This window comes from Notamacropus eugenii, chromosome 7 (assembly GCF_028372415.1).
Source record: "Notamacropus eugenii isolate mMacEug1 chromosome 7, mMacEug1.pri_v2, whole genome shotgun sequence".
In the NCBI taxonomy this organism is placed as follows: Eukaryota; Metazoa; Chordata; class Mammalia; order Diprotodontia; family Macropodidae; genus Notamacropus; species Notamacropus eugenii.
The window spans coordinates 165,658,479-165,730,348 of NC_092878.1; the positions used below are offsets into that span (position 1 = coordinate 165,658,479).

At 42.2% G+C, this 71,870-nt stretch overlaps 2 protein-coding genes and 2 long non-coding RNA genes across 9 annotated transcripts in view; 1 reads left to right on the top strand and 3 right to left on the bottom strand.

The window, feature by feature from the left end:
• Positions 1–26: 26 nt before the first annotated feature.
• On the bottom strand, positions 27–3,004 carry CLDN23 (claudin 23). The gene has a single exon (XM_072625391.1). The coding sequence runs from the start codon at positions 2,169–2,171 to the stop codon at positions 1,344–1,346; it is 828 nt and encodes a 275-aa protein (XP_072481492.1). The 5' UTR covers positions 2,172–3,004; the 3' UTR covers positions 27–1,343.
• A 20,000-nt stretch (positions 3,005–23,004) lies between these two features.
• On the bottom strand, positions 23,005–30,909 carry LOC140514906 (uncharacterized). 6 transcript variants are annotated; one of them, XM_072625393.1, is made up of 6 exons: positions 30,773–30,909; positions 29,442–29,606; positions 28,875–28,966; positions 26,574–26,700; positions 25,087–25,182; positions 23,005–24,613 (listed from the first exon to the last, which is right to left on the bottom strand). In XM_072625393.1, the coding sequence occupies exons 2-6, from the start codon at positions 29,488–29,490 to the stop codon at positions 23,115–23,117; spliced, it is 1,863 nt and encodes a 620-aa protein (XP_072481494.1). In that variant the 5' UTR covers positions 29,491–29,606; positions 30,773–30,909; the 3' UTR covers positions 23,005–23,114. The 6 variants fall into 6 exon arrangements, with proteins under 6 accessions (XP_072481494.1, XP_072481499.1, XP_072481496.1 ...); XM_072625398.1 differs by having other exon boundaries at positions 28,875–28,934; positions 30,773–30,885; XM_072625395.1 differs by having other exon boundaries at positions 30,693–30,829.
• Positions 28,181–55,160, top strand: LOC140514907 (uncharacterized). Its single transcript, XR_011970771.1, has 3 exons — positions 28,181–28,281; positions 30,079–30,255; positions 54,800–55,160. It is a non-coding gene; the product is annotated as an uncharacterized lncRNA (long non-coding RNA).
• Positions 55,161–71,458: 16,298 nt separating this feature from the next.
• LOC140514908 (uncharacterized) overlaps positions 71,459–71,870 on the bottom strand; it is a 2,082-nt gene continuing 1,670 nt past the window's right edge. The window contains exon 3 of the long non-coding RNA XR_011970772.1: positions 71,459–71,638. This is a non-coding gene — a long non-coding RNA (uncharacterized lncRNA). The remainder of the gene's footprint in view (positions 71,639–71,870) is intronic.

Below are 71,870 nucleotides of genomic sequence, written 5' to 3' on the forward strand. Positions count from 1 at the left end.
TGAGAACAAAGTTCGTGCTGGTACACTTCACGTGGAACAGATTTGGTTTATACAATATTGAGATAAGAATGACAGGTTTACCTGCATTTTATAATTCCCAGTACATTGAATCCCTAGTTCACAAGAAAAAACACATATAAAAAAATCTGTCACCCACTGTCCTCAGCAGCTGTCATAATACAACTTCCATAAAACAAATTGCTATCATCTCTACTGCCATACCACCAGTGGATGATGGGAAGAGAGGTGTGGGTATGAGATAAGCCAGTCTGTGTCATTAGCCACAGATGGCAAGTTTGCCGGTACTCTTGGCTAACTTTAATCATCGGATCATAGATTTTGAGTCTTCTTAGATATGGAGTCCAACTCTTTTATTTTACAATGGAGGAAACTGAGGTAGAGTTGTTCTGTATTTTGCCCAGAGTCACACAGCTAGTAGCTATCTAAGGTAAGGTATCCCTGACTCCAGGCCCAATACCAAATTGCTTCTTATTTTAAGTCTAACTATAACCACCAATCTGGGTGTCAGGAGACCTAGGTTTAAATCTGAGTTTTGTGACTCAGATTCACCAGCTACGGGTAACAAAATCATCTTTCCTCTCTGGGCCCCCTTTTCTTCATCTGGTCCCCAAGGCATAAACTCTATAACCATTCTTGGATTCTATACAGTATCACCTTTGAGCTGTAGAATGGGACAGGAGGATTCCAAATGAGGTGATGGATAAAATTAACACAATTAGGCCTCCAATTGTGATCTAAAGTGTAGCAGACCTGGGCTGTTTGGGTTGCTTTTAAAAGTTTCAAACAACCCTTGAGCAACAAAGACTCAGTGTTTCAGTAAGCAGATGACTCGGAGTCCTGGGTTCTGGTCTCCCATCTGTCCCTGAAGCTGTTCAGCTCGCTGGACTCCTGTTAAGATGAGGGAGCTAGCATTTATAGACAGCTTTAAGCTTTGGAAAGTGCCTTATCTTATTTGGTCCTCACGAGAACCCTGGGAGGTAGGTGCTGTCATAATTTGCCCCACTTGACAGATGAGGACTATTAAGCGACTTGACCAGGGTCCACAGCTAGGAAGTGTTCTGGACCGATTCACTCAGGTCTTCCGGACTCCAGCTGCAGCACTCTAACCACTCTTCTACCCAGTTTCTCCTAGGAAGTGGCTTGACTTACTTTTAAGGTCCATTCTAGCCTTAACAGTCCGTGAAAACCACCGGCATCTCCAAAATATATACGCCTTTCAAAAGCAGCAGGAGCCAAAGTGGGCACCCGGTCCCGGGCAGTCCTAGAGTCTTTCGGCGGGTCCCGCTGCACTCATTTGAACAGGGCCAGGACAAGGAATCCAGCTACAAGTCTGAGTCACAGGGCAGTGTGCTACTGGAACTAGGGTGCGCGCTGCTGCCTTCCTCCCCCTTCAGTACATCCTCTGGGTTCGTGTAGGCTGCCGGTCGGGGCATCCTGAACCCTACCCGGGGCTTAGGGCCACCCTGGGGCTGAAGCCGGCCCTGGGTGCTCTGGGACAAGATCGATGGCGTGGTGTAATCTGCGGGCCATCGGATCTGCACTGTGTTAGGACTGCTGCGCTGCGGGTACTGCTTACGGCGGTGGGCGCGCTCTTCACAGACTCGGGCAAAGCTGAGTGTCAGGGAGAAGCCCCCCACTATCAGCAGGCAACTGCCCAGGAAGCCGAGCACTACGCTGTAGCCGACCCGCATCTGGACTGGGCTGGGCTCTGCGGGCAGCACCGTGCGGTTCTGCAGGACGTGGCTGTACCAAGCCACTGGGATGAGCCCCAGGAGGCCGGCGACAAAGAGTACGAGGCCCGAGGCTCCCGCGAGCCAGGCGCGGGGCTTCGGGTGCCAGCAGCGCACCCCCAGCGAGGCCATCAGCAGCCCCACGGCGGAGGTGGCCAGCCCGGTGACTGTGAGACCGCGCGCCACCTGCACTGGCTCAGCCGTGTAGTACCCCAGCTCGTCTCCGACCCCGCACTGCCTCTCGCTACTGCTCTGCTCTCTACACGTGTCCCACAGTCCCTGGGTCACCAGCAAGTCCACCGGCTGATCGAGGAAGCCAGTCTTCTGCCGCCAGCCCGGAGTCAGCGTGCAGACCAGGCACAGCAGCAAGCCGCAGGGGGCCAGCACCAAGCCCAGGGTCATGACCACCGGCGTCCTCATCTCGGCTGCTTGTGGCTTGGTGTCTGTCCGAGCCTGAGAGATCCAGGAGGTGGAAATGTGGACCCGTCGATGCCGGGGTCTCTGTCTCGTCTCCCTCGGCTCTCTCCACCCAGCTGAAAGCGTTCCTAAGGGGCACCGGTGGGCCCTGGCACTGAGGCGCCTCTGGCGATCCGAGCGCCCTAATCAGGGAATCAGGCTCAGTCCCGATCCGCTCCGCGCCTCCCACCTTCTCTTCCTCCTCCTCCTCAGTCTCTCCCTTCTGTTCTGCCTCTCGCTCATCCCTCTTCTATAGGGACTTCCTACAGGGCAAAGCTCCGCCCGTCGCTAAGCGAAACCAGAGCCCTGGCAGTCTCACCGAAACTGAACTAGCTCTAGACTCCACCCGGCCGGGGAGGGGCTGACCCTGGCAGGGCCAAACAGGAAGCAGCCACTGGGCCTTTGCTCGGTCCAGCCCCGCCCTTGCTTGCTCCTCCCCCAGGCCTTGGACAAAGGTTGAGGCCAGAACTGGTAGGAGAAAGGCGGCGAGTAGAGTCCGCGGCATTTGGCCGGGCCCCTGTTCCTGTCTGCGATCCAGTCGGTGGGGCCCGGGCAGCCTGCCAGGCTATTTCTTCCCACCTCACCACTGCCCACTGCCCTGGGTGTGCTCCTTCACCAAGCCAGGGACGGTCCTAGGTTTCGACAATCCTGAAGCCGGCCGCCTCTCTTGGCGCCTCTTCCAGTGACTTATTTACCCTCGAGGGATTATCTGGAAATCTTTTGGCTTCATAGAGTCAGTTACTTTTTCTCCCTCTCTGTGCTAGTTGGAATGAAGAGGGTCGGAGGTGAGTGAAGAATTCAAAAAATCTCTGTTCATTCAAATGTTTCTTTAGAAAAAAAAAAGTCACAGAATGTAGCTTTCAACCGATCTCTTTGGATTTCTAAGTCTGGTTCAAGTTAAAAAAAACCTCCTAGGGTGTTACAGCTAGAAGTAATAATAGCCGACATTTCTATAGCACTTAAAAAAAACTTCAACGTCTCCTTTGAACCTGAAAGCTACCCTGGGGAATCTATGAGTTAATTGCTTCCAGCAGCCAACTGGATCGACAATTCAAGCCTCTTTCCCTACATTAGTCTAAGCGAATCACAAATGCCTAGTATAATTTGCACAGCCTTGTTCAATATTGTAATCAAATGTCAGAGAGGAGGACCCAGAGGTGCTTGTAAAGCTCGAGAAGGATAGCTAACCTTTAGTGACAGAACTAGCATCCAAAAATATCTTGGATATTTTGTTGGAATAACGGACCAAGAATATAACATAAAATTTAAAAGCGATAAATACAACTCATACCTTGTTTTTTTGTTTGTTTGATTAATTCACTTTTTGATTGATTGACTTGTTTGATTGATTAACTTAAAAAAGGCAGCTAGGTGGTGAAGTGGAAAGAGGGCTGGACTTGGAGTCAGGAAAACTCATTTCCCTGAGTTCAAATATGTCCTCAAGGTATTTTCTAGCTGTGTGACCCTACGAAAGTCACTTAACCCTGCTTGTCTCAATTTCCTCATCTGAGGAAAGGACAGGGAAATGGCAAACTGCTCCAGTATCCTCATCAAGAAAATCCCAGATGGGTTGGAAAGAGTCAGACAGGACTGAACAGCATGCAACCTGGAGTGAGGAAGATATGAGTTGAAATCCTACCTCAAAGACTAAGTCACTTAACCTCTCTGCATATCAGTTTCGTCCTCTATTAAAGGAGAATTCTAGAGACACCTGTCCACTAGAGTTGCTGTGAGGATAAAATGAGTTACTGTACTCATATAAAGTGTTCTGCAAACTTTGCTAAATAAATGTTAGCTACAATAACTACCATTATCTTTTAATATTATCTTTTTTTTTTTAATATGTTGCTCTCTTGCCCTCTAAGGACAGCCCATCTTTTGTACTAAGAAATGCTGTGCAAATTTTCTTTGGGTCTTTCCTAGATAGCTACCACCAATAAATAAGCCAGGACAGTATATGGAAACAGGGAAACTGTAGTTTGTTCACACAAGATTCTGACACACCCCGTCAAAATAATATCCAACATTCATATAGCACTTACTATGTCCCGAAGGATGTGCTGAGACGTTGCAAAAAGCCCAGCAAACACAGAACAAGGTGTAGTTATGTCAATTCCTAATAGGTCATGTTTAGCTCTTTAAAAAATTCCATCAACGGGGGAATGACTGGACAGGTTAGGGACTATGAGTGTATGCATGTGATAAAATACTGTAGTGCTGTAAGCACCTGTAAAGGGAATTGTGTCAGAAAACTGGAGAAGACCTGTATGAACCGATGCAAAGCAAAGTGAGCAGGACCAGGAGGACAATTTCCACAGCATCAGTGATACTGAAAGGATAATCAACCATGAAAGACTTAGTAACTCTGATCAGTATAATCCACCACGGTTCTAAAGGACTCAAAAGGAAAATGCTATCCACCACCAAATGAAAAAGTGCTAGACTCAGAGTCCAGATCAAAGCATATTTTCTTTCTATTTTTTTGATGACTGATGTGAAAGTGTGTTTTGTGTAACTTCATATGATAATTATATTTTATAATATATTTATAATATATTATACAATATGTTAATTATATTAATAATATTAATATTAATAGTTATTACTTATTAATAAGTAATTAATTTAAATTTAATCTAATTAATTAATTAATTTATTCATTTCCTACTTGTCAGCTAGGACATCAAAGTGACACAACAGATAGAAGGCAGGATGGAATCAGGAAGTTCTTCCAGCCTCAGAGTTTCCTTGGCAGAGATACTGGAGTGGTAATAATTAAATTAATTAATATTAATATTAATTATTGATAATAATATTAATATATTAATAATATATATTATATTTATAATAATTATTATATATGTATATTATTAGTAGTAATAAGCAATATATAATATGTAATAATTATATATGAATATTATGCGTAAATATTATAATTCTTGCATTTTCAATGGATCACCGGATCAATCAATGGATCCAATCAATGCATTCAATATATCCTTCAATGGCAGGCTGAAAAATAACTTGAACTTTAAATAAAAATAAAATTGAATTTAAAAATCGTCTTTAAACAGAAAGAAAAATTAATTCAGAAAAACTTATCAACAATGAGTACAGAGTTTACTATGTTCCACACCCATAGTTTCTCACTCTTCAAAAAAGAGAGGTTCATTTTCTCCTCTCTCCTTTGAGGATGAGCACCAGTCACCATTGGGTGGCAACCCATGTGAACTATTTTCCTACCTCAGCGCTCATAGATTTGCAGGCTGGGCTTCCAGGAGTTCAGCTACCTATCTGGTTCTCCAAAGCTATAAAGATCCCCCATGAGGTCACCTTTAAGAGCCACCCAGGAAATACGATTAGCTCAAACCAAAGGCATTGATAAAATGGCATAGTAAGACCAGGAGCTCCAAATCTTTCCACCGGGCACTGAAAACCCAGGGTGCATTCTGACAAATGCACAACATAGCAGAGAAGACAGTGGCACCAATGCCAGGCATGCTCGTAGTGGGGTGTGTGACGGGAGCATGGGTACAGGGCACCAAACCGCTCTGGTTCTGCAGGGCCTCAGGGTCCTTTCTCCTCTTCAGGTGTTCTCTGCATGCCCCATCTTCGGGCAGAATCTCTGCTGGGCAGGTCGCTCAGCTGGCTTCGCTCCTCTCAGCTACCAGGCCGGGTTCTCTTTTAAATCTGTAGTTTGCTGGCTCTCTTTCCTCCTCCTTGAGGAGCAGGCTTGCTGCGCAAAACCTCAGCCGCTGCCAGCTGTTGCTTTATCTCTGAAGTGAGTTCCGTTAACCTGCTGAGTGCAGCGCCACCTACTGGACCCTGGAAGCTTTCAATCCTCATGGCCCCACTGGGAGTTTCCTTGGCAGAGATACTGGAGTGGTTGGCCACTTCCTTTTCCAACTTATTTTACAAATGAGGAAACTGAGGCAAAGAGGAGTAAGCGACTTGCCCAGGGCACAGTTAGTGTCTGAGGCTGGAAGAACTTCCTGACTCCATCCTGCCTTCTATCCATTGTGTCACTTTGATGCCCTAGCTGACAGGTAGGAAATGAAGAAAACTCTTTGCCCCTTGCTGCCTTGTGAGGCAGGGGTCTCACTCTGTTCACAAAAATATTGATCGGGACTAGCAGCTTGTCTTCTAAAGGCCACCCAGTGTAAGTATCAGTATTTTTATTCCTAGTCAAAGGTCAGTTTCCTTTTGTGATTCAAAGAACTCTTTCATACTTTTAGTGAACAAGTGACAAGGTCCAGACATCTCTGGACGTCTGTTCCTGGCTGTAGGTCCAACTTTCTGTAGCCTCAGCTACAGTCTTACCCTAGAACCTCCTGCAGTGCCCAGGTTCTCCTCACACTGGAACATCCATCTACCCAACTAGGCCCCTTCTCCAATCACTGGTTTTCTCCTAGGGTTTGTTTGAGGGGCAGGACCCAGGAGAGTCACAATCCCCCCACTCAAACTGTGCTTCTGACTCTCTGGACCTCAATAACATGCTGATTCTTATCATTTGCGGCTCCCTCTTGAGGGGTGTCTCCCTCCATGAGGATGTAAGCCCCTTGAGGACAGAGACTCTTTCTCTTTGTTCCTATTTGTATCCCGGGGGCAGCTAGGTGATGCAGTGGATACAGCACCAGTGCAGGAGTCAGGAGGACCTGAGTTCAAATCTCACCTCAGACACTTGACACTCACTAGCTGTGTGACCTTGGGCAAGTCATTTAACCCCAGCTGCCTCATCCTGATGAATATCTGGCCATTGGATTCAGAAAGCTCTGGAGGAGAAGTGAGGCTGGTGACCTGCACAGCAGACCCTCATTCAAAACAAAGTCAAGTGTAAGTCATGTCATTATTTCTCTGATGGCATGGTCTTCTTCAGCAATGAAGGATGTACATTTGTATCCCCAGTGCTCACCACATGCCTGGTACCAGATCAATGTACCTTGCCTAGCCCTTCATTAGCAGATTCATACTCTATTGCTTTAGTTATCTGACCCTTATATCAACCGGAGGAAGCAAGGTGAAGAAAAATGGTCTTGACATCTCCTGGATGTGTGATCCTGGGCAAGACATTTAACCTCTCATTGTGCCAGGCAAGCAGTAAGATAGTAAGCAGCAAAGAAAATGGTCTACTGTACTATAAGAAGTGATATGCTCCATGGTCTTAGAAAAACATGGGAAGACTAGCATAAAGAGTGAAATGAGAACCAAGAGAATATTGTATACAGTAACAGAACATTTTTTAATGAATGGGTGAGTGACTAAGTCATTTTGACTAAAAGACACAAATTAAAAATAAGGGATATATGAAGATATCTATATCAAGAGAAAGAACTGATAAATAGAAGCATGTAAAGAATAATTTTACATCTGTGTTCCTATCTGTGTCTAATGGTAGCCATCTCTAGGGTGGGGTTGGAGGGAAGAAAAGAAGAAAAAAATGTACAGATAACTTTATTATGTATTTAAGCAGAACAGCAAACTGTACATAATGTGCAGTTTCATGTGTAATCATTTTTTTATTTTATTATGTTATGAAAAAAAGAAAATGCTCATCTAGAAAGGAAATTTCTCAATGAAATCATATGTTGGGCTAAAAAATGTTACTGTGTGTTTTGTTTTTCCTGCTTTTGCTTACTTTGCACTAGTTCATATTTCTATATCTTCTTCATACTCATCATTTTATAGTTCAGTAATATCCCAATATAATCAGTTTTCAGAATTTGTTTAGGCACTTTCAAGTCGATGGTCATTCATTATGTTTCCAGTTCTTTGCAATAACAAAAAATGCTGCTATGAATATTTTGTTATATATGGAAGCAGCAAGGGAGCATAAGGGAAAGACAGGAGGTAGTGTGTGCTGGGCAAGTCAAAACACCACCACCCCTTCAATCACCACCTTCACTCAGACCCTGATGGAACTAACGCAGGACCCTGAACCTAAAAGCCTTGGGAATAGCAGTTCCTCCCAGTCTACAAACTACCAACCTATAATATGGGTATGGTTGTATTTGCTTAAAAAATAAATGAACAAAATTTATCCAAATAAATTGATACATTTGTTTATTTACAATCAGAAAGAAAAGTATAAGTGCATTGGTTCCAAAGAATAAAGGAATTAGTCCAGCATCCTCTGGCATCTGAGAGTTAAGTTTCTTGAGATCCAAACCTGAGGAACACAAGAATGATTCCAGGCATCTTCCCACATATCTAAAGAGTACTTTTCTCTTCCTTATCTTTGTGGGCACCATTAATTTGAGGTTTGACAAAAAAATCTCTATGGTTAAATCCATAGAACCAAGGATTGAAAGCTAACCTTATTTTTTTTTTTGGTGCAACAGAATTCATACTTCATACTACACATGGGGACTTAGTCAAATTATATTTTTGGACTTTTGCAGTGCCCATCTTTAGAATTTTTAAGATCCTCTTCAGTGTTGTAAAAGATATGAAGCACTGTTTTAAAACAGTTGCCCCTCCAAATAGAAAAATCAAGGTCTTCATCAAAATATGGCTATAATTGTGTTTGCTGAAAAAATTAAATGAACAAATTTATTGATTAATTAAGAATGAATTGATAAATTTATTCATTTAACATCAGAAAGAATGACAGGTACAATTTTTCCCCTGAAGGAATTAGATCCCCATCTGCTGGTGCCTGAGAGTTGAGCATCTTGAGCTCCAGACACAGGGGCACAGGAATGATCAAGGTACCCTGACAGGTAATCTAAAATGTACTTCTTGCCTCCTTACCTTCCCCCCCAACCCCCAAGGTCAGGTTTTGTAAAGCAAAACCCATGGAACCAGTGATTGAAAGCTAATCCTAACCCTTGGTGCAATGGAATTCACATTTCATATATTCTGCAAAATACAAAGAAGGGAAGACTTAGATTGACTAAAGATTTTTCTTAGGTAAAGTGCTTGCACATTACACTTTTTTGATAACTATTTTTAGAATTTTTTTTCAGATTCTCTTCCATAGGGAACAGGGGCACCATTTTGAAAAAAAAGTTAAATTTTAGTTAATTTAAAAAAAATTGAAAGACCAATTCATTTATCAAAAACATACTGATATAATTGTATTTATTGCGGGGGGGAAGGATTGATAAATTTGTTCATTTAAAATAAAAAAGGCATAGGTCCATTGGTTCCAAAGAAAGGGGGAATTAGATCAGCATTCGCTGTATACTAGAGGTTGGGTTTCTTGAGTTTTAAGCACTAGGGGTACAAAAATTATTCCAAACACTTTCTCATGTATCCCACTTCTCATCTTTTTGGGCGCAAGTAATAATAAGTTTGACAAAGCTAAGCCCATAGAACCAGCGATTGAAAAGTAATCCCGCACGTTTCTTTCTGCAATGGAATTCATATTTCATATAGTCTATAAGACACATAGAAATGGGGACAACCAAATTGACTAAAAAGAGATTAAAAGATTCGGATTCAGGGCATGACCAGATGCTCTGATGCTTTTTTCTTGCCCAAGATGCTTTTTTGTATGGGTTTGGACTTCATTTTGCTGTAGTTGTAGAATTTTCCCAATTTTTTTACGTGGGGCTACAGGTGCTTTAAGGCACAATTTTGAAAATGTTGTACAAAAAAGATATCCCTCTCTTTGTAAAAGTAAGTGAATGACTTTTATCTTTAAACGATTACTGGATAAGATGAGGCAGATTGATTCGGAGGCAGAATGATGCTTAAAGTCAGAGGCAGGCTCTTCCTGGTTTCAACTTCATGGATGGCCCTCCCAGGATGAACTCATCTCTTCTAATGTCATCACCCTATTGCTAACTCAGGCCACTTTTTTGACACTCCCTCCCTCAGTCCCCTCTCCTTTCTGAATCAAGGTCTGCTTCCTTTGTAGAAGGCAGAAACTGATCTTTCAGTTCAGTCTCCTTTGCATCTGCTGCCCCACCTGGTTTCAAGTCGTGGAACAAGATGCCCTGACCCAAAGTAACCCATGTTGTCCACCACCTCCACCTGCTTTCCTGCCTCCTTTTGTGTGTTGTTTACCTCCCCTCTCCTCCCCACCTCGTTATATTGGAAGCTCCTTAAGGACAAGGAATGCTTTTAATTAATTCTATCCCATGGTTAGCATAGTGCTGGGTATATAATAGGGGCTTAATAAATGTTTATTGGATGGGATTGGGTCTGAAGTATTTATTATTATTAGGTTAATAAAGAGTGTTAGGGTTGGGGTTAGGGTTAGAATCAGAGCCTCAGAATTAGGGTTAGGGTTAGATTCAGAATAACTATTTATTTAAAATTATAACAGTATTATACCATTAGTTCCAAAGAAAGGTTGACTAAAGTTCACGAAAGCAAGTTCCCCAGAACTGAGTGAGAGTCAAGAAAAAGAGACGCTTTTTCCCTCTGAGAGCGGACTCGACTTGTGGGAGGAAAGTTCCAACTCGGCCCAGGGGGTTAGGCCTCTGTAGTGGGGGGGGCACTGCAGGGGGCCTGAAAACCGTTAGACCCGCGGAGCCACGATGGTTTCAGATCTTGGTGGTAGTAGCCAGTATTCAAAGGAGAACTTCGGTGGTCTAGGAAGAGAAAGATTCCACGTGAACAGCGGTCGAACATGGGTTAGTTGGACCTGAGATAGGCGATTGCGGAGGTTCAGGTGATGGCTTCCATTGTCATCAGCAGATGGAAAGGGAGTTAGATCATATCCGGAACCCAGAGTGGTGGAGACAGTTGGACGGATGCTGGAAAAGCCGACTGGGACCAGAGAAAACCCTTTGTAGTTTGTGAAGGGCAGGGTCGCCTTGGAATGAGGCTGCTCTGCTCCTAAAAATCCGCCTGGAGGTCCCTAAATCCGCAGCAGGTCTCTAAGGTGAACAGCCTCTGGCACGTTGAAACTACGTGGGTGAGGGAAGTTGACCAGCAGGATCCTTTGGGATAAGGCCTGGGCCACTAAGAAGGCGGCTGGACGGGGCACCGCTCCTGGCTTCGGCGCCCCTACCTTCACCCTCGCGGTCTCCAGCCAGCAGTCCCTGTAGGGCCCTCGGTTCTCCTCTTTTCCTTCGGCCTCCCTGGGGCCTCCCTCCTCACATCGCAGCTGCACCAGCTTCTCCTGTCCTTCTTCGCTCTCCCACTCCCCACCCATGCTCCTCTCCCACCCCTACCATAAGGGAAAGGGAGAGTGTCCACGTCTGGGCGTTCCAGGTCCACGAGGACGCTGGAGCATGGGGGTTCTGGCTCCGGGTGACCAGGCCACCTCCCCCTCCCTCCCCCCCCACTCCCCGCCAGATCTAGGGCTGCCCCTCTTCCCCCAGAGGCCGCAGGTGAAATAAGATGGCTATGTTAGTTTTTCACTGGTCCGAGGAGGGGTGTGAGGTGAGCCTTGAGGGACTCTCTCTTTTTGGGCACGAACTGCTCCCGGGACAGTGTCAGGAGGAGCAGGACTGGACCGGGTACACCTGTCAGACCGTAACGCAGGGGTCCTAAGGCGAGCTCCGGGAGTTCAGAAACTTCCCACCGAGCAGAAGGCCAAAAGCTCGCTTGATCTCGATCTTTCTCACCTTTGGTTTAAGCAGGTGTCGGAAACGTCACCAGTTTACCACTTACCACAACTGGCTTGTGGCAGCCAAGCGACGTCCCCAGCGATGTCACCTCCAAGTCTGAATCCTCCCTCCCTAAATGTGATGATCCCGCAGCGCCAAGGAACCTGGATGGGCCTAGCGTAGACTGGCTGCCTTCCCCTCTCCTGGTGTGAGGCGGAGCAGAGAGGGCCGGGGGATCAGAGAACCGCAGTCAAGGGGGTCTGTTTCTTTCCTGGAGTGGGGAGCGTGTTCGTAGGGCACCTGGTGCTAAACCATTCATGGACAACCTGCTTTTGAATCAAGTTTTAAGCATGTAGCAGAGCAGCTCCCTCGCTGCGGTCTATGGAAAATCAGCCCTTGACCCAAGCTTTTGCAGTCCCAAGGGAAAAGAGAACTAAGACGGTCTCCCTTACTACAGTCTTTTCCCCTTCTGTTGCATTTCAGCTTGTTACTGGGACAAACGAAACCGTCTTTCCCTCTCCCAGGTTGGAGGGGTGGAGGAGGAAAAAAAACAACCCAGGAAAGGCGAAATCCGACCCCTGCTTAAACGCGAACGGAGTGCTGAGGGACTCACCTCAGGAGGAAAAAAAGGGAAAAAGTTCTTGGTCGTTTGGGTAGTAAGCGTTAGTCTGTCTTATTGGAATGTCTGCTGTCTATCTCTTGTAGCTGGTGGAATGGAGCACCTGCGGGTGAACGTCTGAAACCCCAAAGGATGTGCAGGCTCTCTCTCATTCCCGTTATCTCCTCAGGTAGCCTTCGTTGTTACCCATCCTACCCAGAGCTGTACCCTCATGCAGTGGCTGGAGTGGGAGTGAGGGGTAACGGGACCAGCGTGCGGTCCTAACTGCAGAGGCTGGATCCCTCCCTCCCCACCTTCCCCACCTCAAAGACCTCTGTTCCGTAGTCTGGGGTAGGGCTTTATTGGAGTCACCATCAGGCTATGATTTCGGCCTCCCGTGTCATAGTTCCCGCACCATGCTGCAAAAGATAGCCCTGGGTTTTGCTTAGCATAGCATTCTTGAAGCCAGACCTCTCTCCGCACCGAACTATGCGGTTGCGGGTGCGGGAAGGTTGGTCTTGGCACACGCATGCACAAACACATATTACACATGCACATACATATATGTATATGTATGTGCATATCTATATCTCACTGACACAGCTTGGTCATTCTCATCTTCATCCCTCCCAGATGGGCGCTGTGGGGCTTGGGCGAGGGTTAGGGTTTTCCTGTGGTAGGGAACTGCCCAGTGGGGGCTTGTCTAACAGTCTAGCATTGATCCGCTTTCCAGTCTGCTTGTGTGCCTCGCACACAAGACGTATACATCCTCTCCTCTCCCCCACCTGGTGGATCAGCAGTCTTCCGAGTGGGGATTTTGTCGGGCTCTCCCATACAAGAAAAGGGCAGACGGAAAGCTCAGAGAATTGTGGTGATAACCTTCCAACTCTTCTCTTCTCACAAAACCTCTACTTCATTCCATCTATCACGAGGCAGTGTGGAACATTCCACTTCTGTGTCCAACAATCTCAACCAGGTTCCTCTGGAACACATCACCTTTTACACTTTTCTTTAAAAACTTAAAAAAAGATTCTTGCTGCAGACTTCTACCGGGATGCCCCTGATCTCAGCGGCACTCTCTGAGTGCTCCTCTGTAACGGCTTCCCTTATCCACCCCCCACTCCTTAAAAAAACCATTTATTTTTCCTGAAAAAAAGTTTTTTTTTTTATTATTATTAAATCCTTTCGGTAGAACTCCACCAGTGTGTTATGGGATATTCACTGGTCTTGGTGTCATTCTCTCTAGAGTGCCCACTGATCCCAGTGGCAGGAACTAAGATGATCTCATAAGAAAAACGGGAGATAGAGACGGTGTGTTGGGAACTAGTGGGGAAAAGAGGGAGGAAAATTAGCTCACAATAGAGGCTGGAAAGGAAGACATTCTTACAGTGGAGGGGAGCAGAAAACACTAGAGTCTCACTTTTTTTTTTTTAAATTAAATTATTTTATTTGTTTTCTGTGTTCTACAATCACGTCCACATATCTTAGATCTTTTTCCCTCCCTTCCCCTCCATCCCTTCTCCGTCCCCAATCCCTCCCTCAGATGGCATACAGTTTTATATAGGTTGAACCTCATTCTTACCTGAACTGGTTCAAAGACGAAGAACATCCATATATACATACACTTTCATGTTTGTGTGCATATATATACACACACACTATATAGACACATACATACACATATATCTACATCCTCTACATACGTATATAATTAGCATGTATATGTACAAAAGAAAAAGAAATAGAAGAGTACAGGATGGAGGGAAATACACAGCAATCACAAATATGAATGAGACAAACTGTCCCCCTCCCCACCATCAAAAAGGAAAAGACTGTTCAAATAAGGAGAAAAGTGTATAATGCTTCACCTAGAGTAAAAAGATCGCAATGGAAATCATGATCTCACTCAGAGCAAAAGCAAAATCAGACCTAATTAAGAGAGATTATCAGGGAAACACCATTTTGCTCAACTTGAATTAATATCAGTGCTGACTATATAAGCACCAAGAGGCACAGTATCTAAATTCTTGAAGGAAAAGTGATATGAGTCAGAGGAGGAATAGACAGTAAAAGTATACTAGTGGGGAGCTCATCTTACCATGTAAACACATACTCATAAAACCATAAAATAAACAACAAAGAAATGAAAGAGATGAACAGAATTTTGGTAAAGTTAGATATGAGAGACCTCCAAAGAAACTGAGAAGAAAGCATATGTTTTTTCTCAGCTGTTCATAGCACCTTCATAGAAATTGAACATGTATTAGGGCATAAAACATCACAAACAAATGCAGAAAAACAGAAATGTTAAATGCATCCTTTTCAGACCATAACACAAAATTATATTCAATAAAGGACCTTGGCAGCATAGATGAAAAATGAGTTGGAAACCAAATGATCGAATCTTAAAGAATGAGTGGGTCAAGAACAAATCTGAGATACAATTATTTAATTAAAGAGAATGACTATAATGAGACAACCTACCAAAATTTGTGGGGATGCAGCGAAAGTAGTACTTAGAAGAAAACTTATACCTCTCTCTAAAAGATTACATCAATACAAGAGAAAAAGAGCAGATCAACCAATTGTTTTGCATGACTTCATTTATATAAATGGGTATCTTATTTCTTGCTTTCGGTGAGTGGGGGAGGGGCTAACAGGAATAGTGGGAAGGAGAGAAGCTGGAACCTAAAATAAAACTAAAATAAAATCTCCCAACCTATCCCCCTCCTGGAATATTCCTCCTAATATCTGTCATATATATGTACATATATATGACATGTATATGATATATATATATATATATATATATATAATTTCTGATTTCTTTTTAACTGAAGAGGAAATTTTATCTCACTTTTGTGAGCTGAGCTGCTTTCAGAAGAGGGGGAAGAGTCCTTTTAATGGAGCACTTTTTCTTTCACCCCACTGCATTTTACCTCAGTGTCCATTTCCATTCAATCCATTTCCATTTCAAACCCCACCTCCAAGGTTTTGTTTTGTTTTTTTTTTTTTTAAATAAAATATATGTTGTGTTAGGGACCTGGAAGCACTTTTTTGCTTCCACCACCACTCTCCCTTCCTCGGAAGTTTTAGGAAGGCTAAAGAGTTCTTGGTTTCTCATGCCTCAGAGAAGCCTAAAGAATCCCACCCCCTAAAACTTTCCATTAAAATTTGACCCAGGTAATGCCTTCAAGGATTTCGGAGCTCTAGCCCCTTGATATGAAGGACTCCAATGGTAGCATGGGCTATCTTGATGACCTTAAAAAAATTCACTTTAATTTTTTTTAATCTGACTTTGGGGGACCAGAGGCAGCTCTTTCTGTCAGTTCTGCCTTGCCAGAAATGCTTCAGGGTGGGTTGAAGACCCTGAGCTTGTCAGTCAGCCAGCCCCTTCCCTCCTGTGCTCATGCCCCCTAGGCACTGGAACCTGACCGAACCTCAGACCCTTCCACCCTATCCCCCAACCGAAAGCTGGGTTCACCTCCTCAGATTAGAACCCAGGCAATCCTTGCTAGGATTTCCAACACAGGCTCCCCACAGTCACACAGGCTCCCTTGGGCCCAATTTTCTTTTTCTTTTAATTTAAATTTCTTTCCTCTTTTTAAATTAAAGTTATAAACATCTCCTGTTCTGGGACTAGATGGAATTCTTTCCATTTATTCCTCCTTCCCAGAAAAGCCAAAGGGGTTTCAGAGCTTGCAACTGGTCTGCCAGCCAGACCCTTTCTCTCTAGTGCCCTAGGACCTGACACCAAGACCCATCTGAAGCAGCTTGGGCCTTTCCTTTGAACTGGAAACCCCAAAGTATCTCTGAAGATTCCTGAGTTTTCACCCCCACCTACATAGGTCACTAACAAAAACACTACCTTAGTGTTCCTTCCATCCTCTTTTCTAAACTTTAACAATATAGAACCCCTTTCCATCCATTTTTCCCAGAGAGCCCTGGGCTGCAGATCCGTCTTGACCCTTCCTACTGGGTCTTTTTGGGGCTGTGCAGATCTCAGTTCCCTCAGAGAATGCCACTTTCCTGGCTAGGTCTTCACTCAGCTTTGGACCCCTGGAGCACCTCAGAGGATCCACTTGTTTCAGCACCCTTTTCTGAAGTCCTGAAGGGAAACAAAGCCATCCATCCATCCATCCATCCATCCATCCATCCATCCATCCATCCATTCATCCATCCATCCATCCACCCACCCACCCACCCACCCATCCATCTACCCAGCCAGCCAGCCAGTCAGTCATGGCTTATTTGGCCCTTAGGCTTCTGTTAAATCAAATACCTGGATTCTAGAAAATGGTACTCAAGAAGTGAGTACCCCCACAGCAAACAGTCAAACAAATCATTCACACAGTATGGCAATAGAAACAGAGGTGTTTCCCCATGCAAAAAACAAATGGAGAAGGATGTGTGTATGGGAGAATATGCTCAAAGTTGGCATTCATGTGGCAAACTTAAACCCCCAAAATGGGCTTGGTTGGAAACAGGTGATCCTTACCTGTCTGCCTGCCCTTCTGCTTCTAACCACGCATCCACAAGCACAACAAGGACAACATCTTTGTTGTTGGTGGAGTTTTAAACACATTGGCCTGATGTCAGATACTGGATGGGAAAGGACAGCTCACCAGATTTAAATTGAAGGTAAATTACCAACATTAGTTTGGGGATCAGATTAAACTTGGAGTAATTATTCACTTCTAAAATTGGTGAAGGGCTTACCTGGACAGAAAAACTGGGGCTGGGATCTTGGGGGCTGGTGTTTCTCCAAGTCCTGGCCCTCTCTCCCTTTCGCCTGTCTCCCTAGACATACTCTACCAAGTAGGGTATCAGCCAGAGAAATGTTTTCAACCAATGGGTAGACTAAAAGGTCTAGTTAGCCTTACACATAGTTTCAGCACTTTGCATACATAGCCTAGTAAAAGGGATTAGGATTGTTCCCCCCCCCCCCCCCCCCCCCGTACTGTTTCGAAACTTGCTTACTTCTTTCTCCAGATGGAAGGATCAGAAGGTAAGAAAGGTGTGTATCATCTAATAAAAATCACAGTTGCCTGATTAGAAGTTTTTAGTAAATCAGTTTCATTTAAATTTAGCCGCAATCACCCCCCAACCCCTCAACCGGGGCCACGTGGTTTAGGTTGGGTGAGAGGCTGTCAATTAATCTCAGTGAAGACGGCCCCCACCTCACTAAGCTCGGAGACTCTGACAGGTCTGTGCCCCAAGGAGCCCCCGAGGATCCTAGGGCAGATTTCGCCCCTTCTGCCCCCGCTCCGCCTTGGCCCCCCATTCCCAAGGCGGCCAGGCGCTCCCGCTCCCTGGGCATCGATTCTGCAAGGCTGAAGGCTGGTTCGATTGCCCTGCGTTAGGCCCGGGCTGGTAGAGGCTGCTTGAGTACGGCTGACCTGAGCCCCAGAGGCCGTGGCGTCCGTAACGGATTAGATTTATGCAGCCCACGCTGGCCCACAAGCCCGGAATGAGATGAAGAGGCCGCGAGAAGCCCGGGGACAAAGACGGCCGAGAGGCCTCTCACCGCCTCGAGGCTCCCTGGGCGGCCTCTCTGCTTCCCGGTGACACCTCCAGGGCCGCTGCCTGGAAGCCCCGAGGCCCTTAGTCCGAGCTCCAGCTGAGCCCTGTGGCCCGGTCTTGGGGCCATTGTGCGGTCAGGCGGTGGAGGTGTCTTCGAGAGTGCTCCATGAGGAAAAGCCCCCACGGCTGGGGTACCAGGAAGCCCTCGATGCCACCCCCAGCCCCAGGCCAGGCGGACAGTCCCGTGCTCCCTGCTGATGGCCTGTGGACCCTTGGTTACTCAATAGCACGATTTCAGGTGAGTGGGAATTGATGGTGCCTGACAGAGATCAGCCCATCTAGGTGGCGGTGGTGGTGTTTGTCCTTGGTTCTGGAAGAGGAAGGTGATGCTATAGCATGCCAATGAATTGGATTTGAGGGAGGGAGGGCAGTGCAAAGTCACTTTCTCCCCCGGAGTCATCTGGGTCCAGTGGCTGGATACAGATCAGGATGACTGGAGATGGCGCTGGGAGCGATATAGGCGAAGGTTGTAATGGTTGTTCTGACAGTCCCTGCCTTCAAGGAACTCTAATTGGGAGAGATAATACACTAAGGGGAGTGGTTCTGGGGCCTCCAAACCAGCCGGCTTCAGGTTTTGTGGGGGCTCCCAAGGCTTGCTGGGACATAAGTCTATTTGGGGGGGGGTCCTCAAGGCTTGCTGGATATCCGTCTGTTATCCATTTGTGATGAATGTCTGCAGGTGCTGGAACCAGATGCATCATTCTGGTAACAGGTAAATTGTTACAAATCCATGATTAAAGCACATTCTTCGATTGCAATAGAAATAATACCTCTCTGGAGAATAAAAGCCACAGGATTAATTATTTAAAAAATCCAGGCCGATCTTCCTCGGTGTCATTCTTTCAAATAAGATCTTTTAGAAAACGAGTTTCTTGATGATTTCATAGATGGGGAAACATGGAGCTGGTATCCTGTTTACAATTTTTCCTCTATACCCGGTTCTTAACCTGGTAGTCAGTGGAAATTTCAGAAGATATATGAACTTCAGTGGGGAAAACAAGTCTACGTTTTTTATTTCACCAATAAAAAATCTCAGCTTCTGTGATGGCCTTTTCCTGATTCCCCTACATGTTTTCACCTTCCCTTTAACATTATCAACAATTTATGCCATATATATCTAGGTCATATGTAGTCATGTGGGTGTTGTCTCCCCCCAATTACAGCTTCTTGCGAACAAGGACTACTTTTTTCCGGTCCTTTGTATCACTATGGCAGTAGGTGGCATATAGTCAGCATTCAATAAATAATTGCTACCTTGACTTCACCTGTCTGGGTCTCATAGCTCTGTCTGTAAAATGACAGGTCAACGACTAGTTAACCTTTCAGGGTCCTCCCATTTCTAGATCTGTGATCCTAATATCTTTGTGTATTTGTCTTTTCTAAATTAAATTAGGAGGATATTAAAGTCAGTGGCCTGGTTTCATATTTCTTTTTCCTAATACTCAATGCCTCCCATTGCAATGAGCCCAAAGCAGCTATTCAGTAAATCAGATTACCACCCAATGTTAGAGCTGGAAGGGAATTTAGATAGTATTTTCAATAACCCCTCCCATATGGGCCCCAGAGAAGGGAAATGACTTGTCCAAGGCACATAATGCCAGAACCAAGACTGAATTGAGGCTTTCTTGCCAATACAAGGCCTCCATTTCTCTAGAACTCCCCCCCCCCCCCCACAATCTCCATGCCAGTTTCAGTACCTTGGAGAGCAGGAGGGATGAGAAGATTGAGAGGAAATCTGAAGGTTTACTGCCAATTTGGAGAGGAAGGACTTATTTATGTCCTTACCAATTGTTTTCTTGTTAAAATGAGGCCACTGCCTTTGTGAAGCACCTGGAGATGCCACAGGATGGCCGGCTAGGTAGGGGTTAAGTTGACCCCTCTTAATCAGGGCAGAGACTCAAGTCTTTTTCAAGACTTAACTAAAAGCCCTGATCAGGTTGGGGGAGGAGATTCACTTTCAGTACTTGCGATATCTACAAAGGACAGAAAGGGCTTGGGTTTGTAACCCTATTCTGCCACTGACAGCCTGACCTTCTACCTTGCACTCCACTTACCTCACTGGTAAAAGCTGGGGGCTAGATTAGATGACCTCAAGAGTGCTTCCCAGCTTTAGAGCCATCCCATGTATGATGTTTGACCCAAGTGATCAGTGACAGGAGGATATCTTATCTGAGAACCAAGTGACTTCCATCAGGACTGTTCCAATTCCGACAACGTCAGGCTGACAAGCAGCCCCTCCATCGGTAGCAGGACACAGACTTATCACGGAAGAAAAGTGCAAGAAATAAGCCTTGGAGCATATAGCTGACTGTGGGAAGCTGGAACTGACCAAGAGCAGGCTCCAGTGGGCTTCTATCCAACCCACTGCATTTGAATTTCACAGAGAATCAGCCAGCAAAGGGAAGACTTTGTGATTTTTAAAACATAAATAGCCTCTGCAAGTAACAACCTTCTTGGCTCTGACCCCTGTAGCTTACCTAAAAAAGGCAGCCCCAACAAAGACATTGGAATACCCAAAGAAGGGAAATTGAGTCGTGCTTGGAATGGAGCCTAATGGAGGACAACTTCACCGTGCCAATATATGGGCTGGACCAGACAAGTCTCAAATTCCGGGATTCTGAATTTCTTCCTGTGGGAAGACTGGAAAGCTTTGCTAGCCCCCCAGGCTCCATGACTTATCTCACAGTGACATCTGGTGGGAGGTGTTTGTACAGAGGTGTACTCTGTCCATGGAGTGAGCAGGCACAAGGCTTGATAAGATACATTCCCTGTGCTGGTGAAGCTCACAGTTCAAAAAAGATGCAAGCCAGCAGTGCTAATGACAATCATCTTTCAATTTGTTTTCACTCAGAGTCAGTAATAGATTCCTCTGTTACATGGCCTTTTGCTACCTTTCCATTCTGTCTTCTTAGACCTTTCTTCTCTCAGAGATCCAATGACATTGGCTATGAGTAGCCTCTTCTCTACCCCTACCTTTTAAGCTTTTACAAAGAAATATTTTCTTCACAGGTATAATCACAAATACAAAATCTTAGTCCACCAATTTGTGAGAGGCATTATCCCCAACTTCCCATACCTCATTCTTTGGGGAGGGGGAAGGGGTTAACATTCAAAGTTTAGCTCAGTTATGAGTACACAGTCCCAGTTACAAGGTCAAATCTACTTCATGCTCAAGCCCTTGGCATCCTGACTTCTCTGCACTTTCCTTTTAGGCTGTTTTGCTGCAAATTTTGCCGACAATCCTAAGGTTGCTATGTCTCACACTCCCAGATTTGATGGGGATTTACTGCCCACAACAGAAACTGAAGATAAAGGAAACAGAACAGAAACAGACACCCCTAGACCAATTTCTTGTTGTAGGGGAAAGAAGTACTTTCCTTCTCACCAGTTCTATTGATGGTACTTTCACATGAGATCTTCATCCTGGAAGTGGCTGGAGAGAGCATATAGGGAAGAACTTAAGCCAGAAAGAGCTGGCTCTCCTCTGTGCCTTGCATGTTTTTCCTCACCTCCACTTCCTGGCTTCCTTCAGCTAAAATCCCACCCAAAGGCGAGGAGCCTTTGCCAGTCCTCCTTAATTTCTTTGTGCCAGGCACAGAGGATACATGGTAGGCCCTTAATATATGTTAGATGACTGATTGACAGGAGGCAGGCATACAGCATCTGTAATCATTATATCTTAGCTGCTCTCAGTGAGTTCAAGTCCCCTGACTTTGATAAACTGCATCCCTGGATACTTAAAGAACACACAGATGAGATTCCTGTATCTCTGCCAGCGATGAAGAATCTTGGAAAATGGGAGACGTGCTTGCAGGACATCAAGATGTTCAAATACTACCCTGATTTTCAAAATGGGAGAAGGGGAATCCTTGAAAGCACTGCTAAAAGGATAATTGTTTTTAAACACTTAGAAAAGGAAACGGTGGTCCAAAGAAGCTAGCATTGCCTCATCATGAACAAGTCATTGGTGCCTTTTTACTGGCCGCCCCCATGCTTGGAATGCTCTTCCTCCTCCCTTCTGCCTCTTGGCTTAAATTATCTCTTCCTTCTGACGTTACTTTCCATTTACACTGCTGCTGTCTTTTAGGTGCGGTTGTTTGCATGTCATCTCCCAGTAGATAGTGAGTTCTTTCAGATTATGTGTTGGTGGTTTTCTTGTTTGTTTCATTTTGTATTTTGTTTTTCTCAGTATCCTTACTTTAGCACATTTTTTATTATTTATATCAGGACTCATCGTTACTATGATTATATATAAATTTTTGCAATATGGAGGAATAGGAAACAAAATAGCTGCCCATTTACTGGGCAAGGACTAAACAATCTGTGACATATGAATGTAATGGCATATTATTATGCTGTAGGAAATGATGAACGCTATGAATAAAGCATGGAAAGATCTATGTGAACCAATGCAGAGTGGAGTCAGAAGGATCAAGAAAACAATATTCATAGTGACCATACCTTTGTAAATGGAAACAGCATTCCCCCAACCCCACCCCCCACCCAAATCAAAAGTGAATGTTGCAAAATTATAAAGAACAAGCATGGCTCAAAAGAAGATATGAAACTCCCAATCTATCCCTTTGCAGATGACAGAGGTACACAAATGCTGCCCATTCCAGCACATTTTCAGATTTTTTTTTTGATGCATTAATCACTTGGGCTGATTTCTTCCTTTTTTGACTTTAAAAATACTCCTTTATGATATTTTACGTGACTTCACATATATAATCGGCATCATATTGCCTGCCTTCTCCAAAGGGACCAAAGAGAGGGAGACCAGCCCCAAAGTAGCTCCTGATGTTCTTACCCCTTCCATTGGGATTCATGGCATGAAGGGCAAAACAGACACAATGAAATGGGTTTCCTTGCTTGGACTGCTGAGGTTGGCTGGAGAGGGTGCCTCATTATCTAATGGGGGACCCTGTTCCCCTTTTCTCCTAAAAGAATAAGAACCTTTTCCTGTGAGTCTGCAAGGGGGACATCCCCCAAGGTGGCAAAGTTGCTACCCTGTTATCTTGATTAAAAATGCTCTATTCCTCCACTCATGTGTTTGATTTACTTCAGGACTTGACAATATTCAGTGTTTCTGGCAACAAAATAATATTCCATATTTAGGTACCAAAATTTATTAGCTATCCCCCAATCAACAGACATCAACTTTGGCAGAATGGTGAAAAAATTGGCTCAGAAAGTTTGAATTTCTTATGAGCTCTCTGGTGTTTAATAAGATTTCCCTTCCCCGGTCTGAATTTTCCAATGACAAATGAGGTTTGTCCTCTCACCAAAAGCTTTGCCTCTATCATTACCTTGTAAAGGCTTCACTTCAGTGTGTGTTCTCTGATGTCTAAGAAGGTGTCTCTTCTGGCTGAAGCCTTTTCCACATTTACTACATTCAAAGGGTTTCTCTCCAGTATGAGTTCTCTGATGATAAATGAGGTGTCCCCTCTGACTGAAGGCTTTCCTACATTCTTTACATTCAAAGGGTTTCACTCCAGTATGACTTCTTTGATGAGTAATAAGGTCTCTCCTTTCACTGAAGGCTTTCCCACATTCATTACATGCAAAAAGTTTCACTCCACTGTGACTTCTCTGATGGGTAATAAGATGTCCTCTTCGACTGAAGCCTTTCCCACATTCATTACATGTAAAAGGTTTCTCTGCAGTATGAATTCTTTGGTGGGTAATTAGGCTTGCCCTTTCACTGAATGCTTTCTCACACTGATTACATGCAAAGGGTCTCTCTCCAGTATGAGTTCTCAGATGAGTAATAAGGATAGCTCTCCAGCTGAAGCCTTTCCCACATTCCCTACATTCAAAGGGTTTCTCTCCAGTATGAATTCTTTGATGATAAATGAGGTGTCCTCTCTGGCTAAAGGCTTTTTGACAATCATTGCATTCAAAGGGTTTGACTCCAGTATGAGTTCTTTGATGTCTAATAAGGTTTGCCCGCCGGCTGAAGGCTTTCTCACATTCAGTACATTTAAAGGGTTTCTCTCTAGTATGAGTTCTCTGATGATAAATGAGTTGTCCTCTCTGACTGAAGGCTTTCCTATATTCATTACATTGAAAGGATTTCACTCCAACATAAGTTCTCTTATGCTTAGTCACGCTTCCCCTGTGGCTCAAGATTTTTCCATATTTATTACATGGGTCTTGTTTCTTGCCGGCATGAAATGTCTGTTGTCCAACAAGATCTGATCTTCTGGGAGAGGCTTCTCCACATTCGTTGTGTTCTTGCAGCTTTTCTCCACCATGTGTTCTACAAAATTTAGTTAGGTCTGAGTGGGAACTAAAAGGTTTCTTCCTTTGTTTATACTTAGAAAGGTTTTTCCCTAAGGGGAGTATATTACACGGAATTAGATCTGAAAAATCCCTGAAGCTCTTTCCAAATGTCACATATTTATGGATATTTTCCCCTATAGTTTCTTTCAATAGTGCATCAAAGACTGATCCTAAATGAAAATGCCTCCCAAATGCATTACACTGAGGCACACTCCCTTTCTTAAAATTTGTTCGGTGAGTGATTGTTACTTGTCTGGACAGTCTCTCCCAGCTTATCTTTCCTTCCTCTGAACTGACGTCATGTCTTCCAGCTTCTCTCTTTTTGGATAGCCAGGGACTATTCTTTGTCAGTCTTTTCTTGGATGACACTCCCATATAAGTGTCTTGTATCAGACTTGAGTTGAAGGTGTCAAACCAGATCTTCTCACTAAAGGAATCTGAAAGAAATTTTTAATGTCACTATCTCCTGTTGATTATGATATGAAAAAAGGTCCTAATTTGCAACTAATTCTAGCTTCTGTCTCATCCATGATAGACTCTGTGTGTGTCTCAGTCCTCTCCCCCCTCTCTCTCATACACACACACAGAGCTTTGTTAGAGTTCTCTACACTTAAAAAAATATGGAAAGTGAAGTAAATGGACATTTTAACTCATGATCTTTATTTTACAGGTGTCTGAATATTTGCTTTTATTGATGATTATTAAATTTCAAATGTTTGTTTAAAAATCCAACCAAAAAATAAAAAGCACACCTTATTTCCTGAGAAAAGAATGTTCTGGAGTACAAGATGAAGCTCACATGAAAGAGGGAGTCTAGGTCTTCCCCACAGGCCTTGGGGCTTGTCCAACAGTGATGAGACGCATCCCCCTACATGCTCAATCAGGGTGTTAGGTGCCATGATGCACTCACCTAGACAAGAGCTGTGTGGGTTTTCTTCTCCTGGTTTCCATGATGCATTTCCTCTCTCCAAAAGGGAAAATACATCCAATTTAGAAACAGGAATTCCTAGAAGTACGAAGAGAAGTGGGAAGGTGCTGGGGTACAAAGCTATTTAAGAATGCAACTCTATTCATGGAAAGTATAAAAGATCTCTGAAGAACAGACTGTTTTGTATTCCAAGGGAGAATGGATTAAAGAGTTCATTTAGAGTCAGAAAGAAAGGTGGTTCATTCAACCTACTCTGTGCCAAGAAGGTAAGACCCTTTCTATGCATCTCAGCTGAAATCCAGTTATCTCAATCAGACCATCGACAGGCATTTATTAAGGACTAATTATATCTAGGTACTGTGACTAACCAATGCCCCCAAGGCATTCTTCCATTCTATCAAAGGAAACATGTATGCACAGAAGTCAATACAAACTTTGAAGAATAGAAAGAAAGATTTCAGGAGAGAGTCAGCAGCAGCTGTAGAGATCAGGGAAGGTCTCATTTAGGAGGTGACATGAGCTGAGTTCTACAAAAGCATGGAGAAAGGAGGCACAATGTCCTAAGTGAGGTAAGGCAACAAGGCCTGTAAGTCAGACAACCAAGAGGTGGCTTGGAGGGCTGGGTCCAGAGTTGGGAAGACTTGAGTTCAAATTCAGCTTCAGATACTTACTCTGAGTGACCTTAGGTAAGTGACTTAACCTCTCTCATTCTAACTTTACACATGAGGAAACTGAGGCTAACAATAGTACTTACCTTGCCCATGTTTTTGTGAAAATTCAATATGGTAACACAGGTAGAGAAAGCCCATTGTGAAACTTAGAGCTATGGAATGCTAGCTGTTACTGTCATTATCGTTACTATGGTAATGGCATGATGGTGAGTAATGTGTAGCAGACATGGAAAGGTATATTTTATCCTAGAGGCAACAGGGAGCCACTAGAGATTCTTGAGCAGGGAACTATGATTAGATCTGAAAAATCTTCCCTTGGACTGTGTGTGTGTGTGTGTGTGTGTGTGTGTGTGTGTGTGTGTGTGTGTGTGTGTGTTTTCATTTTATCAATCATTTATTTGGTACTTACTGCAGGCTATAAGAATTGCCTGGGGAGATACCACGTTTAGCTAAGATAGTTCCTTTTTGTCTCATGGGGATTCCAGTCTAGGGAGAGTGAAATCCATGCAAAGGAGTTTCAGGCCAAGAGCCTGGAGACATCTTTGAGGGAGAGAGAAGGGACAGAGGGAAAGCCTGCCTGCAGCAAGCTGTCTCCCAACAATCCTGGGTCTTTAGCCAGAGTCTTTGTTAACAAGTTGCAGACAGCATGGAAGCCAAGGGATTTACATCACTTGGGACTGGGATTCTCCCCGCATCCTGAGCTCTTAAATAGCCCTGCTGAGCCATCCCAACCTCAGTTAAGCTCTTTGGCGTCCTCAAAGCCAGAGGTTCTGAGTCCAAGGCCAGAGCCCTGCCTACCTAGTGAGACGAAGCTCTCATAGTTCTCCAGCATCACATGCCAGTACAGGTCCTTCTGAGGTGGATGAAGATGCCTCCATTCCTCCTGGGTGAAATACATGGCAACATCCCTGAACGATGCCAATTCCTGAAACAAACACATACATGCTTAGCAGGGACCACTGAGCCAAACATTTCTTGGTGATGCACTCATCATGTACTTTCTCTTACACTAGACTACATAGCAAGCTGACAGCATTAATTCTCTCCACAAATGAACCCTAAGAAAATCACAAACTTTACCCAGTACTGATAGTCATGCTCCCCCTTCTGATAGCCAACTATGTTCAAAGCAATCACCCTCCAGTATCAACACATGTGTTCTGACATGGACATCCACAATCACACTTCTAACCAGTTATATTAGGGATATCATCCTCCATTAGGGATCAACACACCACTCACAGATTTAATCAGGAAGCAGTAATCCACAAAAGGTATGTCATGCTAGGAGTTCTCCCCATTTTCTGACCACTAAAGGTAAGTAGCTGTTTGCCATGGGTCACTACTTTGCACAGCTAGGTTGTGATCCCATTCTTAAAGTTCACACTGCACATTTCCATTAGGTTAGAAACAATCATTATATTTCACATAATTATAACCTCAAATAGTGTGAATCCAAACCCACTTCATGATAGTCATTGTTTTCTAAGTTCTGAGGGAGAGATATTTCCTCTAGTCCTTCAGTTGGACCTGTGACCATTCTGATGAGGGGACTCTTTCTAATAGTGAAAATGGCAGCCCAGCTTAGCCTCTGTGAGTCTTGCCTCAATCTTCCCAGAAAAGCAAACCAAACCAACAAAGAAACGTTGGGGGTGAGGGGAGGAAAGTGGAGGGATGGGGGCAGCCACCAACTCCTGGGGTTATTGGGGCTCCTCAGAAGAGGGAATGAACAACTAGAGGCTGTGCATCTAATCTTAGCCCTCATCCTCCCTAAAAGACCTGTCAACCTTTTCCATGGTATTCCATCTATCTACAAGTATTCATTGGTAACATAGTACAGTTTATTTATACCCATAATATGTCTTTCCATCGTCCTCTCATTGACTAGCAATTTCAGATTTTCAGAGACGGCAGTATTCTTTGATTCAAACATTACAAAAAAAGGGGTGGGGTAAGAAGATGTTCTTTTGCTGGTATAACTGTCAAAAGAGAAAACTGACAATGCTGGAGGGGCTGGGGACAAACAGGCGCATGCATTCACTCTTGGTGGAGATGTGAGCTGGAAGAGATAAAAGAAAGAGGGAAAAGGCCTATATTTTGAAAAATATTTATAACCGTTCCTTTCATAGTGGTCAAAAATAAGAAACTAGAGGGAAAATCCCCTACTGGGGAACAGCTAAATAAATGATGATGTATGAATGTAGTGGCCTATTATTGTGCCATGAAAAACAAAGAAATGGGCAGTTTAAGGGGAACCTGGGAAGACTTGGGACTTGATAAAGGATGAAGTGAGCAGGCCCATGATTTATAGAATGATCACACTGTCATAGAGGAAAACAACGGAGAGATTTTAGAACACTGACCAATAAAATGATAAATCATAAGTCTGGAAGGCTGAAGATGACACATATTACTCACCCCCTGCCACAGAGATGATGAACTTCAAATACAAAAAGCAACATGGATTTTCAGGAATGGCCAACGTGAAGAGTTTTTTGCTATGGAGGTTTGTAATGAAGGCTGTGTTTTTTATTTTCTCCCCTCTTCCCCCCACTTAATAGTATTTTTTTTTCCACTTACAAGTAAAGATAGTTTTCAACATTCACTTCTAGTTTTTCCCCCTTCCTTTTCCTCCTCCATCCCCAAGATAGCAAGCAGTTTGATACAGGCTATACATGTACAATCATATTAAACACATTTCCACATTCCACCCCCCAAACCAGGAATGCTCTCCCTCCTCTTCTCTGCCTCAAGTCTTCCTCCAAGCCTTCGTGATGATCGTGCCTCCAGCAAGAAGGCTTTCCCAGTCCCCCTTAAGGCCAGGGTCTTCTCTTCGACAGCATTTCCAATTTACCCTGCATGTATCTTGTACATACAGGGTTGTTTGCATGTTGTCTCCTCTAGTAGACTGTGAGCTTCTGGTGGGCAGGGACTGTCTTGTACCTTTCTCTGTATACCCAATACTTGGCACAGTGCCTGGTATACAGCAAATACAAAATAATTGCTCTGAAACTAACTGATCACTGAAGGGAAGGGAGGGAAATGATGCAAGCACTGAGAAATGCTGTGGCACAAAGTGATACATGGATGAGAACTTACCTGAGCCCTGGCCATGAGGAACCCACCAGTTGTTCCCTCCTCTTCTTCTATACTCTTGTTCTGGGGAAGGGGAGAGTCTTGAAGAAGCTTATCTGGACAAGAACAAAGAAGTCCTGGGGGATGGACCCTGAGCAAGGCCTCACATGTGCCCTGGAAACCCTCCCTTCCCAGCCCTTGTGTGCTCTGTCCTGCATCCCAGGTCCCCTGTCCCTCAGCTCCGTGACCTTCCTCCTGAGCTGCCCCTTGCTGCTGAAGGAGGGCATGAAACGATGCCTTCCCAAAGTACGTAGAGAACTGTTTCTCCTTCATCACGTCCCCATCACACATGACCAGTCCTTTCCCTTGGCAACTGCACTTTCTAAGTGCTTACTGACTGACTGCCTGGAAGGACCAATGAACCTATGTCAGGCAACGGTGGGTATTGAGTGATCCAAAGAAGAGGAAACTGGGGCAGCTGGTCTTTTCATCCTTCCCTTCCCTCCTGGGCCATCCCCTCACAACCCTCCTCTTGGGCGCCTCTTTTCTTGTCTTATACACTAGGCAGGTCCCCCCTTCAGTAAGGCTCACGTCTCTCCCCAGAGGTGAAGGCCAAGTCTCTCAAGGTCACTCCCTCCATGCTTGCTGACCACTGTGACTTCACACCAATCCACTTGACCCCACCAGATGGTCAAGACTTGCTGCATCCCCAGAAACTCCAGGATTGGCTTCTTTCTATCAGGCAGTTCCCTGAAGCTGTGGTGAAAGAACAGTGAGGTGGGGCCTTGTGGGCTCCCAAGCAGTACAACTGGACCTGGGACCTGCACTGTGGGGCTCAGATCCTTGTCCCCAGCTGGGACATCTACCTCTGGCATTCCAGGCTGGACCTTGTTGGACTCTGTTAAGAGCTAGTGATGCCCAAGAAGGAGTGGGGGCAGCAGGAGGGGCCCAGAACTCAGCCACACATTGTTACTTAGGGAACACCAAGATAGCCACAAGCCTCAGCCGTACAAGAAACCAGAAAGGCCCCACGTGCCACCCAAGGTGGGGAGGAGTGAGAGTCAGGGCGAGGGCGTGTAACCTACTGTGGGACTCAGCGCCAATCAGAAGCTCGGTCACTCAGTGCTCTCAAAGTGTTATTTACTGTCCCAACGAGAACTAGTATTCATGGAGCATTTTAAAGCTGGCAAAGCTACACACTGGTCACCTAATCTGTTCCTCACAACAGCCCTTCAAAGTAGCTACTGTCATGAGCCCGCTGTACAGAGGAAGAGCCGGAGCGGACAGAGGCTACACAGCCATCTAAGGCAGGATTCGAACACAGGGCTTCGCGGTTCTAGACCAGAGCCAGCTGCCAAACGGTACGATCTTCCACCGAGGGGCTCCAGCCTCGAGCCAGGCAAAGGTAAGGCTACACACCCCTTTCTACTCTGCTCCTGCTTCGGGAGGTGGGGGCAGAACTGGAGAACACTGCGCCAATCACACGTGCAGGGGTCAGTGGGGAGGAGGGAGAACACCCCAGGGGGTCCTACACGTGCTGCACCCGCGCCTCCCCCTCACTCGGAATGTCTCAGCTTTCAGAGTGGGAGGAGTCTCCCGGGGCGCATGCGCAGTCGCTTCTCCCCGCCCTCCCTTCTTCCAGGGCTGAGAAGGGAGGGGGAAGGAAGTGGGGAGGGGCAAGCTGAGCAACACCCGTAAATCTCGCCGATTGGGGGACGGTGTGGTAGGGCGGAAAAACATGCGCATTCATACAACTTAGAAGTCGGGAATGGGACAAAATGCGCATGCGCATTCATGGATTGCAGCGCTTGGCTATGGGGAAAGGCGCGCATGCGCACTCACTCATTCCCTCTTTTCCCTCCCTCGTCGCAAGGCCTCAATAGCTCGGAGCCTCCACAGGACCCTAGACCTGGATGTCTGACCTTTGGGGTGCGACGGCTACATGGCATTCCTTTGTCCCGCGGAACTATACCCACAATGCATCAGGCTCGACGGCCCGCCGAACGGATGGCCTACAGCGGCCATCCTGGCTCCAACGCGGGATCTCTGGAGGCATTTCGGGAAATGGAGTCTTCGCAGGGGAGGGTTCCCGGCCTCCAGGTGCGCCCACGTGAAGCGTGGACTACATCTCCCAGAAGGCATTGAGGCCTACTGTTCCTCATTGGAGCGTGTGCGCCTGCGCTCCGGCCCTGAGGGGGGATCCTGCCTCCTGTTCTTAGCCTTGGTCCCGTGACTGTGGAATGGTCTGTGGTCAAAGGGCCGCGGCCCTCCTCGGGCCTTGTCTCTCCACAGGCCGCCGCCCCAGGGGCAGGATTGGAGCGAGGGGAAGGCGAGCCGCAGGGGGGCTCGTGGTGCCCGTGGGGCCCCAGTCACCGCCCCAGCTAACCTAGCTAATGGCTAATTCTCTGCGCTCCTAGGTCCTGGGATGTCGGGCGTCGCTGCCTCTCCTCACGGCTCTCTCCTTCCTGATCGAAAGTGCCTTTATTTAGGTCATTGAGTGTTCCCCTCCCCCTCCAATCTTCCCACCCTGCGTCCCAGGAAGGCCCGTGACCGGATGTTACGTCACGAGCAGGAGCCGCTTCCTGCAGCAGAAGCAGTGGGAACCTTGAGGAAGCGGAGCCCTTGGCCTTGGGGCCCTGGCGGCGGAGGAGAGGAGACTGCGGCCCGCGTCTGCGGAGAGTTCCGGGGAAGGCTGGGCCGGCCTGGCGCCTGAGCTTCGTCCGGACCCGAGTTCTTGAAGGGTTACGGGAGCCGGAAGCGATGGTGGTTCGGGCCGTGTTCTGTCAGAGTGGGGCAACTTGAGTTGTCTCCGTGGTTTGGGCCGGCCGGACCCCAAAGCGGGCCCCAAAGCGGGGTACCGACACCTGCCGCCCTCCCGTCAGCCCAGCACCGCGACCCGAGGGCCTCCCCGCGCCCTGGTCCCCTCCCCCGCCTCCTCTCCCGTGGGGACTCCAGGTTTTAGAGCTCCGCGTGGGCAGCAACAACCAGGAGCCGAAGCCTGCTGTGGGCCGCAACAAGCCGTGGACCACGCCGCGTGGACGGAGGGCGCTTCAAGGCTGCGAGATGCCCCTGCAGGGCCAGAGAGCCGAGGACAGAGTGGGCACAGGATGGGCGTCGTCCCCGTGAGAGGCCTTGCCGCACTCCGCTGAGTCTGCGGGAGGGCACGTGGCGTCCAGCGGGGCCACATCTGGGTTGGGGAATCGTGGATTGCTGAGACTTGTGGTGATCCGGCCCCCAAGGAAACCGCTGATAGGGAAAGGAGCTAGAAAGCCAGGGATTGGTCATTTCAGTCTTTTGTTTTCCTGTTAAATTTCCCTAAGATTTCACGAAGAAGAAAACTTAAAAACATTGAGCATAAATAGCTAAGCCAGGAAGAATGGTAACAGGAAAAGGAAATATGCCTTACAGATCTAGTAAAAGATGTCAGGCGTCTGTGAATAAATACTGCAAAACAAAAGAAAATGATTTAACACAGGATCCTGTTGAATTTGAGGAGGACGTGGAACTGTAACACACCATTCCTGAGAGGTACCAAAGAGAGAAGTATGAGAGTGGAATTTACGTCCAGCATGTCAAAAATAATGAGTGGAATAGAAAAGCTTGAATCTACAGTGATAAGACTCACCAAAGAAAGGAGAGAGAACAAATTGGGAATGTAAATACACAGGAGGGTAGATTAATCTAAAAGATAAGAAAAACCCCCAGTAACATTAAAAGAAAATGTGCTAACTATTCAAACAAAATATACTGATCTTGAAGATAGGATGCAGAAACAACCTAAGGATAATAGTTCTCCCAGAAGAACATGACAGGACAAAAAACTTTAACACCATGATGGAAGAAATAATAAAAATAACATGTCCAGTTCTTCTGAATATAGAAAATGAAATTCCAATGGAAAGAATTCACAGAACAACTCCAGAAAAAATGCCCAAAGCCACAAACTCTAAGATACGTATGAGTGGCTAACTTTTAACAATTCAATTCAGAAACAAGAAGTTCTGCAAACCATCAGGAGAAAGATTTTTCAAATACAAGGGAAAGGATATTTGAATAATGCAAGACTTCTATATATATTAGACAACACAAGGGAAAAAAAATTGTATGATGTATTCCAAAGATCAGCAAAGCTCAAGATACAGTTCAGGTAACCTACCCTACAAAGCTGAGCTTAATTATACATAAGAAGATAGTTAACAATAAAGAACAGTTTGAGTATCAGTCTCTCCAGTTCTGGTTTCCTTTCTAAAAATGTTTCAAACATGCCAAAAAAGCAAATTCAGAAGTGTATGAATGAAGCAGATAAGGATAGCAAATTCAACAGACAGCAGAGAGATGAGTAAGAGACTTCTTTCTAAATGTACATGAGGAGATGGGTGAAAGTGAAAATCTGGTAGTGATAAGAGTGAAAAGGCAGACAAGGGAGTATTATAAACAGAACTTGGTGACACCCTGCCTACAGGTGAGTCAGTGTTGTTTTGGTAGGATGATGTTACAAGCACATGTACATGAAAGAAGGAGAGGGGAGAAGGTAGATTGATAAGACTTTGTGATGTGCCAAGATCAAACCAAAGGCTATTAAGGGAAAGTTACCTCTGTGGTGTCAAAAAGAGTAGAGCCTATGGGGGAGTGGGTGAGGAGGAGGGGGAGGGAAACATTGAAAAGGTGAAGAAAGTAAGGAAAATTTACTTTGGAGGTGAGAAAGGGTTCCACTGAAGAATGTTTTTCTATGGATAAGGGGAGATGAAGACCATATACAGGATGAGGGCTCAGGATTTGGTGCCTGAAAAATCTGCTTATCCTGAAATGGGGGAGTTGGAACCTGTGAGGGCACCTGGAGGAATAGAAGAGGTTGGACATAGGGAGGAAATTTCCTGACAAATGTAGAAAAAAAAGATCAGTAAGAGAAGGTATAGATCAGTGTGAGAGGGGAAGGTACTTTACCATGGGGCAGTGTTTTCTCCAACATGAGGTAATTGGCACTATTCTGGCAGTGAGGCAAAATACAAAAGAGAATTCATGGGGCAAGGCCTACAAGGCAGAAGCAAAAAAACACCTAGAGGGCCTAGAATGAAAGCCTTGGAAGCTTTGATTGCATGAAGAATACAGAGAAAAAAGAAAGTGACTAGCTAATTATAGAGGTCATGAATTAGAGAATGGGAATCTAGAGTAAACAGAGAAAATGGATACTGAAGAGAATGAGAGAAATTCTTTTGGGAAAGGGGTCCTAGTGGAAATGAAATAAAAACTAATAAACAAGACTAATTGAAGGGGAGGAGAGAAAGGGAGAATCTATTTGAGAGGAAGAAAGAGGGGTAAATGCAGGAGAGAAAAAGAAATTGATAAGGAAAACCTTAAAGGGAAATGGGTAACAAATGAGAAAAGGGGATCAGGAGTAAGGAGAAGAGAGCTTGTGTGAACAAGGTCACCTACAAAGAAAGATTAAAGTATAGTAACTGAAGGAACATAATACTATGTTTACAGCAGGAAAAAAAAATTTTAGAGACAGATGGAGGTAAATGTAAACTTAATTCATAACTTTAAATGTCAGTAGGTTAAGCAATCCAAGAAAGCAAGAATGACAGATTAGATAAGAAAACAAAACCCTACAATCTGATACTTACAAGAAACATTTTTAAAAAATGACATACACAAATTAAACTGGGGAGATGGAAAAATTATTATGTGTTAAGTAAATCCAAAATAGCAGGAGTTGCCATTATGCTATCTGACAAAACAAAAATAAACATTAAAAAAAATAAAAAGGGATTAGCCAGGAAACAATATTATGCTGAAAGGAACCATAAACACTGAATCAATATTAGAAATAAACTTATTCAATTCAAATGCTTTAGCATCCTAAGAATGAAATATTCATCTTTTTTCTTGGTTGTAATTCTAGCTCTGGGGCAGTTAGGTAGTGCAGTGAGTAGAGCACCAGTGCAGGAGTCAGGAGGACCTGAGTTCAAATCTCACCTCAGACACTTGACACTCACTAGCTGTGTGACCTTGGGCAAGTCACTTAACCTCAATTGCCTCATCCTGGGTCATCTCCAGTCATCCTGATGAATATCTGGTCACTAGATTCAGATGGCTGTGGAGGACAAGTGAGGCTGGTGACCTGTACAGCCTTCCCTCACTCAAAACAAAGTCAAGTGTAAGTTATGTCATTATTTCTCTGATGGCATGGTCTTCTTCGGCAATGAAGGTTGAATGCACACACACACACACACACACACACACACACACACACACACACACACACACACACACACGCAATTCTAGCTCTAGAATATTATATTCCAAGTCCTCTGCTCTTTCAGTGTGGTAGCTCCTAAATCTTGTTTACTCCTGACTATGGTTCCACAAGATTTGAATCCTTTCTTTCTGACTACTTGAAGTATTTCCTCCTTGACATGGGAGCTGCGGAATTTGGCTCTGATATTCCTGGAAGTTTTTCATTTTGGAATCTCTCTCAGGAGGTGATCAGTGAGTTCTTTCACTTTCTACTTTCCTTTCTGGTTGTGTGATACCGTGGGTAATTTTTCCTTTACATTTTCTTGAAATGTGATATCTAGGTTCTTTTTTCTTTTATCTTGGCTTTTAGGTGATTGAATTATTTTTAAATGATCTCTCCTCAATCTGTTTTCCAGGTCAGTAGTTTTTCCTGTAAGATATTTCACATTTTTTTTCATTCTTTTGACTTCATTTTATTGTTTCTTTTCCCTCAAAATTTATTAATTTATTTATAGTTTTTAATTTTCAACAATCACTTTCATAAGTTTTAAATTTTCTTCCCCTCTGTCTTCTCTCCCTCCCCAAGATGGCATGTAATTTTATATGGGCTCTATGCATATATTCTTATTAAACATTTTCACATTAGTCATGTTGCATAGAAGAATTACAATGAATGGGAGAAACATGTTTTATTGTTTCTTGATGTCTTATGAAGTCAGTAGCTTTTTCACTTTCCCAATTCTAATTCGTAAAGAATTATTTTCATCAGTGAACTTTTGTACGTCTTTTATCATTTGATCAATTCTGTTTTTTAAGGAATTATTTTCTCAGTTATTTTTGGAGCCTTTTAAAAAAAACAAACTTAGTTGTCTTTTCATAATTTTCTTGTGCTCCTCTGATTTTTAACCCATTTTTTCCTCTACCTCTTACTTGATTTTTAAAATACTTTTTTATCCTCTTTAAGAAAAACCAAACAACTCTTTAGGTATTCTAGGAATTCTTGTTAGGTTTATATCTAATCTGCATTTTTATCTGAGGCTTTGCTTGTAGATGATTCCCGGTTATTGTCTGCTGCGTTTGTGGCTTGAGCTTCTTATTTCTTAACTTTGGATTTTATGAATGATACTCTCCGTACTATTATTTAATATCGTTCTGGAAATTATCGCAACAGCAATAAAACAAGAGAAGGTAATTAAAGGAATAAAGACAGGGAAAGAGGAGATAAAACTGTTCCTGTTTGTTGATGATAGGATAATTTGCGGATTCCCTAGGATTTCCAAAGTAAAGATATTAACTGAGACAAGAATAGCTTCAGCAAAGCTGTAGGCTACAAAATAAATCCTCAAATGATCCGCATTTCTATATAATAATAAAACAGAAGAAACAGTAATAAAAAGGGGACAACTAAAAAATGCATGAGATATCTGAGGGATCAGTTTCTCAAAGTACAGGAAAGATTCAAGTACATTCAATTACAAAGATCTCCTTAAAGAAATAAGAAACGTATGGGGGAATAGTTAGTAAGGGGAAGCTAGGTGGCGCCATAGTGCACGGAATGCCAGGCATGGCATCAGGAAGACTCATCTTAGCACATACTTAACACTTCATGGAAGTGGGAGGTCCACTAGTGTTACACATAAACATATTTTAGGACTTTTTCAATGTATTGATCAGTTGTATTCATTTTTTTCCTTTCTAAAATTTTTTTTGTTTGTCTTACAGGATGACTCTAGGAGGGGGAGGGATATAAGGATAATAATTATTAAATTATATAAGAAACAGAATATAACTTCCTGAGTTCAAATCTGACCTCAGACTGTTACTAGTTATATGACCCTGAATAAGTCACTTAACCTTATTTACCTCAGTTTCCTCATCTGTGAAATGAGCTGGAGAAGGAAATGGCAAACAGCTCTAGTATCTTTGCCAAGAAAACCCCAAATGGGATCCCAAAGAGTCAGATATGACTGAAACAACTCAACAACAACAACATTCAGTGCTTATGGCTTAACTTTGCCAATATAATAAAAATGACAGTGCCACCAAAATTAATTTAGTGTTAATGCTAGACCAATCATATTACCAAGGAGATATGTTGCAGAAAAGACAAAACATCTAGAAAAATAAGGGAAATGATGAACACTGTACACAGTAACAACAATATTATTTTAAGAATAACTTGGAGTGACTAAGTCATTTTGACTATTATGAAGACCCAAATTTACATAAAGGACGTATGAAGAAAGAAACTGTCTGCCTCTAGAGAAAGAACTGATAAATAGAAGAATATAGAGAATGATATTACATATGTAGACCTATTTGTGTCTAATGTTAGTAGTCTCTGTGGGGGAAGAGGGAAGGAGAGGGAAGAAAAAATATTCACACGATCATTTTGTTGTCTATTTGGGAGGAACAACAAGTTGTGCATAGTAGATTTACAGTTTCATGTACAGTCATCTCTTTTGTTGTACTGTGTTATGGAAATGCTTGTTTTGTTCCATAAATTAAAACAAATAGTGAAAAGAAGAAAAAGGCAATAGCATTTCCAGACCTCAAACTATATTATAAAGCGACAGTCATCAAAGTCATCTGGCATTGGTTAAACAATGGAGAGATAGCTCAGTGACAAAGTGGAAAACATAAATTACCAAAGAAAAAACTCCCTATGCGATAGAAAAAAAATTGCTGGGAAAATTGGAAATCAATTGGAATTGGAACTGGAAACAAAGTAGATGCCCATTGATTAAGGAATGGCTAAACTGTAGTACCTGAATGTCATGGAATATTACTGTGTGTAATGTGATATGTGTAAGGAATGCAGAGAAGCCTAGAAAGATCTATATGAACTGATGCAGCATGAAATAAGCAAATGAGCAGAGATCTGGCTTGGATCAGAGATATGGGTAGGAGATGTATTCATAACCAAACAAGAATAAGAGTGATTTAGTAAGAGCCACACCATGCAAGGGCTGTATCTGATAAACTTAGCCCTTCATAGCAATGCAAGGACCTAAACCATCTCCAAAGGACTCATGATGCAAAATACCTTTCATGTCCAGAGAAAGAACTATAGAATCAGAATGCAGAATGAAGCATACTATTTTTTCTTTTGTTACGTTTTGTTTTGGTTTTTCTCATGGTTTCTCCCATTCACTTTAATTCTTCCATGCAACATGACTAACGTTAAAAATGTGTTTAATAAGAATGTATGTGTAGAACCCATATGAGATTGCATGCTGTCTTGGGGAAGGAGGGAGGGGGAGAAAATTTAAAACTTATGGAAGTGATTATGGAAAACTGAAAACAAATAATTATAAAAAAAGAACAAAGGTTATTGCAAAAGATAAAATAGGTTAACTATGTTTACTTGAACTAAAAAAGCTTCTGCACAGACCACATTAATACATCTAGGATAAGTAGAGAAATGATTGAATAGGGAAAAATCTTTATCAAACTTCTCTAATAAGGCTTTGGTATCCAAGCTACATAAAAAATGAATAAATATCTATGTGTGCAACTAACAGTCATTCCCCAGTAGATAAATGGTCAAAGGATATGAACAAATACTTCTCAAGAGTAAAACTGCAAAGTATTCACAACCACATGCAAGAACGCTCCAAATCACTAATAACAAGAGAGATCCAAATCAAAACAACTCACATCCTGCAAATTGGCAAAAATGACAAAAATGACAACAGTCAGTGTTGGAGGAGTTGTGGAAAGATAGACACACCGATATGTTGTTGGTAGAACTCTGAAATGATATAGCCATTTTGGAAAGCAACTTGGAATTATGCAAATAAAATGATGAAGTGTCTATACCCTTTGAACTAGAGACTCCATTGCTGGCTTATACCCCAAGGAAGTCATTGATAGGGAAAGATGTTCCCATACACTCTAAAATATTTATAGCAGCACTTTTTGTGAGACTTAAGAACTGGAAACAAAGTAGATGCCCATTGATTAAGGAATGGCTAAACTGTGGTACCTGAATGTCATGGAATATTACTGTGTGTAATGTGATATGTGTAATGAATACAGAGAAGCCTAGAAAGATCCATATGAACTGATGCAGCATGAAATAAGCAAAGCCAAGAAAATTACATATGCAGTTAGCTATGATGTTTTAATCAAAACAATAATGAAATAACAAACAAACAAAAGTAAATGTGTATCCAAATGAAGAGATATGAGAAGATACTTCTTAGCCCTTCATGGAAGTGGGAGATCCACAAGTGTTACACATTGAACGTATTTTAGGACTTTTTCAATGTATTGATCAGTTGTGTCCATGTTTTTTCCTTTCTAAAAGGTTTTATTTTTCTTATGTGGTGGCTCTGTGAGAGGGGAAGGGATGTAAGGATAACTGTGGTGCTATAAGAAGCAGAAAATATTAACAAACTTTAAAAATTGGGAATGGCTGTAAAATTGTAGCGTGAACTGAGTGCTAAATTGAATAACGTTACTTGACTTATTTTTGTTTAATTTATTTTTTTTCTACTAAGGATGATCTTTAGACTGGGCAGGGCAGAACAAAAATAATTAACAAGGCCACCATAAGTGAGTGGATAAGAGAATCTGTCCTTGCTGAATTTAATTCACCTGACCCAGATGAACTACAATACAGTCTATACAAAGAATTAGCTCATATGATTAATCACTAAGCAACTATTAGTAATCACTGTAAAATCAAGTTGAATTGGAGACATTCTGGAGATCTAGGGTAGGGTTTATCTGATTTTCAGAATTAATGAGCAAGTTATTGACCAATGAGCTTGACTTGAGTTCCTTGTAAAATTCTACTATGGTATTAAGAGAATGATCTTCTGAGTATTTAGAAAGGAAAGTGTTTATCACCAAAGTGAATGTAGTAGACTACATCCTCCCTGTGAGTCATTGGTGTGCTATAGCAGAAGCCATAGTTCCTGTGATCTTTTGACTTTTTTTGAGGAATAGCAGACAGATTGTGGGGGATGCTGACCTGGCTGATTTCACTCTGGTCCAGATATATTCAAGCACTGTTTAAGTGGACAAGCTTACAGGAAATTGGATCACATATTACACAGTATGGAGATAAATAACCAGCTACCTGATAATATTAAAAGTGCAGTGTAAAACCTAGAGAAACAAACATGGCATCTGTTCATTACAATCCTAAAATACATCTCAAGGAGACATCATAGAACATTATACATAAAATAATTGACACAATTGCTTCTCATGGTATTCTTCAAAGCTCAGTCTGAGTACTAATTATTTCTTTTAAATGTTCGATGTGTATGTCCCTGCTCCATCTGACAGAATCCTGTGTTACCAGCTTTTTCATCAGGCTAGTGTAGGTAAGATTAATCTTTAATTGATTTTAAAAAGTTTTCTTTATTCTTTTGAACATAAACACAAAAGGAAAAAATTTCCATTTACACAGCACACTAAGAGGAGAGGATTCAATATGAAACCACAAATCTCCATTTCACACAGTTCACTTTAAAAAAAAAAGCTACTATGGAATAAATATTCCACATTGTTTTCAAAGCTAGCCTGCTTTTCTATGCTTCCTTCTGAGTTTTCTTCTGTTCTTTGCTGTGTACTTTTAGTTTTTTTATTACTTATTTAATTTATATATTTAGATATATATTTATATATTTTATTATTTTTATTTATTCTCTCTCCCTCCCCACCTTGAACTAGAGAAGGCCTCCACTAGACACACACACACACACACACACACACACACACACACACACAGTATAGTACTCCAAATAACTTATTCAGTTGTTCTTCAAACAATGCTGTTATTGTATATAATATTCTTGTGCTTCTGCTTGTCATTATTTCCTGCAAGTCTTTCCATGTGTTTCTAACTAATCTTTAATTTTGATAACAAAATCTCATTAGCTGCATCCCATCCTCCTAGGGTTCTCACTGTCAGTTCATTGCAGTCTCCCCTGTAGCCTCCCTGATCCAGACACTCATGTCTGGTATTTCTCATTCTCATCAGCCTTGGGTGATTGGAAGGGAGAGTATTTATTTGCAAAGGATATGGTAATATCTAGAATAATGGTGGTACTGTTCTTATTGTCTAAGACTAAGTCTCATTGGAGTATCTCTCCCCATCCTGGAACTGTTGAATTTATCTGAGTCTATGTTTTCTGGCACTTTGATAGCTTTAACAAGTCTATTTAAAATAGCATCATGCTGTCAGGTAACAACCTCAATTAGTTGAAGATCACAGGGGCAGAGGACATGTAGGAGCATTTCACTTGATGCCCCTCATGGATGACAGCCTATGTCTTCAGAGCCAAATCCTTTGGCTGCATTCAATGGGTAGCAGTTCAGTCTGGCTCTGTGAATGAATTGGCAGTCTGGGAACTGGGTGAAGGATTCTTCCCTCCTAAAGAAATTTGAGGCTATAGCCATCAAGGTAATGGAATGTATTATACCCTGATTGAGTTTGCAGACCAGCTGTCATTTAAAATGATGTCTATGTACACATTTCAAATTCTTCTCTACTCTTTCTAAGGTTGTTGAACTGTCATTCAGCTGTAGGGCCAAGACACCATTATTTAGTCTCCACTCAGTTGAGACCTAATTGAGCTGACAGCTGTCAGGAGGTTACCTATAGCTGGGACAAGATGTTAGATATGACTGCCCTTTTATTTCCAAATTCTCCTCTCATAAAGCCATGTAAATAAATAGACAGGTTTTCTGATCAAGTGTCATATTTGATTCTGTTTCTCAATGTATCACTAAGTGAATGGTGGGACAGTTGGCCCACACTGGTTGATTCCAGAAGCTTCGTTCCATGAGCCACCTGGCCCTAATGCCAACCCTAACCTTCCTATTCTATCTTCTGCTACAATTAGTGGTAGCAGATCCATGCCTTTATATCCCAGGAAAGATAGAAGGGGTCAATACTGGCTGTTGGAGAAGAGATATAGCTCTCTGTTGTCATCTTTTTAAATTGTTCTGTTCAAGAGTTTGAAGGAATTCTTGGGGACCAAACTGTTCTCAAAGTGGAATGAAATGTGGGGTAGGATGAAAGCTTTACTGCCTCTGTTTTCTTCCAAGTAGCTAATTAAGATTTATCCATGAGGTGTCAGTTTGGTATCATATCCTTGGAAGAATTTGTGGTATGGAGCCTCATGTGGCTTCCAAGGTAAGAACAGGTGCTTTCCTCAGACTTTTCAGAGATCCTTTGATTTTGTATTGAAATTGCATAGGAAGTATCTTCTGGCCATCAATTAACAAAGATGCACATTTGACACTGTTACAGTGTAGTCCTGCCCATTTGTGTGATGACAGCTGCAATGAGCAGACATCTTTTTGCACAGCATCTTGGGTGAAGCCAAATAGAAAAGGAAAATGTTTGGGGAGACCCAGCTTAAAGTGCTCATCACATTCAGCCCATTGACACATAAAACAATATGCCTGGTGCAGGGAGCCAGAGGTGCCGCCACTATGGTTGAGTAGTCTATTTAATTTGTTGTTGTTCAATTGTGTCTGACTCTTTGTGAGCCCATTTGGGGCTTTCTTGGCAAAGACACTGGAGTGGTTTGCTGTTGGGGTCCCCTAGACCATTTATGGGAACCCCTAACCCCGACCCAAGGCTCTTGTCCAGCAAGAGGCCTTGATCTCATGAGTAATGAGATGGGGCGGGGGACAAAGGTGGTGAAGACTCCATTTATTTCAGCTAATTCACATGCATATATAGTCTTAATTATGTGAAACATTCCTAAGCCTTACATTGAACCTATCACCTATCACCTTTCACATTGAACCTATCACCTATCACCTTTCCTTATATGGGTGTCTTCTCCACTGGACATCCAGAGCAGGACAAAGAACTGCCACGTTGCAAACAAAGACGAGACCCTTCCTCCTGAAATCCATCTAGTTCCACCCCTACTGACAAGCCCCTAGGTTATCTAGGCAGGCTCTCAGTGTGGCATCCTGAAATGGATAGGGGTCGGCTCTAACTCGTCCCATTACAGTTTGCCATTTCCTTTTCCAGTCCATTTTACAGATGAGGAACTGAGGCAAACAGAGTTAAGTGACTTGCTTTGGGTCACAAAGCTAGTAAGTGTCTGAGGCCAGATCTGAACTCATGGAAGATGAGTCTTCCTGCTTCCCAGCCCAGGGTTCTATCTACTGCACCACCTGCTGCCTGAGTCTGCTTACACTAAGGATATTCTTTTTCTCATTGTACAAATCATACCCTAGTCCTGTCCTTGTTAGGACACGTGTTACTGGGTCCAGTGTTCAGTTAAAAGTTATGGGACTAAGAGGGCACTTCCACCTCACCTCTGCCTGGAGGTTATTGCTTGGAGGCCATGTCTAGCACCCTGGTAGAGTCTGTCTATCATGTTAACCCCTTCTTCCTGCAAGCTCACCCATTTTAGTGCCAGGCATATTGTTTTATGTGTCACTGGGCCGAATGTGATGGACACTTTAAGCTGGGTCTCCCCCAACATTTTCCTTTTCTATTTGGCTTCACCCAAGATGCTGTGCAAAAAGATGTCTGCTCATTGCAGCTGTCATCACACAAAAAGCCCTTTCAATTCCTGTTTATGCATCCATTCCTCATACTCACATCAACGAGTCTTTTAGACAGGACAGAGGCATGCATCTTACCTATGGGAAACAGGTCTCCAGTTCAAAGACAGATTCCTATTATCTTTCTTCTAAAAGAAAAAAGTTGGAGATGACTGCTACTCAAGGACATAATTATATTTCTATGATATACTTAAAACAGAGTTTATAAAACATCCCTCTGGATTGATCTTCAGATCCAGTATTTAATGCCCCCTAGTCCCAGAGCTGTGTTCTCATATCACTTTAATTGACCCCATATCTCAGCAGGAGTAAATGGATTGTCAGATGGGTCTGGAGTCAGCAGGACTGCCATGATCACATACTAAAGTATGTATAGCTGTAGAAGGGGTGGCACTGAGTCAGAAATCCTTGGGCTTGAAGGAAGACAGGGCCAGATAAGGGAGGGTAGAAGGTGGTGGGGACTTGTTTTCTGACTTGTAAAATATCTGTGGGATTGGAGAGGTTTTCCCCCCTTTTTCTTTCTCTTTCTGGATTGCACTGTTTAATTGCACAGGCTGTTTTAAATCCCAAAGAGGATCATGACATCAGGAAGGTGATGTCATGACTTGCAAATGATTTGGATTTAAGTTAGGGAGAGCTGTGCAAAGTCACCAGCCTCATTTTCTCCTCCAGAGCTATTCAGTGGCCAGATACAGACCAGGAGGACTGGAGGTGACCCAGATGCAGTTATGGGCTACATCAAGGCAGTTTTAAATAACAAAATGGAGAAAGCACTTCCCTAAAGCCAAACTCACATTAAACACATTTACACAGTAAACTCTTATTTACTCTTTTTTAATTTTACTCTTATTTAACTTTATAAAAGTTTTCTTGTAATGTTCACATTACCCATCTGTATATAAAGAAAAGCAAACCCCTGCAACTGCTATGGAGCTGGTTTATTTGGGAGGCCTCATTGGTTACTTCCCTATAAGTATGGAGGTGATTAGCTCTATCTGCTTTTTACAATTGGATTGTTTCCTCTGCATGGTTTAAATGATTAGATTCAACATCAACTCATCTACAATTATATTTAAAATCTCTCTGCACCTTTTGTTCAAGTTTGATAAGATGGTCAGGAAATTCAGTCTACTTTTACAATTGTTAATAGTTTTAATGTACTCATTCTGAAATTTGGCTAATTGTGGATTGATGGAATTACTAGTTGGTGCTTTATAATTTGAAGTATTGCTATTTCCATTTTAAATGCTTCATTTCGGATTGTTTCAGTTTCAGCTATGATGTAATCACTCATGTCTATTTTTGGTCCTAAAACATCAACTTTCTTGGTAGCCTTGTCTGTGCACTTCCCTTTGTTACACAGTTTTACCTGTTCTGATATCAGCTCACTAGTTTCTGGTTGTTGACTTTCCCAGGTGATCTGTGACTTTTCTTTTTTTCTTATCTTGAGTCCTTTGGAATTGTCTTGGATCATTGTACTGCTGAGAATACCCAAGTTATTCACAGTTGGTCCTCACACATTATTATTGTTACTGTGTCCAGGGTTCTCTTGGTTCTGCTAGTTTTACTTTGCAACAGTTCACGTAAGTCTTCCCAGTTTTTCTGTCTGCTCATCATTTTTACAGCTCAATAGTATTCTATCATGATTATACACCACAACTTGTTCAGCCATTCCCTTATTCATGGACATCCCTTCAATTTTCAATTCTTTGCCACCTTAAAAAGGGCTGCTATAAATATTTTGTGCATCCTTTTACCTTTTCTTTGATCTCTTTGGGATATAGATCAAGGAGTGGTCCTGCCAGGTCAGAGTACGTACAGTTTGATTGCTCTTTGGACATAGTTCCAAATTGTTCTCCGGAAGGATTAGACTACTCCATGACTCTGCCAACAAGGGCATTAATGTACCTGTGACTTTTCTTGAGTAGGTAAAGAGAGAGATAAGAGTTTTCCCTCTTATCACTGAGGGGGAGCATATGAGATCTTTTAACTAAACTTGGCTTGTTGGTAGGTTTTGGTATGTTTGAAATCACAGACTGTTTTGCAGGTTGTAAATAGGAACGTGTTTCTATTTCCTTCATGCTTTCTGCATTCCTTAATAGGCAGAACACTACCTGATATCTGCTGTATGAAAGACCAACCTGTGACCATGGCATTTTCTTAAATGTTTGGATAAATCTACATGCTTTTTATAAAATTTTGAAATTGAATGCAAATTTGGCACTCAAAAATCTATAGCCAGTCAGAAATCTTTTACGTAATTTTCTTTATTAGTATCACCTTCAGTTGAGCTCATTGACTTTAAGCTAATCTTTAACACTATATTTTCAACATTAATAGAGAATAAAAATTAATTTTAAAATGTGCAAATAACTCCCTTTTCCCATGGGCTAAAATCTTTCCCTCTTTTTCCTCAAAATCTAACTATGTCCCATATAAAACTCTTCAAGTCTCCTGACTCACTAATTTATCTTTACCCTAATCTAGACATTATGGACTATTCTTCTTCATTCTTCAACTACTACTGTCTGACATTTTTAGTTCTTAGTCTGTAGTAAAATCTATGTATTTTTAAAAATACTAAAATGAATAATAGTAAAGAATGAACCACTCTTGTCTAGTTGGTGACATCAAATGTCATAATAAAAAGAGAGAAGATAAATCAATATTAGTAAAAATAGATCAAATCAGTCCTTTATTTTAAAACTAGAAAAACTAACATATTTTCTTCAAAATTAGAATACAAGGGCTATTAATATGTGAATATAATGTGAAAGAATAAAAATTTTAAACAGTTTACATTAATTTTTAAAAGAGACAAAAAAGAAAATATGAGGGAAACAAAATCCTCCAAGTGTAAGATGTGGGATAGGAAATGAATCCAGAATAGTATAAAATCTTTTATGAAGGTAGCAGCCTATTATAGGAATGCAGTGTAAGGAGACAGGAGTAGCAGTGGTTAATATAAGCTGTTAAAAATTCCTGACAACAAACAAAAACAGGTTTTCATGTCACCCTCAACAGATTTCTGCATGATTCAGGCTAAAAAGACTTAAACCCAGGTGGCTATGGTGTAGCACAGGCTTCCACAGTCAATGCTTTCCCCACAAAATCAGAGCCCCTTCCAGGTACAACCACAAGATCCTGGATGTTTAAAATTGGTGATGTACTTTGTTACAAGCTTCTTGAATGCCCCAGTGCCTTGCCAGAGCCCTGAGGAATAGAAAAGGATAAGAAAAGTGATGGTTTTTCAATGTAATAGAATACCTCTTAATTTTAGCCAAAAGGCTGAGAAGTGATGTGTGAGAAGCTGAATGCTATAATGTGAAAAGCAGCATGGCCGAGTCAAAGAATGCTGGGTTTGGAATCAGGTGACATCTGATTTCCAATGTCACTTCTGTCACTTACCAGCTTTATGGCCATGGCTAGTTCCTTAATCATCCTGAGCTTCAAGTGTCTTATTTGTACAATGGGGATAACGATCACACCTACCTCCCAGGGTGGTTAGGAAGATCAGATGATACAATGTATGAGAAGCACTTTGCAAAATTCAAAGGGCTATGAAAATGCCAGTTATTAGTAATTAGGGCAGCACATTTTTTGAAGGATATGGATGCACTGGAACCTACTTAGACAGGGCAGAAGACTAGGGCCATGTTACTTGAGGATTGATTGAAGGAAGTGAGGATACGTATTGTGGAAAAGAAAAAACTTAGGGAAGATATGATCATGGACTTTGTATATTTAAAGAATTTATTAGAAAGAAGGGTTTTCTTTTTGTCCTGAGAGCAAATGAAGAAGCAGTGGGAATCAGTGGAAGGGACAGAGTAGCAGATTTAGGATCCATGTAAGAAGAGAGGAAAATAATTGCACAAGTATTAGAGCAATTTGAAAAAATGGAACGCGCTTTTCCAAATGGCTCTTAGGATTTCTCATCATTATAGGTTCTCAAGCCTGGCTGACTACTTGTTGATACTGTTGAAAAAGGGAATCTTGGTCACGTTTAGGTTGGGCCAGTTGGTGTTAGAGTATTTTCCCACTTCTCAGATTATTATACTGTGATTCTTTGGGTCCAGACAGCAGAAGTAGGAGAAATGAGTGGACATTATCATAAGGCAAGGCAGATTTTGGCATCATATCAAGAAAATCTTGTGAATAATCATTGTTTTCTTGGTGAACAGTGAGCCAGGTGGCACAATGCTGGACTTGAATTCTGCCTTAGACACGAACTAGCTGTGACCCTGGATCAGTCACTTAACCTATGTCTCAGTTTCCTCATCTCTAAAACAAGGATAACAATAACACCTACTTCCCAGGTCGTTGTGAGGATGAAATTGGACAACACTTAATGTGCTTTGTAAAATTTAAAGTACTATATGGATGCTGACTCTTATTTCCCTTGCAGGGAAGTGTCCAGGCAGTTACTGCAGTGAGCTTATTATCTCAGATGTCATTGAGGAGCTGCTTTCAGATACACAACAGGCTGAATGGCCTCTGATACTCCTCTGAACTCCTCATGCTCTGTTAACTTAATGTCCAACTTGCAGATAAAATAGAAAAACAATCTAAATCTCTGAATTCTTTCTATTTTATGACTGTTTGATATCACACAGAAATCCCCTTCCTTTCTCTTATGTTCATCTAGATTATCTGCAAATATGAATATAAGTAAAGTGAATTGAAATAGTTGAACAACTGTGAACATAATCTCCCTCATCAACAGATAGCTGTGACTTATTAGAAAGCATTTGACAAATAAAGAACTGAATGCCTTTACAACATGATGTAGTGAAAAGAATGCTAGACTTTATTTCAGGATGACCTTTGCTGCTTGTTAGCCATATGATCTTAGACAGGTGATTTTTTTGGAGTTTCAGTTTCACAATCTGTAAAATGGGCTTAATTATTCTGAGGATTGATCTCATAGCCTTGTTGTGAGACTCACATGAAAGTACAGATTTTAAAGCAATGATTCAAAATGTGCTAACACATCCTTAATGCATTTGAGGGTAATTAAAAGCTTTGGTCACTGGATAAACACAGATGATATCTTGTTATAGGCTGAAAGATTCAAACATACCTCTGGACCTATGTATAAAATAATAATCCAGTTTGGAAATGTTTAGTGATGGCGGACCTATGGCCAAATCACTGGGAACTAGTTACATTGGAAGAGTAGGGGAGAGAGAAGAATATCTCACTCTCACTCCCTTTCTTGCCCCAAGAAGACCAGGGAAGTTCAGGAGTCTCACCATTATTGACTAGATTCTGTGACATAATCTGTTCATCTCTTGTTTCCAATGGCTTCTACTACTAACAGTAGCAATCAGCAACTTTCAGGTGGACAAGCCCAAGCACCAGTCCTGAAAGCCCAGCAGAGAGTCACACTTAAAAAGAATTTCATGACAATTCCATAAAAGGGAAAAAAGATGATCAGTAACTAGTGGTTGTGAGTTTACCCTTTAGCAACAGGTATTCTTTGCATGTGTGCCTTACTAATATCTGCACTAATTTTGAGCTTATTCTCACTATGGATCTTGTGTGTGTAGGAGGTGAGCATATTCTCTCATTAGGGGAAATTTTTTTGTAACATCTTGCACTAAATACCTTTTGTAAAAGTGAAATGAGTCTACTAGCTGATAATCAAAAGGGAGCGCATCAGTGGAGGCTCATTACAGTACTAGAAACCCTAACCCTTCTGGGTGACCCCTAGACCCCTAACTGAAATAAATAGCAACTATCCATCTAGGAGTCTAAACCTACACCTGTGAGTGTCCATTTGTGAGAATAGCCCAACAGTGGGTGCTACGTTATTCTGGATTATAGCTCAGAAGTTTACATACTATCTTCGAGATACTTGGAAGATAGCTTTTAATGAACATCAAAATGGTAAACTCCAGTTTCCCAAACTTTCCTGCCTTCACTTTTTGTACTTCTACTCAGAAAATCCAACAGATAAATTCATCTCAGGCTTCTCAAAGTGACTTTCAGCTTTGTATGTGACACATATTTCCTTCAGGCACTTCTCACTGTGGTAATTGATTAATTTGAGTCAACTGGTAATTGCTAAACAACTGTGGCATGGGATCATGGAGTGGTCCAATGGCAAACCTAATTTGGCAACAGCCAGGGGTGGGAGACAGAACAGCCTTTCTCTTCTCCCACCACCAACTTCAAACATTCAAGCTGAGCTTTTAAATTATTTCTCCATGGCAGAATGAAGTTGCATGTGGCTTTGGACAATGGGCGGTCTGTTTGTCCATTTGGAGTCAATGCTTGCTAAATCTTAAAGACTTAAAATCTTTTCATTTTGACTTCTCTGCAGCATTTGACACTGTTGATTTGTATTCTTGGATACTCTTTCCTCTCTGGGTTTTAGTTATCAAGATGTTTCTTGGTTTTCCTACCTGTCTGACTATTTTTTCTCAGTTATCTTTGCTGGATCATTATTCATATCCCCTCAAAATTGGTTATACCTAAAGACTGACACTCTATGTCTTTCTGCAATCTCTCTTGATAACTTTATCGGCTCACATGAGTTTAATTATCTTCTCTATTTTGATCATTCCTAGTTCTATATATCTATCCCTGGACTCTCTCCTGAACTCCAGTTTTCTGCCTCTAATTGGCTTTTGACTATATCCCAAAGGATGTTCCATAGATACTGTAACCTTAACATATCCCAAAATAGAACTCATTATATTTTCCCACAAACTTATCCATTTCTGTCATTCTTCTACTCATCAAGGTTCTCCACCTCAGTGTCATCTTCAACTCCTCACTGTCACCACACATTTCCAAAGAGTCATTAAATTTTAATGTTTCCGATTCTACAACGTTTTATGCATCTGTCCCTTTTTCTTCATTCACATAACCACCAGTGTAGGTGTGGTTTTTGTCACCACCTGGACTGTTTTTTAAATTTAATATTTTCTTTCCCAATTATATGTAAAAACAATTTTTAACATTTGTTAAAAAACATTGAGTTCCAAATTCTCTCCCTCCTTTGTCCTCCTATCCCCATTAAGAAAGCAAATGATTTGATGTAGGTTTCACATGTGCAGTCATGGAAAACATATTTCCATGTTAGTCATGTCGTAAAAGAAAATATAGACAAAACCCTCCAAAGAAAAGTAAATAAAAAATATGCTTTGATCTGCATTCAGACTGCATCGTTTCTTTCTCTGGAAGTTGCTAGCATTTTTATCATAAGTCCTTCAGAACTGTCTTGGATCCGTGCATTGCTAAGAATGGCTAAGTCACTCACAGCTGATCATTGTTACAATGTTGCTGTTACTGTGTACAGTGTTCTCCTGGTTCTGCTCATTTCACTTTGCATCTATTCACATAAGTCTTTTCAGGTGTTTCTGAGAGCATCCTGCTCACCATTTCATTCAGTGCAATATTATTCTATCACAATTATATACAACAACTTGTTCATCCATTCTCTAATTGATGAACATCCTCTCAGTTTCAACTTCTTTGATGCCACTGAGAGAGCTACTATAAATATTTTTGTAAATATAGATCCTTTTCATTTTTGCTTTTCAAAAATTCTTTTTGGAATACAGACATAATAGAGATATTGCTTGGTCAAATGGTATGCATGGTTTTATAGCCCTTTGGGCATAGTTCCAAATTGCTCTACAGAATGGTTGCATCAGTATACCACTTCACCAATGGTGCATTAGTGTCCCAGTTTTCCCATATTCACTGCAACTCCAATTTGTCATTTTCCTTTTCTGTTATATAAGTCAATCTGATAGAGTTGTTTTAATTTGCATTTTTCTAATCAATCGTGATTTAGAGCATTTTTTAATATGACTAGATAGCTTTGATTACTTCATTTGAAAACTGCCTGTCCATATCATTTGACCATTTATCAGTTGAGGAATGGCTTTCATTTCTATAAATTTGACTCAGTTCTCTATATATTTGAGAAACAAAGCCTTTATCAGAGGAACTTGCTATAAATGTTTTCACAGTTATGATTACTTTGTATTTCCTTTCATTCTATTTTCCCCTGTTTATCCTACTGTCCTTTCACTGTCCATTCTCAAAAGTATTTTGCTTCTGACTTTTATACTGATTCCAATACTATGGGCACATACACTCTGCAAAGATACCTCCAACCTGTGTTTTGGCCACTAGATGTCACTGTGGGATAAGGCTGCCTTCCAAGTTTTCCTGGCCTAGCTATGGAGGAAATGGATAGGACTTGTCTATGACTTTTTTTTTTTTTTTAAACTATGTCATACCTAGAGCTGACCATAGTCCTCTCAATGTGCCCTGACCACCGGTAAGTCTGTTGGAGCTTCCACCTCCCTTTCAACGGCCATTTTGTAAGACAGCCCCAAATAGTATTAGCTCTTTGGTTACTGTGCCATTGAGTTTGCATCAGTTAGAGCCCCAGATTGCTTGCCTTTTTTTTTTTTTTTTGAGAGGAATTGCTATGGAACCATATCTCCTTCACCCTGGACTTGTGGGAGTTTTATGTTTTGTTTCATTTTGCTGGAGCTGACTTTTGGTTTTATTCATATTCAATTTCATGTTATTTGATCTGATGTCTGTTCATGTCTTTATTCAAGGCACTCAGAAACACAAAGAAGACCATAGTCCCAGCTATACTTGGGACACTTTCCTATAGACTTCCCTCTATTGACATTGGCCCATTTCCTCTGACAATGACTCTGGCCATTCAACCAGTCCCCCTATCAACTCAATTGTACTGTCATCTAACTTATCTCTTTTTGTCTTGCCAAGAAGCTCAGCCCAGGAGATTACAGAAAAGTACTTTACAAAATTCAAGGATGCCATTTTTAGAGCATTATCATTATTCTGACCCACAAACCTAACAATCCTGTTGAAAAAAGCAAATGGAATTAATCTGGTATTAACATCATTAGCTAATGCATAGTAATTACTTACTATGTGATAGGCAATGTACTAAGTGCAAGGAATAATAAAGAAGGGTAAAAACACATTCCTTGACCCCAAGAGCTCTGGTCTAATGAGAGAACATGAAAAGAACTCAGAGTAAAGACATTGGGGATGGGCAGGCTGCAGGATGGAGAAGGCCTCATGGAAGAGCTAGGATGTGAGCTGAGTCTTGGAGAAAGCCAGGAGACAGACCACGGGCTCAGCCAGTAAAAAGGCACCGAGGACTTGTTTGTGATGAAGCAATGCTGGCTCCTTGGGATCACCACTTAATTTTCTGCATTAAACAAATAAACTAAAATAACAGTCTTTTAAATAGCATATTCTAAGAGGTCTCCCCCCAGGAAGTGAAGTCAAGGTTATTTGTCTGGGGCTTGGAGCCTTTCCCCTTCTTCCTGTTTTGCAAATCAGGACAGTGCTCGTCTCTCTGGAGTCCTGTAGCACATCTTCCATCCTCCAAGGCTGGAGAGAGGCAGAGATCACATCTGACTTTTCTTTCAGTCCTCAGGGAGGAAGTTTATCAGAGCTGGGTGACTCAAACTCAGTGCTAGGGTCATGTGACCACAAATTTAGTGCCTAGACACTGTTTTCCATCAGTTGTTAGTTAAATTAAGCACTTACTATGTACCAGGCACTGTGCCAAGTGCTTGAGATACAAAGAAAAGCAAACAAAACAGTCCCTGATCTCCAGGAGTTCACTGTCTGAAGGGGAGAGAAAATGCAAACAGTGCTATACATATAAGATAGCAATTATGTCAATGGGAGACAATCTTTGAATGATGGCACTAAGATCAAGGAGGACAATGAAAAACTCTTACAGAATGGTGTACCTTACCTGAGACATGAGGGAAGCCAGGGAACCAAGGTGGTGAAGATGAGGAGGGAGAAGGTTCCAGGCCTCTGAGACAGTCAGGGAAAATGCCTGGTTGTTGGGAGATGGAGTATGTAGTACGAGGCCAGTGTCACTAGATCTTTGAGCACTTGGAAGGGGTGAAGGCCTAAGAAGATTGCCTGGAGAGGCAAGAAGGGCCCAGGTTACACAAGGCTTTACTCACCGTCCTACTCTCTGCTGATCTGAATGGCAGAGAATCTGGCATTACCTCTGAAACTTTGCCAACTGATTTCAAGGCCAATCATCTTTCAGACCCTTTATAGAGCCCTTTATATGGTTCCAATGGGGTAACATGATATGTTACCACTATCGGCACTGGCATCTTACCTACCTTTTTGCCTTAGAACTCCATGAACACAAGGAATGTATCTTATTCAGTGCCAGCCCAGCACTCTGCATGTAGTAGGTACGTTATAAGCAATCTTCAAATGCTGAATTCTAACACGATGATGGATCCGGTCTGTAAAAACACCTGTAATCTGTACTCGGACACCAGATGTCACTGTGGGATAAGGTATGACGCAGGGGCCTCCATCGCTTTCTGTCTCCTTAAAGAACGGCAGTCACAGACTTGAGCTCAGAGTATAACTAGTCAAGCTTATGCATTGGCATGATTGAACTGCTGTCCGTGAGGTTCATTTTTAACCACAACCCAAGTTAACCTAGCGTGACCCTTGTAAACAGGAAGCCTTGATAAAGACCGTTTATGGGGTGAAGGGAACTGAGAAACTGGTTCCCTGAAGAGGCCATTAGTGTTTCAAATTCACAAGGTCTTATTTCTTTGATATGAACTTGCTCTGAACTGACAAAGGCAACTCTCTGGGCCTGTTGTTACCTTTTATGGGTCTGAGCATTTCTTATATCTCCATGAAAGGCGTTAGCTGGTTCCTGGGCCCATATTTTAGAAATGAGGAAACCAAGGCTCAGAGTAGGTAGTGGATTGCTCAAGATCACAAAGCTGGGGAGGGATAGGATTGCAACTCAAACTCAAGTTTGGTCCTTTTTAAAATAAATTACACAGTATTTCCAAAATGAGCGGTCTCCTTGTTGGCTGATTCATTGTGAAATTAAAAATTCGGTGGGTTAAGCACTGATGTATCACCAGACATTTCTTTAGTACCTTCAATGTGCCACGCATGGTGTTCTGTTTACTGTGGAAAGATTTTTAAAAATCCCGTAGTTTCCACCCTTAACTAACTCATGATCTCTTAAAGGAAAAATTGAGAAAATTCTAGTAGGTTCAGCAAGAGAGATCATGGGTAATAGATGTGTTACATGTTTTTTAATTAAATTTTATATTCAAGCAAAAATCTACCTCTCTATTTCAAAGGGCCTCCAAGAACAGTATCCACATGAACTCAACGTGTTGACAAAGAAGCCTTGAACAAGTGACTGAGTGTTGCAGGCTTGTTTAGAGCCACAGAGAGGATTGGAGTGGAAATTCAGGCCCATGTCATCATCACCAGAAGTGATACCAAAGGACTATTTTTAATGATCTCAGACTTAAAGATGAATGGAGATCACATAGGTAGACAACATTGGCTTTATTGAATGTAATTGATAGCAGCTTATCTCTAGATGTAGCTTGTGAAAGAGCGAGGATTCAATGGAACCCAAGGATCCTTCATTGGCCACAGCAGCTTGAACACAACAAACAACGTTGACAGAAAGCAGTGGAGCAAATGGACGAGTGACAGGGATTTGCTTGTGGAAATGCAGAAGTTTCTGTTGGCAATCCATCAGCCACAGAGATTACCCATTGATGATTTTTAAGGAACTTAGACTTCGTGATCAGGAAGTTTATACAAGGACATAGTAAATATTGTGCAACCTACTTCTGTAGGTTAAGAAAATTTCACACCTATCAGCTACCTAGCAAGAGACTCCCTGGGAGCTAGAATTAGACATTGGAAATTTTCTTTTTCTACTTTACCTGCATTCCCCAAACTGTTCTGGAGAGCTGGGCTATTGTACAGGAGGTGGACTAGGGGGACCCCCACCCAAGTTGTCCAGATCTCCAAGATGCTACCCTCTCCACTTGTGTTTGCCTTCCTAGGAGTCTTCCAGAAAAGCTTTATACATGGTACAGAGGCGTTTCCCCAAGGACCAAAATAGTTCATGGAGTCTAGTACAATAGTCATGTTGTCCCCACCTCCAGTGAGGCTACAGGAGCAGCCCACTGATTTTACTTGTGAAGAGGCCTAATTTGGCTACACATTCCTCAGCTCCAAGCTTGCATTTTCTATTGCCTTTTGACTGTGCAGAAGCTATTATATTCTGTGATTTACAATAAGAATATTAGCATTAATAGTATGGGCACTGGTGCATGAGATCAGCTTGGTCTAAAGCAAAGATGTCAAACTTTAGTCTGCTGGCAGGCAAAACTCCCTTGTTTCCCCAACAGATTAAAATGTCATTGAGAAATATTTAATAATTTAACATGTTAACATAAGTAATGTTAATCTGTGGTTTTCTAAGTTAATTAAGCTTTTGTTGTCAGGGATCTGTTTCTATTTGAGTTTGGTACAGCTGACTCAAAGTATCACCTCATTTAGCTAGTGTTCCCATTAAATATGAGGGTTACTTCACAATATAAATGGCACCAATACCATCTGTTCTCCTGGCATATTAGAGAGCTTCCTCACGTGGATCTATGGCCATGCAAAGACTCATTCTAGTTATCTACACAGGAAAAAATTCTGTCTGGATAAAAAAAGTCTGCCGTCCAAACAATGGTGCCCAGTTGGTTGGCTAGTCCACTGATTGAGTCTACTCGGACAGGCATGTACTGTGGATGAGTAAGGAGTGGTGTCTAGAGCACCCAGATCAAATGAATTTAGGAAAAACTGAGCAGTGTAATGTTAGCACTTTTGATTCCAATACGACACAAGGAAATCTCCCTTGTTTCCTCAGAGTTGGAGGGCTAACTGGATTCCAGCACCAGTGTCTCCACCAGGGCTCTGATTCATATTTGCCTGACTTTTAGATTCACTTTCACCCCATTCTCCTTCAGAGTAACACCAGCCCCTTCTACTACCTCCACCATTAAGCCAGCAGAACCAATTCTATAAGGAGACCTGCCAGACTTCATGTTAAGAGTAAACTGTATGGGGCGCTCTGAATTTCTTTAATGGGCAGGACAGTCTAGACATAGAGCAGTCACCCTTATGAGAAGACAGTCTCACAATTTCTGCCATTAACAATAGGATTGCTGGGGGACAGAGCAAGATCAGTCCTTGAGTACAGGCCACCAAAGAAGAGAAGACAGATAGTGGTGGAGCCAGGGCATGGATGGGGTGCCATGGTCACCTACTACAGTCCCTCCATGAAACCAGAGGGCATGCTTTGTTTATTCTCATCGCAGCATCACTGAATGAATGGGAGGGCCCAAAGAGTGGGAGATGAGTGGAAAGACCTAAGAGTTAATCTTGTCCCAACCCCACAGTTTATTAATGAGACCCCCAAGGAAGGCCAGAGAGAAGAGCTTGTCCAAGACTGCACAAGTTGGGAAGAGTTGGGTAACTTTGCTATTCCATAGGCCCAACAACCAAAGAAGACTGGGGAGGTCCAGAGGATTTAAGTGGATAAGCAACAGGCACCTGATTTTATAAACATATTGTTTATAAACTAAAGGAATCAATAAAACAGAAAACAGAAGGGAGTCAGGAGCAGGGGCAGTAAAGAAGGCCTCGCAAGTTAGGTGGTATCTGAAGTCAGCCTTGAAGAATGCTTGGATTCTAAAAGCCAGGGATGCATTCTAGGCTTAGAATTGCTGCTTAATTCTTAGAAGCCCCCTGTCAAAGTGAGACTGGCAGTAGAGAAGTGGGCATAGTAGTATCTGGCTGCTAGAAGTGGATAGTGACACAGGAAAATCCACCATTTTTAGCCACCCCTCCTTTGAGAATCTGGGTGGAGTCACTCTTTCCCAACCCCTCCCCTAGCTGGCTAGGGGGAGGTCACCACATTCCTTCCATCCACCAGTCATTCAGGAGCACTTGGAGTCTTTTGAACTACTTGAGAGAGGACAATGGTGGTGGTGGGGGTAGTGAAATTCCCCTATGTTAACTGTTTGCCAATTTCTCTTTGTTAATTGTGTCTTATTTATGAAGCTTCTTTCCCCCACTTAAACATGCTCACTAATGGCTCAGTCCTTGTCTACATTTAGTGATCTGGACTGAAGATTTTTAATCTTTTTCTGCTATTAGGAAGCTTATAGAATCATTCATAAATCAGAGTTCATTGAGATTCATCCCATTTGGCTCAAGCCCCCAGCCAGGAGAAAGTGTGGCACTGTGTACCAAGACTTGAACCTCTGTTACTTTTTTATCTTTGTCCACCACAAGCTATTCACTGACTCCTTTCTCTCTGACAACAATGAATCACATCCAGGGACAGTTAGGATCGATCAGATTTTTATGTAGGGTGAGCTGGCTTTAAATTATTAATTAAATCAGGAATTATGAAGTGAAATAAAGAACAGAGAAACCTTTGAGTAAATCTTTGCTCAGCTGGGCAGAGGAGAAGAGGGGGAAGGGAGATTCAAAAAGGACCCAGGAGTGAAACTGAAGGTCCTTTCAAAATCTTCTGGCAATAAGTAGTGGAGCCAGCCTCCTTTCATCAGAGTCCTGGAAGGTGAAGGCAGCAGCCAAGGCAGCCCATTCGCCTCAAATCCAGCTTCTAATGCCCCAGTTCAGCTTCTATTTCTCTCTGCACACATCTCCACTCAAATCCAGCTCTCAGAATCTCACCCTGTCTCACTCTTCTCCATTCCTGCCCCATTCCCTTGTCTTGCCTCCATCCTCTCCCTCTCCCAAAAGCCCATCCAGGACAGGTGCAACCCATGCTGGATGACTACATTTCCCAGAAGCTCATACATCAAGAGTCTGGAGTCTTCCCTTCATCTGGTCTGCAGAGATCCTTCCCCAGCACTTGCTCCCCAAATATGCTTTCCTTTTTCTTACTTTCCTTAAATATTGCTGTTGTTGATCAGTAAGCCAGGAAAACTCTAATTCTGCCATGTAAGCATTGGAATTATAATTTGACCTTTCCCTTAGGGAGGAGATCTCATTGTACCCTAGCTTCTGCTCCCTTGTGGCATGTCTTCTTAGACTTCTTCTTTTAAGAAAACAAGCCTGGTCCCAGGGGTTCAATGATACTGGGACGAGGAGTTTTTAATTTTCATATCCTTGGGACTAGACATGATTCATGGTCTCCCACACTCATTTGAAAGTAAAATGAAAAGGAGCGAAAGGAGCTCAGTCATCCACGTGACAGGTCCCTCTCCACCTGGGACCCTAGAATTCACTCAGATTGATTAGTATGAATGAACAGCCTAGGTTTATTCCCTGGCAGCAGTGGGGAAGGGGAAAGGCAGCCTAGGCAGAGGCTTTCTGATGTCTGTGGACTTAAAAAAAGAAAGTTGATGACTGTATTTCAATGCAATCTTTTTTCCTTTGTCATTTTGCATATTTTATAAATTTAAAAAATGATTCTGAGAAGGCATCCATTGGCTAATGGATGCCTTGGCTTCATCAGACTGCCAGCGAGCTTCATGATACCAAACAAAGGTTCAGAACCTTTGAAAGGAACAGCACTGTCCTGAGCAGTGCAGTGAGAAGGATTATTGTGTAAGGAACAGGAAATTTTCTCAGGGTTTTCTTCATTCTCATAGACCCAATGATGACTTTAATATCGATGAAGGAATTTCTATACTTGTGAACCAAGCTAATTCCTAGAGCCTGCTTGTCAATTTTTGGACCCTAGAAGGCTTGCTGTCTACACTGCTCTGCTGCATTTCATCTGTCCAAATATCAAGAATGGTGCTTGGGATACTGTAGGTGGTTGACATGGTTGTTGATTCTCATGTCATTCACTTTCCAGCCCTTTTTCTGTCAGGCCTACTTGAACACTCCAACATTTGCTGTGCTCGGGAAAGGTCAGAGTCTGTACTTCCCCAAATCACACACTGATGGGATCACATCATATAGATTTGGCAAGCATTGCCATAGGCATCTCATCCAACACATATTCATTAAGGAAGCTCCCCTCTAACATGTCTAACAAGTGGCCAATCTGCATCTGCCTGAAGCTCTCCAATGAGGAGGAGGCCCCTCTTCTTTGAGAAAGCCCCTTCCACTTTGAGGCAGTTTTAATGTATTCTCTTGGTATCAAACCTCAGTTTGCCTCTCTGCATCTTCCATACAAAGAGTACAAGTCTAATAGCTTTTCCACATGACCCTTGAAATACTCGAGGCCAGACTCATGTGTGTTCCTCCTTCTCCCCTATTTTCTCTGTGCTAAACACAGAGTTGTTTCAACTTAACCTTATATCGTGGTAGCTAGGTGACCCAGTGGATAGAGGAGTTAGGAAGACTCATCTTCCTGAGTTCAAATCCAGCCTCAGATACTCACTAGCTATATGACACTGGGCTAATCACTTAACCCTGTTTGCCTCAATTTCCTCATCTGTAAAATGATCTGGAGAAGGAAATGGGCAACTATTCCAGTATCTCTGCCAAGAAAACCCCAAATGGGGTCATGTAGCAATGGACATGTCTTGAAACAACAGTCTCACATGGCCTGACCCAGTGTCCTTCCCTATTCTGGCTGCTGTCTCTGGACATCCTCCAATGTCTATGTTTCAATCCTTCAGATATGGTCTGACCAGGGAAAAGTGTTCCTGAAAGGTTTGCTTCTCTTTGGAGTTTGGGGTTGAGTTAGGAGAGTTGATAGTCGTATCCATTTTTCTCTCTGTTCCCTCTCCTGATAAGGAAGTGTGAAAAGAGGAGAGAAAGGAGAGAAAAAAGGAGAAATTCATACAACTTAGTGGGGAGAGGGAACCATGGAGACAAGTTAGTTAAAACTCCTTTTCTATATGAGAAAAGAGAGATCCTGAGAAGAGACTCTCACACTGGAAAATGGGGACACAGTCAGGATCTAACTTCAGGACTTCTGACTCACAGTCAGTGATCTTTCTAGAACGCTCTGCTTAGCAGTTTAGCAGCCCAACTTCATCCATGTTAAATCTGTGTGACATTCTCATTTGGGCAGTCCCATATATTTATCATGGAGGTGAGAAGCAGAAAGGGTCCAAGGCCCATAGGCTGGGTCTGTCTATCTATGGAGAGGTAATAGGGGACTGACCCATGAGCCTCGTCTTGGTGACCATGTGTAGAGAGCTTGGCTGATGCAATTCCCAAGTTTTGGAAATGTTTATACTTCTGTTCCTGCTGTTTTTTAAAAGTAAATGTCACAACATGGGGGGGCGGAGCCAAGATGGCGGAGTGAAAGCAACGACTCACCTAAGCTCCTGGACAAATTCCTCTGGATACCTCTGAAAGGAGAAACTGACCAAACTTTGGAGATGCGGAATCCAGTGGGTGACAGACTTTGACGGATTCAGAGCCCAGGTTAGACTGGAAGGTCCGCGGGAAGGATCTGTTCCGCGGGGGTGAGCCCCAGCGCACAACGCAGCGCGGTCAGCGCAGCAGGGCGGAAGGGACCTGAGAAGCCCGAGAGTGGTGGGCGAAACCAGCGGAGCAGGAGACAGGCCAAACCGAGCCAGTGAGAGCCGCTGAGCACCAGATATCAGCGCAGCAGCCCTTGAAACCTTCAGCCTGAAGACTAAACTTCGGAAAGTCACCTACTTGAACTTCCGGGAGCCAGGATGGCAGAGTGATCAGTAAATGCTCTCTCCTCCCCCCTGATGACCGTGAAAGAACCATAAAATATTTCCCCAGAAAAATCCTGGATCAGTGGGAACAGCAGAAGGGGGCAAATAGTCTCATAACACCAGAAGCTAGGAAAATAGCAAAGGGGGATTCTTCCTACTGTGGCGGAGGCAATCTGGAAGGACAGAGGACCCAGGGCAGAGAAAATTCGCATGGAGACCCAGGCAAGCCTCAGCGCTGGGAGATGAGCCCCAGGAGGGGTGGGAACACGCATTACCATCTAGGCGTGCCTCAGCCCTCCAAGGGAAAAGGGAAGACAATAGGGAAGCTGGGACCACCATCCCCTGACCTTGCCTTTGCCTCAGGTCAGCTGAGGAGATCTCCTGTGACCAGACCACCCCTCCCACACACTTAACAAGCTAACCTCAGGGTTGATCAGGGAAACAAAAAACAAAAACCTGCTTTTAGCTTCTTCACACATTAACTCAACACAAAGTTCTGTACCTTCTGACTGAAAGAACAAGAAGGTACAACACTCAGCCAACATCATGAATCGGAAAAAGCAGACGAAAAGTGAAAAAACCATAGAATCTTTCTATGGGGATAAGGACCAAAACACAAACACCAAAGAGGTCAGAGCTGAGACTGTACTTCCATCTGAAACTTCAGAAGGGACTATGAATTTCTCGCAAGCACAACTAGATTACCTGGAACAGCTGAAGAAGGGAATAGAAGAAAAACTGGCCAATGATTTTAAAATTATAAAAAAAGAATTCACTGATGAGAACATCACTTTGAAAAATAAAATTGAACAAATGGAAAAGGAAGTTCAAAAATTAACTGGAGAAAATAATTCCCTAAAAGGAAGAGTTAATCAAATGGAAAAGGAAACCCAAAACCTAATTGGGAAAATTGATCAAATGGAAAAGGAAACACAAAACCTAACTTGGAAAATTGGTCGAATGGAAAAAGAAGTACAAAAATTAAATGGAGAAAATAGCTCCTTAAAGGGAAAAATTGGTCAGATAGAAAAGGAGATGGAAAAGTTAACTGAAGAAAACAATACGATGAAGATTAGAATTGGGCAAGTAGAAACTAATGACTCAATGAGGCAACAAGAATCAGTCAAACAAAATCTAAAGAATGAAAAGATAGAAGAAAATGTTAAATATTTAATTGGAAAAACAACTGACCTGGAAAATAGATCCAGGAGAGAAAATTTAAGAATTATTGGCCTGCCAGAAACCCATGATGAAGAAAAGAGTCTGGACAATATCTTCCAGGAAATCATCAAGGAAAACTGCCCAGAAGTACTAGACTCAGAGGGCAAAATAGTCATCGAAAGAATCCACCGTTCCCCTCCCAAAAGGGATCCCAAACTCAAAACCCCAAGAAATATCGTTGCCAAATTCCAGAGCTATCAAGTGAAGGAGAAAATACTACAAGCAGCCAGAAAGAAACAATTCAAATATCAAGGACATACAGTCAGGATCACACAGGACCTTGCAGCTTCTACATTAAAAGATCGAAAGAATTGGAACCCAATATTCCGTAAGGCAAAGGAGTTGGGACTTCAACCAAGGATCAACTACCCAGCAAAGTTCAGCATAACATTTCAGGCAGGGAGAAAGTCATTCAATGAAATAAGGGAATTCCAGAGCTTCCTGACCAAAACACCAGAACTCAATAGACAATTTGATCTTCAAATGCAGGTCTCAAGAGAATCATAAAAAGGTAAACAGGGGGGAAAAAACAAAAACAAAAACTTGCTACTCAATTAGGGCAAACTGTTTACCTCCCTATAAGGAAAGATGATACCTGTTAATCTTGAGAACTGTGCAGCTATTATGATAGAAGGGATATACGTAGAGGGAACGGGTATAAAGTAAATGATGTCATGTCAAAAATATGATTTAAGTATGAGAAGGGATTGTAATAGGAGGTGTGAAAAGGAGGAAGCAGAAAATGGCAAATTACATCACAGGAAGAAGTACAAAACTATAGTAGAAGGAAGGAGGGGAGGGAGATGAGCATTGTTTGAGAGGTACTCTCATCTGATTTGTTTAAAGGAGGGAACAATAATCTTAAGTAGATAATCCTAACTAGCTATATAAGGTAGTAGGAGGGGAAGGGGGAAGAAAGGGGAGGGAGGCTAAAAGGGAGGGAAGAAGCAATAAGAGTAAAGGGGAGTAAAAGGGAGGGGGGGGGCTAAAAGAAGGAGGGGAAGGCTGCAGGAGGAGGGGGAGAAAAGTGAATACTACTGAGGAGGGGAAGGGAGACGGGAGAGCTAAAAGCACAAATGGTGGGAAAGAGGATGGAGGGAAATACACAGATTGTAATCATAACTGTGAATGTGAATGGAATGAACTCTCCCATAAAACGGAGACGGATAGCAGAATGGATTAAAAGCCATAATCCAACAATATGCTGCTTACAAGAAACACATTTGAAATGGGGGGATACACATAGGATAAAGGACAAAGGATGGAGCAGAATATATTGTGCCTCAGCTCATGTAAGAAAGGCAGGAGTAGCAATCCTAATCTCAGACAAAGCAAAAGCAGAAATAGATCTAATCAAAAGGGATAAGGATGGAAACTATATCCTGCTAAAAGGCACCATAGACAATGAAGCAATATCATTACTAAACATGTATGCTCCAAGTGGTATAGCATCCAGATTCTTAGAGGAGAGGTTGGGGGAGTTGAAGGAAGAAATTGACAGCAAAACTATACTAGTGGGGGATCTCAACCTCCCCCTCTCTGAACTCGATAAATCTAACCTCAAAATAAATAAGAAAGAGGTTAAGGAGGCAAATAAAACTCTGGATAAGGTAGATATGATAGATCTTTGGAGAAAATTAAATGGGAATAGAAAGGAATACACCTTTTTCTCAGCGGTACATGGAACATTTACAAAAATTGACCATGTACTAGGACATAAAAATCTCACAATCCAGTGCAGAAAGGTAGAGATAATCAATGCATCCTTCTCAGATCATAATGCATTAAAAATTACATGTAATAAAAGGCCATGGAAAGATAAACCAAAAATCAATTGGAAACTAAATAATCTAATTCTAAAGAAGGGTTGGGTTAAAGAAGAAATCATAGAAACAATCAACAATTTCATTCAAGAGAATGACAATAGTGAGACAACATACCAAATCTTATGGGATACTGCAAAAGCAGTTATTAGGGGAAGTTTTATATCTTTGAATGCTTACATAAATAAAATAGAGAGAGAGGAGATCAATGACTTGGGCTTGCAGTTGAAAAAGCTAGAAAAAGAACAAATTGAAAATCCCCAAGTAAATAACAAATTAGAAATACTGAAAACCAAAGGAGAGATTAATAAAATTGAAATTAAGAAGACTATTGAATTAATAAATAAAACCAATAGCTGGTTTTTATGAAAAAACTAATAAAATTGATAAACCTTAGGTCAATCTGATTAAAAAAAGAAAGAAGAAAATCAAATTACTAATATTAAAAATGAAAGGGGTGAACTCACCTCCAATGAGGAGGAAATTAAAACAATAATTAGAAACTACTTTGCCCAACTTTATGCCCACAAATTCGATAATCTAAATGAGATGGATGAATATTTTAAAAAATACAAATTGCCCAGATTAACAGAAGAGGAAGTTGAATACTTAAACAACCCCATCTCAGAAAAAGAAATTGAACAAGCCATCAATGAACTCCCTAGGAAAAAATCTCCAGGGCCAGATGGATTCACAAGTGAATTCTATCAAACATTTAAAGAACAGTTAATTCCAATACTACATAGACTATTTTTGAAAATTGGGGAAGAAGGAGTCCTCCCAAATTCTTTCTATGATACAAATATGGTTTTGATACCCAAACCAGGAAGAGACAAAACAGAGAAAGAAAATTATAGACCAATTTCCCTAATGAATATAGATGCAAAAATTTTAAATAAGATTTTAGCAAAACGAATACAGCATCTTATCAAGAGATTAATACATTATGATCAGGTAGGATTCATACCAGGATTACAGGGCTGGTTCAATATTAGGAAAACTATTAGCATTATCGATCACATCAACAACAAAGCCAACAAAAACCACATGATTATCTCAATAGATGCAGAAAAAGCTTTCGACAAAATACAACACCCATTCCTACTAAAAACACTGGAGAATGTAGGAATAAAGGGAACTTTCCATAAAATAATAAGCAGTATCTATCTAAAACCTACAGCAAGCATTATGTGCAATGGGGATAAGCTAGATGCATTCCCAATAAGATCAGGGGTGAAACAAGGATGTCCATTATCACCACTATTATTCAATATGGTACTAGAAATGTTAGCTGTAGCAATTAGACAAGATAAAGATATTGAAGGAATAAGAATAGCCAAAGAAGAAACTAAGTTATCCCTCTTTGCAGATGATATGATGATTTACTTAGAGAATCCCAGAGATTCAAGTAAAAAATTACTTGAAATAATAAACAACTTTGGCAAATAAACCCACACAAATCTTCTGCATTCCTATATATTAGCAACAAAGTCCAACAGCAAGGGATAGAAAGAGAAATCCCATTTAAAGCTAGGGTAGACAGTATAAAATACTTAGGAGTTTACCTGCCAAAACAAACCCAGGGATTATATGAACACAATTACAAGACACTTTTTGCACAAATAAAGTCAGATTTAAGTAAGTGGAAAAACATTAGTTGCTCATGGGTAGGCCGTGCTAATATAATAAAAATGACAATTCTACCTAAATTAATTTACTTATTTAGTGCCATACCAATTAAACTATCAGACAATTATTTTCTAGAGCTGGATAAAATAATATCAAAATTCATTTGGAAAAACAAAAGGTCCAGAATATCAAAGGGACTAATGAAAAGAAATGCTTGGGAAGGTGGCCTAGCGCTACCAGACCTCAAACTGTACTATAAAGCAGCAATTATCAAAACCACTTGGTATTGGCTAAGAAACAGAGAGGTAGACAAGTGGAATAGACTTGGCACTCAAGACGCAGTAGGCAAGGAATATAGCAACCTTCTGTTTGATAAACCCAAGGACCCCAGCTTCTGGGATAAGAACTCACTGTTTAACAAAAATTGCTGGGAAAACTGGATAACAGTGTGGAGGAAATTAGGCATAGACCCATACCTGACACCGTACACAAGAATAAAGTCCAAATGGGTACATGATTTAGGTATAAAGATTGATACCATGAATAAACTGGAGAAGCAAGGAATAGTGTATTTATCAGATCTATGGAGAAGGGAAGAATTTTTTACTAAAGGAGAGATAGAAAGCATTATGAAATGCAAAATGGATAACTTTGATTACATTAAACTGAGAAGTTTTTGCACAACCAAACCCAATGCAACCAAAATCCGGAGGGATGTAGTAAATTGGGAAAGAATTTTTACAGCTAAGCTCGGGGATAAAGGCCTCATTTCTAGAATATATAGAGAACTGACTCAAATGTATAATCATACAAGTCATTCCCCAATTGATAAATGGTCAAAGGATATGAACAGGCAATTTTCAGAAGAAGAAATTAAAGATATCTATAATCATATGGAAAAATGCTCTAAATCACTATTGATTAGAGAGATGCAAATCAAAACAACTCTGAGGTACCACATCACACCTATAAGATTGGCAAACATGACAGAACAAGAAAATGATAAATGCTGGAGAGGATGTGGGAGAGTTGGAACACTAATTCATTGTTGGTGGAGCTGTGAGCGCATCCAACCATTCTGGAGAGCAATTTGGAACTATGCCCAAAGGGCTACAAAAATGTGCATACCCTTTGACCCAGCAATATCGCTACTAGGACTGTATCCCCAAGAGATCATAAAAATGGGAAAGGGTCCCACATGTACAAAAATATTTATAGCAGCACTTTTTGTAGTTGCCAAAAACTGGAAGTCAAGGGGATGTCCATCAATTGGGGAATGGCTGAATAAATTATGGTATATGAATGTAATGGAGTACTATTGTGCCATAAGAAATGATGAACAAGAAGACTTCAGAGAAGCCTGGAAGGACTTATATGACCTGATGCTGAGTGAAAGGAGCAGAACCAGGAGAACTTTGTGCACAGCAACGACCACAGTGTGCGAGAGTTTTTTCTGGTAGACTTGGAATTTCGTAATAACGCAAGAACTTCTTAAAAAAAAAAAATCCCAATGGTGGTTCTCAAGGCAAAATGCCTTCCACACTCAGAGAAAGAAATATGGAAGTCACTCACAAAATGTAGCAGATCATGTTTGTGTATGTGTATGTGTTTGTGTATCATGTTCTGATTTGTTATACGATTTCTTTCATTTATTTTAGTCTGACTACATAGCATGACTATAGTGAAAATATACTCAATAGGAAAGTATATGTAGAACCTATACAGAATTGTATGCAGTCGTGGGGAGGGAGGGGGGTAGTGGGGGGTAGGTGTGGGGGGGATAAAATCTCAATTGTATGGCAATGATTGTTAAACATTAAAAAATAAAAAAAAATTAAAAAAAATTGTTTTAACATGTAATTGGAAAAAATAAAATATTATTTAAAAAAAAAAAGTAAATGTCACAATGTAAAAGCCAATTGATGTTAATTGGTTAGATGGAACTAGGGCATAGAGCACCAGCAGCTAACGGTAGGGCCACCCCACCAGAACAGGGCTCAAGCCAATAGCATCAGAGAAGAGAAACTGAGCCTGCCCTCGCTCTTGCTCTGTGAGGATGAGAATAGAGCCTCAATTCCCGGGCTTGGGTGAGGAGGAAGCTTATATACCTGATGGAGTTGGAGGTGTCACAGAGTACTAGTAATGGTGTGAATGAAGGCCTTCCTTGGGAAACGCATTTCATGTCTGTGAAGTACATGTGCACTCTTGGTCAACATTGGTTTGTGCTCTGAAACCACAAAGGAAGAGCCCCCGTCCCCCATGTCCGTAGACCTAAGACTAATCACACTTGTTCTGTCTCACAGGTGGGAACTTGACCAAAGGCCTATCCTTCAGACCCTTCCTGATCAGGCCTAGCTTCATAGACTCCTCAGTGAGGCTTTATCTTAAAGTCACATTTCTTAGGCTACGAATCTGGATCTGATTAAAGTTGATCTTCAAACCATCTAGGGGAATGACCTGGACCTTCCTGGGGCTGGGGCTGGAGTTCTTAGAGATAACGGACTTGTCACGTTGGATCTCCTGAGACTATAGTATATCCCTCCTCAGCACTTTCTTCCCCCAAGATGGAATGGGACCTTTCTCTTGGAATAAAAGGACAAGTCACAGATGCATGACCACTATCCTTAGAGGGAACTCTGTGGTGCAGTGGATAGTTCTAGGCCTTGAGTTAGAAGATCTGAATTCAAATCTGATCCCAGATACTTAGTAGCTGTATGACCTTTAGGAAGTTACTTACCTGTACTCCAGTTTCCTTGACTATAAAATGGGGCTAATAATAGCACAATGTCTGGCACAAAGTAGGTGCCTAATCAATGCTTGTTTTCTTCCCTCCCTTACCTTGTTCTGTGCTCCCTAGTGCTAGACATCTGGAGACAGGGCAGGAGTGGTCCAGGGCAGGAGTGGGGCTGAGGGGTACAGGGCATTGTCTGTGGCCCTTCTGGGCCTGCATCCTGCATCCATTTCATCCCCTGTCCCACTAAGATTCTGTGCCTCTCAGTACACCTGTTAAGTACAATGGGCTACTTCCAAGTCACTAATTGGATCATAAATTTAGAGATCTTAAATGTCAGAGAGATCATCTAGTCTTATCCCCTGATTTCAAAGATATAAAAAATTGAGTCCTAGAGAGAAAAGGATTTATTGACCATAGACTATTAGATCTGGCAGAAGGGAAGATGAGTGAGACCCAGATAGGTTTAATCACTTGTCCAAGGTCACATGGGCTGAGCTGGGATTCAAACCTCTGACTTCAGCTCTTGTGCTGTCTGCTGCACCATATTGTCCCTTTCTCAGGGAGAGCCCTTTTCCCTCTCTACCTCAATTAGCTGCTCTAGCTGAGCCCTGGCACTCTGGACCTTGGTCACATGGCTTCTCACTGTTCTTCTGCCTGGTCAGCCCATCCTTTCCTCTCAGATGGAAATGTCTTTAGGCCTTACACTCTTAGTTGGTGTTCAGGGAGGACTAGCACGTCTGGTGCGAGGGCTACTCATTCACTACTGGTGGCCACCTGGCACTCAACTGTCACCTGTGGCTCCAGCAGCCACACCCTGGTAAATGGCAGAGGGGCTAAACCAGGTTGAGGGCAACTGATAGGCCTCAAATCCTTTGATGAGTTAGGGGGGTGCCCCCCTCAAGCACATGAAGACTTTCCCCAGTGGAACAGGCAGACAAGAATAATTTGTTTCAGTGGCTATGAAGGTGGTTGAAGCAGTCAAGGTTTTCCACTGCATTCCAGGTCATCATCAGCCATTCTGACTTTGATGACTCTAGAAGAGAGTGAGGACGACAACTTTGGGCAACTCTGCCTCACTTAAATCCAATTCACTGGAAAATCATCAACTGGGATGTCATTGGTCCTCTTTTACTAAGGACAAACAACAACCACAGGACCCACGAGGGAACATTATGATGCCTGGAGTCAGTGATCAGGTGGTCAGTGCAGAGGCAGCCAGAGGCCCGGCCTAGCACAGTCCTGGTTACTCCTTCCTGAACTTTATGAAAAGAAGCAAACAGAAAAAGTCCACAGACACAGAACCAGAGGCTGGCTATTAGAGACAGAATGTAGAATGGGATGATCATGTCATAGTGGAAGTGAATGAAGGATGCTGGGAAGCTTAGATTGGAAGAGATGACTCAGAGCTGGCTCCAAGTTGTGGAAGAGGGATTGAACTGACTCTAATTGGCTCCAAAATGCAGAACTAGGAACAATAAACAGGAAGTGAGGAAATACACATTTATTAGCACCTTCTAGTGCCCAGCACTGTGTTAAATTCTTTCTAAATAACTCATTTGAACATCATCACAACACTGGAGGCAATCTCATTTTATAGTTGAGGAAATTGAAGCAAACAAAGAATAAGTGACTCATCCAAGGCCAAACAGCTAGTGTGTGACGTCACATTTGAACTCAAGTTTTTGTGACTCCAGGTCCAAGGCTCTATCCACTGAGCCACTTAGCTGTCTCATTAATAAAAGCTGTAGAGACAAATTTCAGCCAAATGATAAACGTCTAAAATTTTGAATAGGGCTGTTGAAAAGTGTACTGAAGTGATTCTGAGAGTAGGTTCCCTGCCACAGAGGTCTCAAACAGGGGGCACATAGAACCTTTACAGTGACAGGTTCAGCACTAGGAATTCTAAAATTCAGTGGCCCTTTGGTGGGGCTGCAGGAATTTTGGCCTTGGGAAACCATTCCTGCCCTTCTAGGGCTGACTATGGAATAGAGAAGGGCATTTCTTGTCCCATATCTGTATGGTGTTTGGAGTCCTAGGGCTTGGGACCCTCAAGTGTCCCCTCTTCTTGAGTAGGAGGCGTGCTGGGCGTTTGCTTTCCATGCCAGAACTCTTCTCTAGTGAATTGTGCTTCCCTTCTCTGTTAGGGTAGAATAAGATCCAGAGAAACAAGGCCTCTGAAGAGGCTCCCTATCTATTAGTGGGGTCTATGGATCTTAGACTGCCAAGGAACTGTCCTGCCACCTTTATGGGGTAGGGTATGCAGCTTCTCTGGAGGAAGAACATCTCTCCAGAGGATTCTACCTCTATGACCTGGGGACCTAGATGACCTCTTAGTTGCCCTTACCTAGTCAGGAGATCGTGTCAAGGCAGAAGTGTGACTCCCATGTTTCGACCTTGAAACAAGGAGAGGGAACAAACATTTATTAAGCACTTACTATATACCAGGTACTACAGTAAGGATTTTAAAAATATCTCATTTGATCCTCATCACAACTTTGGGACAGAGACTCAATCATTATCCCCATTGTATGAATAGGAAAACTGAGACACAGAAGTTATATGACATGTCCAGTGTAACATATCTAGCAAGTCTTCCTACCTTCAGGCATGATGCCTTATGCACTGTACTACCTTGCTGCCTAGCAAAGCTCTGCTCTCTGTCTCCCCCTCTCTCTCCTTTCCCTATCTCCCATCAGATTATGCTTCTGCTTTGTAAAAGGTGACCTTGCCAAGATTTAGGTCTTTACTCTCCTTAACCCTGACTTTGAAAAGTGATATTGATGTTTTTCTCCATTTTGGACAATCGTTTTATTTCCCCCTGACTTCGCCTCCCTACCCAATGACCCCAGTTACAAGTGATAAATGCAGACTGACAAAAGAAAGCAATCCAGTGACCACATCTGGACGTACATGCTTTCTCCCACCCCTGGGAGGCTTGCTTCACCCCAGCCATTCCAAGTTGTGACTAGTTTGTGGATTGAGCAGAGTTCTGAAGTCTTTTATTGTTGTTGTCTTTACATGTTGAAGTTCTTGCTTTTCATCAGTTCATCCAAAGTTTCTCATTCTTGGAATTCTTCATATTTATCATTCCTATAGGACAATCAGATTTCGAAACATTCATATGCCACAGTTTGTCCAACTCTTATTCCTCAGTTGATGGTATTCATTTTGTCTCCAATATTTTTGGCAATAAAAAGCTGTTATAAATATGTATTTGAAACTGGGATTTTTTCTACTTAAAAAGATTCTTGGAGTCTCTGAATGGTATTGTTATCACTTGGTGAAATGGTTTATACAATTTAATGATCAATTTGTTGTAATT

Bases quoted from the DNA above. Each gene is read 5' to 3' on its own strand.
- CLDN23 (XM_072625391.1), bottom strand. From the start codon at position 2,171: ATGAGGACGCCGGTGGTCATGACCCTGGGCTTGGTGCTGGCCCCCTGC.
- LOC140514906 (XM_072625392.1), bottom strand. From the start codon at position 29,201: ATGTGTGATGGGGACGTGATGAAGGAGAAACAGTTCTCTACGTACTTT. The intron at 25,183-26,573 runs GTAGGCAGGGCT...TCGTACTTCTAG, and splicing joins TGAGAGCTTCGTCTCACTAG to GAATTCCTGTTTCTAAATTG. The intron at 24,614-25,086 runs GTGAGTGCATCA...AATTTCTTTCAG, and splicing joins CCCACACAGCTCTTGTCTAG to ATTCCTTTAGTGAGAAGATC.